The sequence below is a fragment of the Lissotriton vulgaris genome, chromosome 1_2, assembly GCF_964263255.1.
Source record: "Lissotriton vulgaris chromosome 1_2, aLisVul1.2, whole genome shotgun sequence".
Lineage (NCBI taxonomy): Eukaryota > Metazoa > Chordata > Amphibia > Caudata > Salamandridae > Lissotriton > Lissotriton vulgaris.
Genome location: NC_141686.1, coordinates 367,337,200 through 367,409,288, shown reverse-complemented (window position 1 = coordinate 367,409,288; position 72,089 = coordinate 367,337,200). Strand labels below are relative to the sequence as shown.

At 45.0% G+C, this 72,089-nt stretch overlaps 1 protein-coding gene across 1 annotated transcript; it reads left to right on the top strand.

The window, feature by feature from the left end:
* The first annotated feature begins 13,718 nt into the window (after positions 1-13,718).
* Positions 13,719-59,972, top strand: LOC147736906 (uncharacterized). Its single transcript, XM_086953569.1, has 2 exons — positions 13,719-13,881; positions 55,845-59,972. Exon 2 carries the CDS (start codon positions 56,462-56,464, stop codon positions 57,725-57,727), a length of 1,266 nt encoding a protein of 421 aa, XP_086809695.1. The 5' UTR covers positions 13,719-13,881; positions 55,845-56,461; the 3' UTR covers positions 57,728-59,972.
* The last annotated feature ends 12,117 nt before the right edge of the window (positions 59,973-72,089 follow it).

The window sequence follows — 72,089 nt, the reverse complement described above, 5'->3', positions numbered from 1 at the left end:
GGGTTCCTCCCGGCCCATGATCATCCCTTTGAGGGTGCGGTTAAACCGCTCTACCAGCCCATTTCCTTGCGGGTGATAGGGGGTCGTGAATTTGTAGGTGACCCCGCACTGTTGCCATAGGGACTTCATGTACTTGGAGATAAAGTTCGTGCCCCCGTCACTGACGACTTCCCGGGGGAAGCCCACCCGTGAGAAGATCCCCATCAGGGCTCGGCCCACCACGGGCGCCGTCACGGTCCGAAGAGGAATGGCTTCGGGATAGCGGGTGGCGTGGTCCACCAGGACCAGGATGAACCGGTGTCCTTGTGCTGTCCGGGGCTCCAGGGGCCCCACAATGTCTATTCCCACCCGTTCAAACGGGGTGGTGACGATGGGAAAAGGCTGCAGGGGTGCTTTGAGTTTTCGGCCGCTCTTCCCGCTGGCCTGGCAGGTTGGGCAGGCCCGGCAGTGGTTTGTTACATCATTCCGCATCTTCGGCCAGTAGAAGTGGGTCACCAGGCGGCTGTATGTTTTGTCCTGCCCCAGGTGTCCGGCAAGAGGCACATTGTGTGCTAGGTTCAAGAGGAAGTCTCTGAAGCGGAGGGGGACCACCAGCTCCCGGCTGGCCCCCAACTCGGCAATCTTTTGCTCACTGTAGAGCAGGTCATGGTCCCAATAAATCCAGTGGGCCCGAGGTGTCTCCTGCGCTCTGGGTGAGGGCTTGCTGTCGGAGTCCCTCGAGGGAGGGACACGTTCTCTGCTCCTGTCGGAATTGTTCCTGAGTAGGGCCACCCTCTTGACGCCACTGGGCCAGTTCTGGAAGGTCCCGGAGCCGATCAAGTCCTTCTTCGCTGGACTCCGGGGGACTGGGCTCCGGGGTTGCTCCTTCAAGGATGATCGGCGGAGGGGGTTCTGGCCATTCTGGTTCTTCGGGGCTGGAGATGGCGCGGGCGGCCATGGACCGGGTCGTTACGCAGACCCATTCAGGGAGGCCCAGCATCCCCAGGTGCTCTCTTCGCTCAACGGCTGACCAGGGGGAACTTTCGAGGTCGTTCCCTAGGAGGCAGTCTACTGGGGCATCGTCGCGGACAGTTACTTTTAGCATGCCGGATACCCCTCCCCACTCGAAGGAGACACAGGCCATCCGACACAGGCTCTCGGAGTTGTCGGCCGACCGTACTGGGCAAAGTACATTTGGTAAGATCTGGTTCGGGGTCACCAGATGGCAGCGGACTGCAGTCACACTGGCCCCGGTGTTGTGGAGGGCTTCAGCCCGGTGTCCATTAATGGTGACCCACTGGCTGTACTTCTGCATGTTGGCGGGAAGGGGTGCCCGCGGAACCAGGTCTCTTTCCCCTAGGCAGACCAGGGACATGGCGGCGGGTTCCCACTCGGGCTGGTCTGGCGCGTACTCTTCGGTGTCTTCTGGGGCCTGTTCTTCTCCCAGGGCGGCGGCAGCGACCTGGCGGGGCATGGGACTCTGGTTTCTCGGGCAGTTGGGATCATTGGCGTAGTGGCCGGGTCGTTGGCATCGGTGGCAGGTAACGTTGGTGCGGAACCCTGGTCGCGTCGGAGGGCTTCCTCTTCCGGCCGGGGGCGGGGTGTTGCTGGTGGTGATCACCGAGACGGTGTCTCGGCCCCGACCCTGGCCTCCTCCTCCCCCCCGGTGGTGGTGGGGCCCTTGGGAGGCTCTGTTCTGTTCACTGGACCAGTTTCGAGGAACTCGGGTGCTCTCCCATCGGTCTGCTTCGATGGCGAGTTTTCGGGGTTCAGTCAGTTTACTGTCAAGGAGGTGCTGCCTGAGCTCGACGAAGCAGTTATTGGAGAGGTGCTCCCATACAATAAGGTCGAATAGCTGCTCGTAAGTGGTCACCTGGCTGCCCTTGATCCACCCCTCGAAGGCTCAGCTGAAGAAGTTCACGTACTCCACCCAAGTCGTACCCGGGATCCGTTTGCAGTCGCGGAACCTCTGGCGGTACATCTCGGGCGTGAGCCCATATCGAGTGAGGAGGGCAGCTTTCATGTGGTCGTAGGACGTCATCTGATGGTCAGGGAGTTGCAGCAGGGCGTCTCGCCCTTCGTTGACAAACCTCCCCCATAACCCGGCTCCCCAGTCGCTCCGTGGGATCCGGTGGGAGGTCATTGCTACTTCGTAGGCCTTGAACCATTGCTGGATATCATCGCTCCGGTAATATTCTCTGACGACATCCTTGGGGATGTGGACCTTGGGGTCCGTAGTGACCGGGGGGCTCTGGTGCCCGGGGACTCCGAGGTCTTTGTTCTGTCTCCGAATTTCTAGTTCCTTCAAGTTGCGCTCATGCTCGTAGGCTAGTCTTTTCTCTTCCAGCTCCCTCTGACTCTTTTTCTCTTCTCGCTCCTCTCGGAGCCGTAAGTGTTCTAGTGTTATTTTTTGTTCCGCCAATTTGAGTTCTCCATCTAAGCGAAGTCGAGCCAGTTCCAATTCGTGGAGCCGGCTCTTCTCCCGTTCTCGGGCCTCCTCGGACGAGAGGCCCGGTCTTCTTTCCTCTGTAGGAGCGGTGCTTGTTTCGGTGGTCTCGAGGCTTTGGTTTTGGGGTAAGGGCGTTTCCGTCTCCGCCCAAGACTCCAAGGCGTGTTTGAGGTCATCTTTCGTGCTCAGTCCTGTGGTAGCAATGCCCAGTTCCATACAGAATTGTTTTAGTTCCTTGTGGCTGTATTCTTCTAGTTTCTCCATCAGGAATTTTTCCGTTGTTCCACTCTCCTTTGTCGTCATGGTGGCTGTGTGTCGTGGGGTGAGTTACTCTCTGTACGATTATGCGTCGGCTCGGATCGCGCCGCTGGCCACCAATGTTAGACGGGGACCCGAAGGGTCGGCCGAGTACAGGGGGAGAGGCCTCTGGTGAGGGCCTTCTCCGGTGATCATACAGACAAGTAACTTCCCCCCCCACAGATGGACACCACACAAAGATGAGTTCTGCACACTTTATATAGAAATCTTGAGGCAAGGTGATAAACGATACAGCGGGACCAGGATAAGAGGATCCTGCCAATTCTAGTCTCTTTGGGGAAAAGGGGTAGCGGGACAGTCTTAGTACCGGTCTGGTACAGAAGCAGCAAGATATGGAGCTCACAATCCTCGAGCTGGAGAGTTCGCAAGGATGAGCCGCGGCAGCGCCAGCAGGCCTTGACGATGGTTCACGATGAAGAGGGCCGCGGCAGCGCCAGCAGGCTTCGAAGATGGTTTCACGATGAAGAGGGCCACGGCAGCGCCAGCAGGCTTCGAAGATGGTTTCACAATGAAGAGGGCCGCGGCAGCGCCAGCAGGCTTCGAAGATGGTTTCACGATGAAGAGGGCCGCGGCAGCGCCAGCAGGCTTTGAAGATGGTTTCACGATGAAGAGGGCCGCGGCAGGGCCAGCAGGCTTCGAAGATGGTTTCACGATGAAGAGGGCTGCGGCAGCGCCAGCAGGCTTCAAAGAGGGTTTCACGATAAAGAGGGCCGCGGCAGCGCCAGCAGGCTTCGAAGGTGGTTCACAAGAAGGAGCCGCGGCAGCGCCAGCAGGCCTCCAAGGATGAGTTCCTCTCGGTGTCTCTCGACTCCAGGATACAACTGCCATCCTGTTCTGGAGCTGCTCAAGTTATAGGTCTGGCGCCCTTTGATGTCCGGACCCTCGCACTTGGAGGTCAAGGGGTCCGGGATGAGGGAGTCCAGACACCCAGCAGGGGGGTGGAGCCAGTGCCCGGGGAGGCTGGGGGCGATCGACACCTGGCAGAGGAGAGCCATCGACACTCCTCCCATTGACCTGCCAAGTGGTCTCTTCACCCCCTGGGTGAATGGTGGTGCCTCGATGTCGGGGCCTGGCCAGGCCCGGGGTTGGGGTTGGGGTCGATCTGAGGCCACGCGGCCTTGTCGTGCAGTGTCCAAAATGGCGGCTGGGCCGGGGGCAGGGGTGCTGAAATGGGCCCGGGCCAGCCGATACCGGGGGGTTCAGGAGCTGGGGTTCCGTTGGTGACGGGCCGTGGGTTGCCCCGGTGGGTCGCCGGGATGGTTCTTGTGGCGGACACAGGAGGAGCAGGGGTCCGGGCCCCGCCATGCGGGGAGGGACCGGGCCTTCCATGAGGCCTGTCCAACATAAAGTATGTGAATAATCGATTGTAAAATAGGGAATTTGAGCCTAAAGCATAATATTTCGTATAAATAAGAAGACTGGCTTTGTATCTTTGAGCAGTCTCCTGAGAACCTACATGCTGTTGTACTTCTAGAATACCTGTTACTGGTTGCAGCCAATAAAAACAATCTTTGACTTCACCTAGAAGACTCGTGTTTCTGTGGTCCGAAACAGGAAGAACTCAGAGTTTTCAGTTCTGTCCCCTGGCACCGCTGGGTCCATAAAAACCTGGTACTCCACGCCCCTGAAACCTAGCAGGAACAGCGCACAACATGCATTGCCACTCGGTCATGGTGCATTATAGCAGCTGAGGAGGCACTATAATGCGTTCACTTCGCATTTCATTGCGGTGACGCGGACCACCACACTCAAATGCGTTAGTCTAACGCCTGATGCATGGTACGTGGCAGGGCTGATAATACTGATGCACTAAACTGAGGTTATGGGTGTGGTGTGCCGGCTCACATGCAAGTCTGAATTTCAGCTATAATGAATGATATTTATTTTGCTTCTGTGAGTTGTCAGTGAGTGTGTTTTTTTAAATTCAGCAGCCGGCCAGGCTGTGACCTGACTACTGTTAGCTGACTATTATTATGAAGGGTGAGGCAGCGGAAATCTGTGTCTGGCCTCTCACATCCTACAAGACTGGACCGGGGACAGAGAGAGCCGCCTGGCCAGTGATGTTTCTCCTTTGCCTTGCTTGATTGCTAGCAAAAAGCCTAGGGCTCAGTGGGTGTACTAAGGCTGGTGAAAGCTGGAATGACTAATTGCTTTTCTGCGGGTGTAACATTGATATGAGCTCCCTGTCTTTTGTGCCCATAGAACACCGGCCCATCCCCCATCTAATGCTGGTGCAACATGTCCCTAGTTCAATTTCCTACCTGCCCGGGCCCCTTGGAACTGTTGCTGTCGTCTGGCAACACTAGTACTTTGAAGCTGGTGGCATCCACCAGTTCAGAGAGCTCCTCTCACGTCCAGCGTGCCTCCTGATTGGAGACGAAAATCACAGCAGTCCGCATGAATCCTTATGAATTACACCATTTGCTCTGCATGTGTAATACAGAAATAGACAAACAGATTTAGCTCCATCAGTCGATATCACAGTGACAGCTTTACATCATGGCACGCATGGCGGAAAGGAATGGTGAAACCATAGGTGACACAGCTATTGCTTATGAATGGTTTTAGATATTTTAACTAGTTGCAGCAGTTAACAGTAGTGTTTTGCCTCTGACTGTACATGGGCACTAGGTTAGTGCTCTTCCATTTCTGGTGCTTTGCAGCACTTAACTTTTTAGTTCTTTGTTGCTCAGATGAGTGTCATTTCTATACGATAGGGAGTTGGTGGGCCGGCTAAGGAAAGAATATAGGCAGGCTACCGAGACACGCAAAAAAACAATAAAAAGTGAGGCCTGGGACAGTTTAACATCAGTTAGTGTACTGAGAGACAGTTCTCAATTCTGGATGATCTTAAATCACCCTTACTTTGCCTCCTCTAATAACACTGTTCTGGAGTGCGTGATACCAGAGGATGCCTGGGTGAACCATTTTAGTAAAATATATAATAGTGAAGATCTGCCAGCTACACCCCATCCCCATCAGCCATTTGGCCACTATAGGTGTGGCAGGGTATACTCAGACATGAGTCCCTTTCTCACTGCTCCATCAGGATTCAAGCAAGCCGGGCCGAAGACGGCTGAAATGCCAGAAACCGGTCCCCGGTAGCTTGTCTCCTTTCTGGTGAAGAATTGGCTTGGTAGTTTAGTCTGCCCTGTTCCCATGATGCACTGGGCCAGGGACAGACTGATTTGCATATAGCCAGGTTCTGAGCTGGGATGGGGCAGTGAGATAAATAACGGTGATGGATCAAGCCCTGATCTTTTGACTGGGTAAGAGTGGTCTGCTCAATTCAGACACTCTGTTCATCACCACCCCCTTTTCTGAATCGTTTTTGGCCACTATAGGTGTGGCAGGGTATACTCAGACATGAGTCCCTTCCTCACTGCTCCATCAGGATTCAAGCAAGCCGGGCCGAAGACGGCTGAAATGCCAGAAACCGGTCCCCGGTAGCTTGTCTCCTTTCTGGTGAAGAATTGGCTTGGTAGTTTAGTCTGCCCTGTTCCCATGATGCACTGGGCCAGGGACAGACTGATTTGCATATAGCCAGGTTCTGAGCTGGGATGGGGCAGTGAGATAAATAACGGTGATGGATCAAGCCCTGATCTTTTGACTGGGTAAGAGTGGTCTGCTCAATTCAGACACTCTGTTCATCACCACCCCCTTTTCTGAATCGTTTTTGGCCACTATAGGTGTGGCAGGGTATACTCAGACATGAGTCCCTTTCTCACTGCTCCATCAGGATTCAAGCAAGCCGGGCCGAAGACGGCTGAAATGCCAGAAACCGGTCCCCGGTAGCTTGTCTCCTTTCTGGTGAAGAATTGGCTTGGTAGTTTAGTCTGCCCTGTTCCCATGATGCACTGGGCCAGGGACAGACTGATTTGCATATAGCCAGGTTCTGAGCTGGGATGGGGCAGTGAGATAAATAACGGTGATGGATCAAGCCCTGATCTTTTGACTGGGTAAGAGTGGTCTGCTCAATTCAGACACTCTGTTCATCACCACCCCCTTTTCTGAATCGTTTTTGGCCACTATAGGTGTGGCAGGGTATACTCAGACATGAGTCCCTTTCTCACTGCTCCATCAGGATTCAAGCAAGCCGGGCCGAAGACGGCTGAAATGCCAGAAACCGGTCCCCGGTAGCTTGTCTCCTTTCTGGTGAAGAATTGGCTTGGTAGTTTAGTCTGCCCTGTTCCCATGATGCACTGGGCCAGGGACAGACTGATTTGCATATAGCCAGGTTCTGAGCTGGGATGGGGCAGTGAGATAAATAACGGTGATGGATCAAGCCCTGATCTTTTGACTGGGTAAGAGTGGTCTGCTCAATTCAGACACTCTGTTCATCACCACCCCCTTTTCTGAATCGTTTTTGGCCACTATAGGTGTGGCAGGGTATACTCAGACATGAGTCCCTTTCTCACTGCTCCATCAGGATTCAAGCAAGCCGGGCCGAAGACGGCTGAAATGCCAGAAACCGGTCCCCGGTAGCTTGTCTCCTTTCTGGTGAAGAATTGGCTTGGTAGTTTAGTCTGCCCTGTTCCCATGATGCACTGGGCCAGGGACAGACTGATTTGCATATAGCCAGGTTCTGAGCTGGGATGGGGCAGTGAGATAAATAACGGTGATGGATCAAGCCCTGATCTTTTGACTGGGTAAGAGTGGTCTGCTCAATTCAGACACTCTGTTCATCACCACCCTCTTTTCTGAATCGTTTTTGGCCACTATAGGTGTGGCAGGGTATACTCAGACATGAGTCCCTTTCTCACTGCTCCATCAGGATTCAAGCAAGCCGGGCCGAAGACGGCTGAAATGCCAGAAACCGGTCCCCGGTAGCTTGTCTCCTTTCTGGTGAAGAATTGGCTTGGTAGTTTAGTCTGCCCTGTTCCCATGATGCACTGGGCCAGGGACAGACTGATTTGCATATAGCCAGGTTCTGAGCTGGGATGGGGCAGTGAGATAAATAACGGTGATGGATCAAGCCCTGATCTTTTGACTGGGTAAGAGTGGTCTGCTCAATTCAGACACTCTGTTCATCACCACCCCCTTTTCTGAATCATTTGCTGAAGCATCTCCTTTGTCCTTTTCTGAATTTGAGGTTATCAGGGCAATTGAAGAAATTACCAAACATAAGGCCGCGGGACCAGATGGAGTCCCTGCAGACGTATTCAGCTCTCAGTCACTATTTTGGGCCAAAATTCTAACTAATGTTTTTTTTCAACTGTTAATGCGGGGTTCCCAAAAACCTGGTCCACCTCAACCATTATCCCTATATTTAAGAAGGGCTCTAGATCTGATCCGGCCTGTTACAGGCCGATCTCGCTAATCGACTCTGCCGTAAAGATTCTTGGCAGAGTCATTCTACACAGATTAGGCGACATCATTAAGGAGAAGGGGGTGCTCTCTGACCTGCAATATGGTTTCAGAGAGAAACGAGGTACAATAGAGCAGTGTTTGAATCTCCACATGCTGGTCAGTAAATACACTATGGCAAAGGAGGGCCACCTATATCTGGCCTTTATGGACCTCTCCTCGGCCTTCGACTTGGTCAATAGGGCCAAGTTATGGGCCATACTGGCTGGTATCGGGATTGATCCCCCTCTAGTAGATTTCCTGGCCGCACTTCACGCAGACCTATCAGCTACTATTAGAACTAACCGTGAAGGCAGTACCACCAGACCATTTAGCTCCAGAAGAGGTGTTAGGCAGGGCTGTATTTTAGCCCCACTTCTGTTCACCATTTACATTAACTCCCTAGATAAAGCCTTGGAGGGGTCCACACCTGATATCCCTTACGTGGGGGGGGTCCGCAGTCCCCGTACTCCTCTACGCAGCTGATGCGGTGCTCTTAGCCCGCACAGGGGTGGGGTTACAGAGGCTTCTTGACGCATTTGGTCACTTTATGTCCTCGTTAGACCTCCTGGTTAATAACAAAAAATCACACATCATGCTGGCAGGGAAGCGACCAAGGCCAAAAAAGCTGGAATCTTTTAGCTGCTGTGAAGAGGGGATCTCGAGGGTACAAGTGTTTACCTACCTGGGTGTGATATTTGAAGAGAAGGGCTCATGGACCCCACAGGTGGATGCGAAATCTTTAGCTGTCACTAGATCCACCTCCGCACTTTTGAGTTTTGCTAAGCCTATCATGGGCCCTCACTACTGTCCTACTTGCATTTTGGACACTAACAAACCGACCAACACTGCCTCACGCCCAATATCAGCAGCACTCATAAATGCAAGATCGCTTCCCAAACACAAGCTTGAAATTGCTGATTTAATAGACACCTATAAACTGGATCTTCTGTTTATTACAGAAACCTGGGGGAACGAAGCATCAGGTCCAGATTTCAAAGCTGCCACCCCTATCAACTTCAATGTGTGCAGATTAGACAGACCCATAAAAAAAGGTGGAGGCATATCCATAATATACAGAGACCACATCAAAATCTCCACGGCACAAACTACATGCCCCGAATACGAAGGCCTCCTTTTCACATTAGGCCTTTCTGCTAAATCATCATTCAAGGGCATGCTAATCTATCGACCTCCGGGATCGAGATCCAAGTTCCTAGCCAACTTAGGAAATATAATTGAAGTGGCCGCAGGCTCCCCATATTTCACCATACTGGGCGATCTTAATTTTCATTTAGAAAACTCCAATGACCCGGATACCACACAGTTAATCACGGATCTAGCTGCCGCCGGCCTGATGCAAATAGTAGAATCTCCCACTCATCAAGCAGGCCACACTCTGGACGGTCTATTTACCAACAACCCCCAAATAACCGTTACACAAGTAATCCCTCTGATATGGTCAGACCATTCAGCGATCTGCTTCTCCATCGAAGTGAGCCCTACTAAATCCCCGCCCACATCCGTCTCAGAATCCACTTATAGAGACTGGAAACATATCAACTTATCTCAGTTATCTGAGATAATGCAAGAAACCCACATCCCTAATGAACAAGACCCTACCATGGCTTCCTCTAACTATATGAACAATTTAATCTTGGCATGCAACAAACTAGCCCCGACTAAAAACTCACGCCGAAACAGGAAATTACCATCAGCACAATGGTTTACAGAGCCCCTTCGAATTCAGAGACAGCATTGTAGGAACCTCGAAAGGAAGTGGCGCCGGCAATACAACCCCATTGACAAAACAAACTACAAAAACGCTCTTTCCATCTACAAAAAACTTATAAACTCAGAAAAAAGTCGCTACTACATCGCCCAAATCAACCAGGCAAAAAACTCAGCAGGAGAACTGTTTCAGGTGGTTACCCATCTGTCTAATCCACCTGCCCCACGACTAGAAGGCTCACAATCCCTAGCAGACGATTTGGCTAGCTTCTTTGAGGATAAGGTTAGCTCCATTTTTTCAACTTTCTCCCATTCATCCTCTCTCCCCCCCCTGACATCACCTCCTATAACCAATAATGTCAGCTTCATATCTTTTCATCCGACTAATCAAGAACAAATCCGACATCTGGTAACTAGCACTAAATCGGGATCTCCCCTAGACCCATGCCCTCCAGCTATTCTGAATCTTATCCCAGAATCCATCTCCCCCGCGTTATCCACTATCTGTAACGCCATGTTTTCTACAGGCATCTACCCATCGGTCTGGAAAGAGGCAATCATTAAACCTCTTCTCAAGAAACCAACATTGGACCCTCTTCTCCCTGCTAGTTATAGACCCATCGCCTGCCTTCCCTTCCCAGCTAAGATCTTCGAGAAGGTAATGAATACCCAACTCTCCAAATATATCAACGACAACGATCTTTTAGACGACACTCAGTTCGGTTTCAGGCAGGGCCATGGAACGGAAACTGCACTGCTCAAGGCAGCAGATGAGATCAGAACAGCTATGGACAAAGGAGGCGCGGCGGTCCTAATACTACTGGACCTTTCCGCTGCATTTGACACGGTCGATCATGTCACTCTGATCGACCGTGTCTCAGCTTTAGGCATAAGAGACAAGGCCAAAGACCTTATCGCCTCATTTTTAGCTAACCGCCCACAAACAGTCAAGATGGGCAACTTCACCTCCCAGACCTTCTCCCTCCCCTGCGGAGTTCCACAGGGTTCCTCGCTAAGTCCGACACTTTTTAATATCTACGTGTCGGACTTGGCGAGAGTAATAAAATCCCATGGCATAGCCCTCACAACGTATGCTGACGACACCCAATTAGTGCTATCAGTGCACAATGACGGAACTTTGGTCGCAGCAAATTTTCAAGAAGGGATGAAAGCGATAAGCTCCTGGATGTCATCTAACTGCCTCAAGCTGAATTCCAACAAAACAGAGGTGATGACATTCGGGAGCTTGCAGCCAGCCTGGTCCCCACAGTGGTGGCCATCACAGATGGGCTCGCCCCCCCAGCCAGTAGTCAAGGTACGAAATTTGGGAGTCACTTTTGATAACAAATTGACGTTCCTCCACCACGCCAATTCTGTGGTATCCTCTGCTTTCTTCATCCTAAAAAGAATAAAGAAACTCCTCCCCTATCTGCCACAATCCGCCGGTAAAACATTGATCAGTACCCTAGTGTTCTCCAGAACAGATTATTGCAACTCCTTATTTCTGAATGCTCAGGAAAAGGTACTTAATAAGCTCCAGACGGTACAAAATGCCGCAGCCAGAATTCTCCTATCCATCCCCAAATTCACCCCCACCTCCCCTTACATCAAAAAATTACACTGGCTCCCCATCAGGAGCCGAATAAAGTTTAAGGCACTCTGTATAGCCTACAAAACTTTGAACAGTCCCGGACCATGGTTCCTAAAAAAAGCTCTCTGCCCAGTGGAACATCAGAGAACATTACGGTCAGCATCAGCCCATCTGTTAAAAGTCCCTCAGACAAAAAAAACCAACTGGGGAGACAGATGCTTCACCATCGCAACTGCCAAACTATGGAACACTCTGCCACTCCACATTAAAACTGCCCCTACGCTACTAAAATTTAGAAAAAGCCTCAAAACCTGGCTGTTTACCTCATAAATTCTACCCCAACTGAAGTGAAGTTCTGTAACATTAGCGCCGAGACACCCGTATGGGTAATTGATGCGCTCTAAAAATTGCGATAAATAAATAAATAAATAAAAAATAAGCGTCTTGGGTCTCGACCGATGGAGGCATTATTGAAGGTTTACAAAACCAAATGTCTATCTATAGCCTCCTATGGAGCTCCATTGTGGGGCTACTCACACTGCGGCAAACTACAGACAGCAGAAAATCACTTTCTTAGGTCCTTATTGGGTGTTCCACAATCTACACCAGTCCTATCATTACACACCAAGTTAGGGTTGGGATATATTACCAACTTGCTCCAACAAGCGCCCCTAGTATGTTGGACCAAAACTTGGCTGAACAAGGACATTACATTGAACCATACTATTCTCAGGGACTGCATGTCTTTGGATAACGCCTCAAAAATCCCGTGGTTGGAATACGTAAAGGGGGAGATGGGCAGACTGGGCAGACCAAACCTTTTCAGTCACCCAAATACTATACTTAAGGAAGACTTGAAATGGATTAAAGAAAACTTTATGAGGAGGGCAGCTCAAACACGGGAGGAGGAAGAACTAACTAAACCTAGAGTTAGAGCCAACTTTCTCCTTCTGACTACGCCCCAAATTGAACCTTATCTAAAAATCGTGAGCAGACCATTCCATCGCTATTTGCTCATTAGATTTAGGTTCAATATAATCCAATATTCCTTGGGTGATTTCCCTGTGTGGGGTGTTCCTGATGAGTCTACCCCGTGTAGCTGCGATAACTTTTCTGAGCAAACCCTCATGCATTTTGTCATGTTTTGCAGCCACTATAAAGAGAGCAGATTGAGGTTCTTGGTACCCATTTTAAGAGATGTAGGTTTCGTCCAGGTACGTCCTGCTCTACTTTATCTCCAGTTATTAGGTAGTACTAGGACAATCTTCGGGGTTGCTAGCTTCCTGGTCGCCGCCATGCGTACTAGGACCAGGACGCTATCCCCGAGGCAACTGGAAGGGTGACCTTGTCTTCCTGTATTCCTGCTATTGACTTTTTAACTATTTTTAACTTTTTTATACAGTGTATGATTTATACTGATGTGAACTTTTATATCTATGTACATTGGATATCTCGATAGATTTGAACTCTCGATTGTTTTTTAACTTTATGAACTTTGTTAAATTGTAATCAACCTTTTAAATATATGTTGTTTTGTTGCTTTTATGATTTTAAATGCAATCGAATAAAGCTTGTTTTGACTTGACTTGAGTGTCATTTCTGATATTTATATGATTTCCTCTTCTTCTTCGCTTAATTATGCTGGCCAGAAAGTGCCACTCATGGTCATTGAAATGTCACTCATAGCAATCTGAAACCTTAACAGCTATGATAAGGAATAACCCAACAACACAGGAAGATTAGAAAAAAAAATATTTAAATTTTCGCTTAGACATATGACTTATGCCAGGCTGTATTTGGTCTGGTGTATGAAATTGCATGGTATTTACTTTGCTATGTACCATGATATGCATCTGAAAAACCTGATAAATAAAGTGTTAAAAAAATGAAATGAAAAATTAATAAGCTGTCCAGTTTAATTGCACCACTAACACATATTCTCGTATATTTAATGAAATATAAACTGTCATTTCCAGTTGGCAACTTTCTGTAAATACTCTTTAGTCCTCTACATCAGTGTTTTTAAGATGCTCATGTGAAGTGAAGCTGTAAATACTTTCTGAGACATCTAAAAACCCAGGCATTTCCTGCCACAAAATGCTTGTTTGTGTATATTCACTCGAGACTGGATGTGATGGTGCTTTAAGTGGCCAGCAGAGGGAGCGCCTCGCCTGTTGAAATGAATCCACTGAACACATTGTATGAAAGGGAGAAGGGTTTCCTGTTCCAGGTCAGCAGTGGCAGAGACAGTACAAGCAGCAGATGTTGACATCATTTCCTGCCTCTCCCTCTGTGTCCAGCCTTCTGCAGAGGAGGAAGGACGCTCTGGCTGGCTGTGCAGTTATCTTCATCTTCAGACCCTCACAGCCCCCCCATCACCTCTCCCAGACCCCAAATCTGCACCTGCCCCACCCCAGCCATAGGAGGAGGAGAGAGCATGGAAATGTCTGCACAGGTTTCTGCTCAGGTAGGAGATTGTCAGCACCTTGTGCTGTGTTTGGAGAAATAGACTGAAAAATAAAGGAGGAAATCTCCTTCAGGAGCCGGGCTCTTTTATCCAGGGACCTCTGGGGGTCTTTTCATCCGGTCCTGTGGGTGTTTGTTGTGATCATTTGTTTTAAAGAGAGGATCTGTGCACTGCACTGCATCTTAATGCACTGTGAAAAATATGTGCACACTGCACTGCATTTCAATGCACAATGGGAAATCTGTGCACGCTGCACTGCATATTACTGCATGAGAGTGCTAAAAAATTGCCAGGAAAATAAATCTAATGAACATTATTTGTAAATTGCCAAAAGTTGAATTATATTTTAGGAGCTAAAAATGTAATTTATGTGTTACCTGAATGTGAGTCTTCAAGTGTTATAGGCGTAATGTGCTGTTTAGTGGTACCAATACGTAAACAAACTTTATAGCTTTAGATCTAGGATTTAATCCCAATCACCAAACAGTGTAAATGAACCAAAGGGAGGAATCAATGTATTTTCGGGTTACCAATCTCAGCTTAAGTGAGATAGTTATGAGGTCCCAGGTTCCAACCGTCCTCCTTTATAAATGTGTTTATGCGCATACTGCACAAATCTTTGTTACCTTTGTATCAAACATACCAATCCTAATAAATTCTGTTGGCCCTTTCTAGGGTGCTTTCCCTCAACTATTTTTTGGACTTTGATCACTTTGTACACTGCCATTCAGTGCCAAAGTGATGTGCTTGTCATATACATACTGGTGATTAGTAAGTAAGTATTTTTATTGTTTTTAGGTTAATAAAAACCATTACAAAAAGAAGAATACATTAAAAAACAAGTCTCACGAGAGAAATTAAAAGAGACATTTAAAAGCAAGAGTTAAAAAAAAAGGCAAAGATAAAAGACTGTAAAAGTGCGGGTGGGATATATTGTTCGTGGCAGCATGATCCTGGCCCAAAATTTCCTCTTAGCCAAGTGCCTGGGTTGTTTGTTTCCGTTCTGCTAGTTTCAGAAATTTCACCAGCTTCCCATTTAGTGATGGGAGACCAGGGTCGAAGCAGGCGAGGACGGCTTGTCTGTGTGAGCAGACTCCTAGTTCGTTAAAGGCTGTTTTCAACAGGGCTGCCCTTTCCTCTTTCAGCCTCGAGCATGTGCATAGTAGATGTTCTAAGTCTTCAATCCCGGTTCCGCAAAGCCGGCATTTAGTCCCATGGTTATGTCTCAGCCACGGTGGTAGGTGAGGAATGGCGGGTAGGATCCCTAGCCTGTGTTTTAAAAGGGCTTCCTTAGTTTTCCAGCCATACCCCAGACCAAAGTATGCTTGGAGCCCCGGTGTTTTATAAGTACACAGGGTCATCCAGGCATGGCGTCTGTGAGAAAACGTGGCTTTGTCCTCCACATGCGAGTGTCTCTTTAAGCTCTTGTTCACTATGAGCTTGAATTGCGCATGTGATAGAGGAGACTCCCATAGCTCTTTCAGTCCTGTGACGGTCAGGGACTCCTCTAAGTATTTTTTTTCGGGCATTCTGGTTGAGCTATTTATGTCTTGCCAGAGCTGTCGATTCAAGGTATTTTCTGGAGAGTTCTTTAATTTGTGCCAGCACTTGATGAGTGACCCTCTTCGTGCAAGAGTTTGGCTCATCAGCCCGAATTCCAACCGAATCTGGGCTTGCGAAGTGTACGATGGCAGGTTAAAGAGAAGTCTATAGGCCTTTGAAATGGTTGTATCCAGAAGTTTTGCGTCAGTTCCTCTTAAAGCCTCACTGCCATACGTAATTGAAGACTCTATTTTGATTTTAGCTACTCAAAGTAGTGGCAATAGAGTTTCGCATCTCAAGTTGGGCTTTAGCTGTTTCAGTGTCATGGCTATTAACATGACTTTCCTCTTGATGGCCGCTAGTTGGTTTAGATAGCGGCCACCTTTGTCGACTAGGATTCCCAGGTATTTGTATTCAGAGCAGTTTGACATTTCTTTTGTGCCAAGCGACCAGGTGTGCAACTTTTTGTTCCCAGTTATGGACAGAACTTTTGTCTTACTGATGTTCACTTCTAGTAGGTTTTCAGCGGCATGACCATAAAGTGTGTTAATAAGGTTTTGAAGACCGACTGGTGATTAGTGTATACATGATTGGCTAAATTGAGTTTGCTGTTAGTCCATTGTCTAGAGATAAGATATATACCTAGGGCATGTAACTAAACTCCTTCTCCGTGGGCCTGCAGAACTGGTTGTGCCACCCACGGATGTGCCACTGATTTGCCATGGCGGGATCTGTGTGTGTAGGTTACTGTTACTGGGCTTGGCATTTAAGAAGACGCTTGCCAAGGTTCTACATGTCTCTTGCTATATCTGAGTACTCCCTGGGGACAGGGTGCGGTGTCAGTAAAGGGTAGGGCATGTGCAAGTGTCCGCTACATACACTGGTAGTGAATGGCACTGAGTAGTGTGTTTGTTACAGTAGGGCCTGCTCCTCATATTGGATTGGCCTGAGGGATCTGTGGAAAGGCTATTGAGCTACATTTCCTGCATGCAGAAGAGTGTCAGTATAGTGGTGTGAGTGAATTCGTCATTACGACGGTGGAAATACCACTTTGGGAAAGTGGAAATGTTTGTACTCATGGCTCTGTTTGCCTATCCACCTGTCTCCAATTCACAGCTGGCGGCTGGGGGGATGGCTACATCTGTGCATTTCTGATAAGACAGTCATAAACTCAGGGCTCACAGTATACTGTAGACCTCTCACTCTGAGGGGCCTTCCTGTGTTGGTTAAGAGGGGGTGGGATTGGCACCTGCATTCCAAGTGACAGGGTTGTGGCCCCACTAAAGATACTGATCAAGCTTCCCAGGGTAGGATGTCAGAAATGGCAACATTTAGAGAGGACCCGTGCATTTCAAAGGTGGCCTTTTAAGCTGATCTCATTTTCATAGGTCATTCTGAGTATAACCTCCCGGGGCAAGCTCTCTTGTTTATCGAGGTACCGACGGACAGTGCAGGGCCTCCTTCCAGAGCAGCCAGCCAGGTAGAGGTGAGGCAGGACTATCCTACAACTGAGGATACCTGGGTATGACCTGACAGACAAATGAAACGCAGGAATACCGGTGTTGTATACAACTTTATTTCTTTCTAATATTATATTGTTTCACACAATTGCAGCAGCATTAGCAGATAAAATATACCTGGTCCTGAAGAAAGCCGCTGATACTTTGGAATAGGCTGAAACATGTTGACCATTAAGTGACAGTGGTTCTATATCCATACCACTGTGTTGTTTCATTTTAACCCTGTCAAGTAGAACACATGAATAAAGTCAAGTAGTGATTCTACTTCGACAGTTTTAATCTCACTTATCCACTCCTTAACACAGCGCTGCATACCTCACTACATCCATCGTCTCACATATGGGATTACCATCCTGTCCCTTACCTGAAAAAACATCTCCGAGCTCCTTCTTTAAACACCGAAGTAGTAGCTCCCAGTGGTGACCAGGTTTTCCACACTGGTACGGAGGACCCATATGATGAAGCATGTCACCTTCGGGTGAGTGAGGCTTCTTATCCTTAAGGGATGTCTCCCCCAGTCACACTTCACCTGTAGTATTATGTGTGAGAGAGACACTACCTATCTGCTTATACACACATGTCTGAGACCATAGGTGTACAATTTGGTATTTAGTTTATAACCACTGGGGCTCTGCCTTTAGGGTTAGAGAAACTTTGGGGATTGGAAACATACTACGCTGGTTTGATGCTGGGACATCAACAAGAAGAACTATTGGGGCGGGGGGGGCTGCAACTGGATTATCTGCAGACCATGACTGACATCACGGCCTCAGTCTGAGGTCCCTGGCTCCCTCTCCCCTGGCCCACGCTACAAGGTACTACGTTGTTAAAGATAGCGTGACTGAAAGGTCTCGTTGTGCCTTGTGTGCACCCACGACTTGCTCCCTGGAGCAACTGTAGCTCCCACCTCTTCCAGAGGCGAATTCATTCTCCAAATTGGGAGCATGCCAGCTTCTGGTGTTGCAGCCTTTTTCCTGTGGGGAGGATAGCGATCCTGCACTTGTGAAGGTGCCACTGGGTGTCTGAGGACCTAATCTGGATGGACAAAAATGTGTAACTGTTTCCTTCCGCTTTTGGTGGTCCCTTAATCTAATCAAAGTGTCGACAGCAGGGGCAAACTGTATCGTTGGTTGTTGTAGTTTGAGTAGCTGAGGGGCTAAGTCGCAAGGTGTAGAGAGAACCTGTGATTTCTTGACCATTACAGGTATACGGAGTACGCTATAATGGGAATGTTGTTGTTTATGCAAGTGTGTTAGCGGAAAAGTGGAATACCTCTGAACAGCCTGGATATATATTTCTGTTGCTTTTAATCTGGAAGGGATTGCTTGTATTTATTTATTTATTTATTTATTTATTTATTTGTGTGTTTTGTAAAGCGCGCAGCGGCCCTAACGGGGCATCCCGGCGCTGAAAAACTCTGACAACAGGAGGAACAGTGTCGGGGTGCCAGACTAGGAGGAAAAGAGAAGGGTTTTAAGGGATTTGCGGAATGCTGGTTCTGCCTGGCAGGTGCGTAGAACTAACGGAAGCTTTTTCCAGTGCTGGGTGGCACAAACTTCAAAGGTTTTTCCACCTGCACGGGAACGTTTGAATCGGGGAGTTTCTAGGAAAAGTAGGGAGTTAGAGCGAAGTGCCCTAGATTTAACGTATGGGCGTAGGGTATTTTTCAGATGGGCCGACCCATTGCCTTTAGATGCACGGAAAGCTAGCGTCATTGCTTTGAAAATGCATCTTTTCGCGATGGGTAGCCAGTGCAGTTTACGGAGGTGAGGAGAGATATGATGTCTGGCAGGGATTCTCTCCACCAGCCGGGCGGCGGCGTTTTGGACCGTCTGTAGTTGTGACACAGGCATGCTGTGATACCAAGATAAAGGGCATTGGCATAGTCAAGATGGGATATGATTAATGCCTGGATCACAGCCTTACGGCAGTCCTCCGGCAGATAGTTAATGAGCCATTTAATTGTTCTGATTTTGGCAAAGCAAGAGGCTGCGACTGTTTGTACCTGGGTGTTGAAGCTGAGATGGGTGTCCCAGCGTACTCCTAAGTTTCTCACCGAGTCTTTAGGCGTGGGGGCCTGGCATAGGTCTTCAGGCCACCACAGACTAGCGTCCAGGGGAGAAGGAGAGTTAAAAAATAGGATCTCCGTTTTACCTGTATTGAGACGGAGGGAATTAGCATCCATCCAATTAGAGATATCTCTAAGGCAGGATTTCAACGGGTCGAAAGCAGATGCAGAGGGGGTATCGAACGTGAAAAGTATTGTATTGTGTGTATGTTGCTTGCAAGTCTGAATGGATAATGGTGCAAGCGAACGCCTAGGACAATTATATATATGTGAATGCCGTTCTGCTGCTAATGGAAGAGTTTGAAAATGTCATATAACTGTAAAGTATATACGCGGTGTGTATGTCGTTTTGATTTCAATGTGCGTGCAATACAAAGACCAGTGTTGTATGCATACTGTGTGGAGTCCTTTTGTAGCATCCACAGGGTGTTGCGAGGTTGAGGGTTGTGCCAACACTTTACACTTTGACCCTGAGGATAAGCCTAACTGCTCTGTGCCAAGCTATCCAAGAGTGAGCTTCGGTTATCAGACAAGTGTATCATACTCATCCTATCTAGGACAGTGGATTCTGCCTGGCTTAGATGCATACCAGCCAGAAACCGCTGAGTCTAACAGATTCCTAATTATAAATACATTGAAAAAAAATGTAAGCTGCATTCATTTTGCACCCAAGACCATCTCAATCTGTCCCAACTCTCGACATGTTTTTGAAGAGCCATGTCTTCAGCTACTTGCTTAGCACAAGAAGTGAGGAGGAGGCTCTGATGTGTTGACGGAAGTCGTTCCACCCTTTAGGAGTGATGTATGAGAAGAATTAACCTCCGGATCTGTTTCTGTGTATGCATGAGATGTGTCTGAGTATGAGTCTGGCTGAACGGAGGTGCATAGGGGGTTGATGGAAGGAGATGCAGTTGTTAATGTAGGCAGGGATTTTGTTGGGTAGTGTCTTGAATATATAGGTGAGGAGTTTGAACTGTGGGCGCTTATGTATCTGGAGCCATGGAGCTGTGATATGTGTTCTGAGTGGGAGATTGAGATACGTCTAGCTGCTGCGTTTTGGGTGGTTTTCAGCCTTCTGGTGAGCTATTGGATGATTCCTGCATAGAGAGAGTTCCTGTAGTCCAAACTACTGTTGATGGTGTGTGGATGACAGTCCTGTGGTGATTCTCGGGAGATATTTGAAAATGTTCTTTAGGGTGTGGAAGCAGTGACGGCATTGACCTGGGTGAACCAGTCCACCTTTTTGTTAATGATGATTCCTAGGTTGCTGACGTGCAAGCTGGAGGTGGGAGCTGGTCCTAGTTCAAGTTCAGGAATTTGTATAGCGCACTACTCACCCAGAGGGTCTCAAGGCGCTTGAGGGAGGGTGGGTGCGTTACTTATCGAATAGCCAGGTTTTTAGCTGCTTTCTGAAGGAGAGGTGGTTCTGTGTAAGGCGGAGGTGAGTGGGGGGAGAATTCCAGGTTTTGGCCGCTAAGTAGGAGAAGGATCTTCCTCCCATGGTGGATCTGTGGATACGCGGAATTGCGGCGAGGGCTTGATTGGATGATTGTAGTTGGCGGGTTCGGTTCCTAGGTCATAGAGGGCCTTGTGTGTGTGGGTGAGGAGACGGAACGTTATTCTCTTGTTGACGGGGAGCCAGTGGAGTTCCTTCAGGTGACCGGAAATGTGAGCTTGATGGGGAATGTTCAGTATGAGTCTGGCTGAGGCGTTTTGGATGCGTTGGAGTTTTTTCTGTAGTTTGGCTGTGGTTCCGGCGGAAAGGGTATTTCCATAATACAGTCGGCTGGTGACCAGTGCGTGGGTGACTGTCCTTCTTGTTTCTGTGGGGATCCAACGGAAGATTTTTTTGAGCATGCGTAGGATGTTGAAGCATGAAGATGAGACGGCATTGACTTGTCTGGTCATCGAGAGGGAGGAGTCTAGGATGAAGCCCAGGTTGCGTGCGTGATCTGTAGGTATGGGTGCTGTGCCCAGGGCCGGTGGCCACCATGAGTCGTCCCAGGCAGAGAGGGATGATCCTAAGATGAGGACTTCCGTTTTGTCCGAGTTTATTTTTAAACGGCTGTTCTTCATCCATTCGGCTACTTCTTTCATTCATTCCGTCGTGAAGATTGGTTTTGGCGGTGTTTGGGTCATTGGTGAGGGATAGGATCAGCTGGGTGTCGTCTGCGTAGGAGATGATGTTGAGGTTGTGTTGTCGCGCGATGGATGCGAGGGGACTCATGTAAAGAGGGTGGGACTGAGTGATGATCCTTGTGGTACGCCGCAGATGACTTCGGTGGCCTCTGATTTGAATGGGGGGAGGTGGACTCTCTGGGTTTCAGGTGGAGTCCCATGGACAGGTGATGTTTCCAAAGATCAACCCTTCGATCTTGTCAGTGTTGAGTTTGAGGCGGTCAAACTTCATCCTATTGGCTACTTCCATCATGCAGGCAGTGAACTTGTTCCTTTTGTTGTGGATTTTGTCTGAGAGGGACAACATTGGTTGTGTGTTGTCAGTGTAGGAGAGGATATTGATGTAGTGGGTATGGATGGCGTTGGCCGGTGGGTTATTTAGATGATAAATAGTGTTCTGCTGAGGAGTGAACCTTGAGGTGCTCCGCAGATGAGATTTCCAGTTTCCAAGGAGTATGACGTCAGGTTGACTGTCGGAGTTCTTTTTGTCTGGAAGGAGCAGATCAATTGCATGCAGGTTCTTGGATCTCGATCTTTTGAAGGCACCTGATAGGATGAGATGTGGTATCATGTGACACACCGCCAAGAGGTTCACTAGGATGACGGCCTTACCCTCTCCTCTGTCTAGGATCATGCAAATGGCTTAGGTAGGTTCACTGGGCGCTGTTCCCATACTCTAGTTGGGCCTGCATCCAGACTGGGTGGCCTTGAGGAGCTGGTCAGGCACTTCTTGATGGTTTTCTCTAGGACTTAGGCTATGTATGATAGGAGGGTGATTAGTCAGTAATTGGAGAGTTTGGTGAAGTCCTCAGAGGGTTTCCTCAGCAGGGCTGTGACAGCTGCCTGATTCTGGGTTTCTGGGAAGAGGACCGCATTGATGGAGTCTTTCAGGATTGGAGTGAGGACTTCAATGATGGTGGTTAGACCTTTGTTGAAAGTGTGGTGGGGACAAGGGTCTAATGGGGCCCCGGAGTGGATGGTCTTCATGGTTGTAGCAGTCTCTTTTGTGGAGATGGTGTTCTACATTGTCAAGGTCCATTCTTTAGCTCCTTCCAAAAGAAATTACAGAGTTTGTTGCAATGGGTCTTTTAAAGGGAGATGTTGCTGGTGGTGGCTGCAGTACTGTGAATTTTCTGAATATGAAGAAGATTTATTTGGTGCTGTTGTTGCTGGCTTCGATGCGGTTGGTGTGGGCTGTTCACTTGGCATTTCAGACATGCTGGTGGATGCATGTCTGGTCAGATTAGAAGATGTAATTGTCTGCGGTGTCTTGGATCATTCTCCACTTGCTTCCCAGGTGCTTACAGTGCTGCATTGCCATCCTGAGTTCTTCTGTGTACCAGCTGGCTTGCTTTTGTGATCTTGAGTTTTCCTTTGTGCTTGAGGGGGGCCAGGTTGTTGGTGCAGGTGTTGATCCATTCATTGAAGTTTTGGATATCTTCCACTAGGTTTCTGGTGTGCTTTGAGAGGCGTCTGGAGAGGACAGAAGCCCAGTCCTTCTCCAAGGTGTTTTTCCAGCAGCGGCGACCTGTCCAGAGCTAGCGGATCTCCTGTGATTCAGGGTGATGGGCTTGAAACTCAAAAGGGTGTTGCCAGTTTAGGTGATAGGTTTTTGTTTGTAGACTCTGATGTTGTTTAGTGTGGAGAAGAGAGGGGCCAGAAAGTGTTTAGCCTTGTGGGTGGGTCTGGTGATGTGCTGAGTAAGGTTGAGGTTCATAAGGATTTTGAGGAGGGTGTTTGAATTTCAGTCATTACGATCCTCTAGGTGAAAGTTCGGGTCCCGAAGGAGGATGAAAGTTCCGTAGTTGATGGTAATCTCAGAACTAGATTAATTTCAATTTCCAGTCTTTCTGTTACACGTAACAATATCTCTATATTATGAAAGTCAAGACAAGCCTTTTTCCATTCTTCTTCTGTATTTTACTTTGGGACTGCTTGCTTTTGATAATTCACTTTGTTGTTAACTTAGAAAGACACAAGGCGGCTAGTTCACTTTAATTCCAAACAGTTTAAGGTCTCTGGATGCTTCAATCTCTGACCCAATGAGAACCTCATTTAGTTTGTGAACATCTGAGGGAAAAAAAGAACATTGGGGTTTTCCCCACACGGGGTTCGGTCCATGTGAAGGTCACCTTCTTCAGATAGAAACCGTTGTATCCTCTCTGGTTAATTTCTTGATGTCTTGAATACTACGTGGAAAACACATCCAGTCTCCTCTGATCCCATACTCTTTACCAAGAGACTAAAAACGGCCGAAGTGTACCCCAATCACACTGAGAGTGGATAGTTCCCCTTCTAACAATGCTATGATGTGACTGGCTGTGATGGCAGCAGATTATTCGTCAGGGTACCACTGTGTTCACTTGCACCCCTAAGGGGAATGCTGCTGACTGAGGGTGGGAGGGTAGGTATGTGTCTGTCTGTCTGGCTGGCTGGCTGTTTGCTGTTACATGCTGGTTGTCCTGTGTCCCTGATGTGCCTGACAACCTGACCATTTCTATTGCTTTGGCTCCCCTACCTGATACTGGAAGTAGGTGGGGAAGGTGGGGTGGGATCTTGAAATCTCTTTCAGGTGTGGCTCACTGGTTAGAGGTGGCAGACCCGGGAGCAGAGGACAGCCCAGGACCAGGGTTCAATTCCCGACGCGGCAGGGTCGGCGGACTCGATAATTCTCACCTCGGTGCCTACTCTAACCAGGGATCACACTCGGCAACTCTGGGCATTAGCTTGCCTCATCTCCACAATGGCCCCCCACATATGTCGGGGATGCCTGGTTTCACCTTGGAGATACCCAGTAGAGACCATCTCACAGAGAAAGCCAGGACGGGTTCCCCAGTGGTCTATTGTGCAGAAATACTCCTTCGGGAGTCGATTCAAGCGCGTTAGAAACCCGCAATTAATTAATTAATTAATTGTAGGAGCAGCTTTCCTCTGAGCTCAGAGAAATCCAGCTTCCTTCTTTTCAGACACTTTGAGCTCTGTGACTTTATCAGTCAAACGCCAATTAGGAAAAAAGTGACCTAGAGCAGCTCTGACTCACCTGATCTTTGAACTGTTGAGCCTGGAAAGGAGCAACATCTTACTGGAAGAAAGCTCTGGAACATGTGCACCCGGTACCTCCTGCCTGGAGGTGGCTTCAAACCGGTGAGCTACCACTAACCACAGGCCACTTCCAGCCCAACTGGCCTCAGAGAAACAACAATCATCATCCATGGCAATGGTTCTGTAGAAAGTCATTTTCTGTTGGTCGTTCTGTGACCACAGGTGTCATGGTACCTATCGTCGCGGAAAATAACAACCCCAATGCCGCAGCGAACCATGCACAGATGGATCATCGACAGCACCAACACCCTAGCCCCCCTCAAGAAAAACAACAACACCCACGCCAAGAAAGCTAGATGGTTTACCACCGAACTTCAAGAGTCCAGACGTACCTGCTGCCGCCTCGAACAGGACTGGAGGAACACCAAATCCACAGAAGCCCACAACAACATCAGAGCTGCCACCAAAGGCCACCACCAACTCATCAGAAAAACAAGTAAAAAAGAGCTCGAAGACAGAATCTCCACCCACACACACAGCAGCAAAGAACTCTTCAACATCATCAAGGAGTTCGCCCAAACTACCAGCGAGTCCACTGACATCCCACACTCATACAACACCTCTGCGACAAACTCAACACTTTTTTCCAACACAAAATCAAGAGCCTCTACGACAACTTTGATGAAGACAACCAACACACTGAACCCTCACCAACCACCCCACACCATGAAGCCAACGATCAACAACTGGGCAGCCCTCACCACCGAAGGCACACTTAAGACAATTAACTCAATCCACTTCGGGGCCCACACGGACCACTGCCCCCACCACATTTTCAACAGAGCTCCCGACACCATCGCACCCATGCTCCGCCACAACATCAACCGCTCCCTGGCAACCGCAACGTTGCCAGGGAGCGGATTTTATAAATGACTTAGCAGCTCTCAATCTAACCTTAAAGAACTCAGGACCTACACACCGTGCCGGACACCTGCTAGATCCTATTTTCTCTAATCTCAACAATATTGTGACGCATTCTGCCCACCCTTTGCCCTGGTCCGATCACTATTTGGTTAAATTTACTCTTCAGGTCGATCTATCAAATAAAGACAACACACCCTTACCCACTCAGTTTATAAGAAAGTGGAAACAACTTGACATTGATAGTCTTAACGCCCTCCTGGAAGAACATCGTCCTTGCACTAAGACTACTGTCCAACAGCTTTCCTCTACAGTACAAAATTGGCTTTTTGCAGCCATTGATTCCACCCTGCCTAAAACAAAGCTAAAACAAAATACCCATCGCTCTCCTGCACCCTGGTTCAATGATATTTTACAAAACGAAAAAACTAGATGTAAAAATTTGGAACGTCAATGGAGGAGGAGTTACTCACCTGCAGACAAGGAAAAATATAAAATTCAGTTAATAACATACCAAAAGCAGTGTAGCAAAGCCAAAGCAGAATTCATCTGCACTAAAATCACAAATGCCTTAGACCACTCCAAAACACTTTTCAAGTTAGTAAAAGAGCTGGCTGGCTCCAATACGTCTCAACTTCCACCTGAACTTAACAAAACACAATGTGACCTGTTAGCCACCTTCTTTATCAACAAAGTTGATAAAATCCACCAAGATATTAACCAAGCTTCTAATAAACATGATTCAACCTCTGAAGCTACCTCCAACTGTGCATCACCTATTCCAGGTAATGCCATAGGTACTCCTGATTACCCTACTCTGGCTGATGCATCTTCTGCCACACTTGATAGTTGGCCCTTGCTGAATCCTGATATGGTTCAAAGGCTGCTAAAAACTATTAAATCTGGCTCACCTAAAGACCCATTGCCATGCTCAGTTTTAAAGCAACTTAACAGCAACGTTTTAGCTTCTATTACTGATCTTCTCAATGCTTCGTTACTGGAACAATCTGTACCCAGTGAATGGAAGCATGCAATGATTCATCCGCTTTTGAAGAAAGCTGGCGCAGATCCCAATTTGCCAGCTAACTTCCGCCCAATATCCTTGCTGCCCACCTTTGCAAAAATATTAGAGAAGCATGTACATCGTTGCCTTACTGATTTTATCACCATTCATGACCTGTTACCATCCCTCCAGTCGGGATTCCGTGCAGGTTTTTCCACAGAGACTACCTTGCTGGGGGTAACCGAAAATATCTGTCGCATGGTGGACAAGGGCGAAACAGTGGCACTTGTGCTACTCGACCTCAGCGCGGCATTCGACACCGTGTCGCATGCGGTCCTCGCCCAGGCACTCCACTCCCTGGGCATCCGTGGGGCGGCTCTCAACTGGATCAGATCATTATTGGAAAACCGCACGTTCCAGGTATTCTCACAAACTGCCTGCTCTGATACCATGACATTCAAACACGGAGTACCACAGGGCTCCATTCTTAGCCCGTTGCTTTTCAACGTGTATATGAGTCCCCTGGCCAAGATAGTGGAGGATACAGGGCTTTTAATGTTTTCTTACGCTGATGACTCTCAGCTGCTTTTTTCTTTATCAGCTGTAGACTCTGACAATTCTTCTTCCTTACAACTCGGACTTATTAAAATCGCTGAATGGATGTAAAAAAACTTCCTAAAACTAAACGGCGAAAAAACCGAGTTAATCGTGTTAGGCAAAAATAAAGAACTCTGGGGACCCCAACACTGGCCAACTGAAATGGGCACCCCCCCTATCCCTGTCACTCATGCTCGCAACCTGGGCGTCATTATTGACGACTCACTCAGTCTACACCAGCAAGCGGTAAAGACTTCGGCCACCTGCTTCTCCATATTGAAATGGCTAAAAAAGATCTGTTGGATGCTGCCTGAAAACACCAAGAAAATAGTTGTCAATGCCCTAATAACATCCAGGCTAGATTATGGCAACGTTCTGTACCTGGGGGCGAATAAAGCTACTGTCCGCAGGTTACAGGCAGTACAAAATGCAGCAGCCAGACTACTCTGGAAAATTCCCATCTCTACTCCAACTACTAAATATATCAGGAAGTTACACTGGCTAAAAATTGAAAATCGAGTCAAATATAAATCCCTATGCTTTATGCATAGGATTTCCACCAATTCCGCTCCAAAATACCTGCAAAACCTGGTGCGCCCCTATCATCCTTCCAGATCTCTTCGGTCTTCCACGGCAAATCATTTTGAAATTCCAAAGATCAAGCTGTCACGTATGGTTGGCAAGTCCTTTTCACTCCTAGGACCTACACTTTGGAATTCAATGCCACATACATTGCGGTCTGAGCCGAGTTACATCAAATTCAGAAAAGCCTTAAAAACATGGCTATTTAACATCTAGTTTTCTGTAACCGCATTGACATTGGGATCTGCTGCGCCGGGAAACCCTTTGTTGGGTAGCTGTGCGCCATACAAATGTAAACAAATAAATAAATAAAACGTTCCCATCGACTTGAAACACCGCAAGATCAACTCCCTCCTCAAGAAACCCTCGGTGGACCCCACCGACCTCAAAAACTACAGACGCATCTCCCTGCTCCCCTTCACAGCGAAAATCATCGAAAAAGCCATTAACAGCCAACTCACCACATTCATCGAAGAGCACAATATCCTCGACGGCTCCCAATCCACAGCATAGAAACCGCCCTCCTCACCCCAACAGACGACATCTGCACCCTACTGGACAAAGAAGAAACAGCAGCCCTCATCCTCCTCGACCTCTCAGCGGCGTTCAACCCAGTCTCTCACCGCACCCTAATACACAGACTCCACAACGCAGTGATTCAAGACAAGGCCCTCGACTGGATCAGCTCCTTCCTCTCCGGCAGAACGCAGCGGGTCAGACTCGGGGTCAGCGGGTCAGACTCCCCCTTTCCTCTCGGATCCTACATCAACCACCTGAGGAGTCCCACAGGGGTCATCGCTCAGCCCTACGCTCTTCAAAGTCTACATGGCTCCGCTCGCCCCCATTGTCAGAACTTACGGACTCAACATTGTGTCATACGCAGACGACACCCAACTCATCCTCTCCCTTTCCAACGAACCCAACAGCGCCAGACACAATTTTCGAGAAGGCGTGGAAGCTCTCGCCAAATGGATGAAGAACAGCTGCCTTCAACTAAACACCAACAAAACAGAAGTACTCCTCATGGGCCCACACCCCGACATCTGGAATGACACCTCGTGACCCCTCGCCCTCTGAAGTCCGCCCACCCCCACGGACCACGCACGCTACCTGGGAATGATTCTTGACTCCGAACTCAAAATGGACCGCCAGATCAACACCGTCTCATCATACTGCTTCCACATCCTCCGCATCCTACGCAAGACCTTCAAATGGATCCTCCTCGAACACAGAAAGACCGTCACTCATGCCCTGGTCACCAGCAGACTCGAGTACGGCAACGCACTCTACGCCTTAAAAAACAAAAACTTCACACGCAAGCTACAGAACATCCAAACGCCGCCACAAGACTAGCCCTCAACCTGCCAAGACATTGCCACTTCTCCCAGCATTTGCGCAGACTCCACTGGCTCCGCATTGAAGCTAGAGTCACCTTCAAGATGCTCACCCACGCTCACAAGGCCCTCTACGACACCTGACCAGCATACCTGAACAGCCGACTCAAATTCCAGGCACCCCAAATGACCCAACAATCATCCCAGCTCTCCTACGCTGTGGTCCCCCGCACCAGAAAGACCAGATCAGGCGGCCGCTTCTTCTCCTTCCTCGCGGCCAGAGCCTGGAACGCCCTCCTGCTCCATCTCCAACAGACAACATCTCTCCACATCTTCACAAGAAACCTCAAAACCTGGCTCTTCAACAGACCCCCTCCTTGATGGACAGGAACCTGCGAAACCCCCCCTCCCCCAGCCCTTGAGACCCTCAAGGGTGAGAGGTAGCTCTTAACAAAGGTGTGATTGATTGATGGCACTCGGGAACCAAGCGCATACTGATAGATCTAAAAGAGACAGACAAAGCACAAGCCATCAGGACTGCATGGTAGCAGAATGAAACATTGACCCAGCTCTCCTGAAACAATTAGGATTTTACAGTGGGAAGGAATTAATTGAGGGGCCAAAGATAGCTCAATTTGGATATGCTGCCTAAGCTCACCGAAGGTCCCCTGCTCACATCTAGCATTCTGGAAGGAAAGTATATGACGCAGGACCCCGGTGCTAGCTTGCAGAAGCGACATAGGAGTGTGGGACAACAACACGTCCACCAATGAGGTTGGGATGTCTTTGCACTCTGTAAAAGACATGATGAGCATTTTAAAGTGGATCAGTTTTGTGCCTGTAAACCATTGAAGAAGCATGATATTTCAGCATCGCTGACTCTAGCATTATTGGTAAATTGTGACTACACTGTAGTCTTCTCAGTGTAGTTTCCAGCAAGCCGAGGTAGAAAATAAAGGCTCTTACCTCCTCCACTTGTTTAGGGCTGTGGTGCAATGGCAATATCATATTATGGTCCACGGTTGTAAAATGCAAGAAGAGCAAACCTTATTAATTTAAGGATGGAAAGTTAAATGTGGTGACCAGGTTCTTAATCTTTTCAGCTACAACCGGGATGGGCAAGTGGTCCAACTTCCCAGCTGATGTTGTTCCACCAACGACTAGAACTTCAGTTTAATCTCTGTTCATCTGAATACATGTAGTAGTCATCAGGACATGAATGACTGTCAAGCAGACCCCCAGATGACTGATGGAATTGTCAGAATCCTAATCCAGTGTATGGAAGAGCTGTGTGTCATCGGCATAGGCTTACACTTTAAACCAAAGGAGTGGACTAACCCCTCAGTGCTGCCACAAACAGATTAAAGAGAGAGGGTGAGGTAGCATAGCCCTTGAGTTGCTCAGTAATATTGCTGAGCGGAAGAGCAACGTTCTGAGAACCCCCACACTGATAGGAGCAGAGTGATTGGAGAGTCTAGTCTGCCTGCAATGCCTTCCATCGAGGGATATTAGACTAAAAGCAAGTGTTTGACAGTCTCTAAAGCCATTTAGAGACTGGACTCAGTCCTTAAGCTTCCTGCACCACTAAAAATATCGGCTGCAACTGGAAGCTTTCAAGACACGGCAGCAGAATCCAATTCCAGTGGACTCCAAAGAGGGCACTGACTCAGCCCTGCCTTTATCTCAAATTGAGTACCTTGCAGCTACCAGACCAGTTGAGGTCTTAATTAGTCTAACTCCGCTCTATGTCTTGATACCAAGCACTGGACCTTGGTAAACTGAACACAGAGTGCCCAACCTTTAAAAAAAAAAGTGTAAACACGTACAGTGAAAATGTATCCCCTTTTGGGACATGCCATTTTCCCAGTGCGTATTGTCATTTCCCCAGTTTCCCTTTGAGACTCCCTTGTACTAACCACAATGTTTGGTGGGTGATCCATTTGCCTTCCCACCATGGTAGGAGAGTTACCCCAGCATCAGCCACGGTCGGCAGTAGGAGTTCCTGCAGGGCGGTGACGTGGGGAGGGGGAGGGGCAGGGCAGGGTGGGGGGTAGTAATGTATGGATTACGGAATTTAACAGGTAAGTAAACATATTAAATTAATAAAACAAATTTCATTGCGTGCACAGCATCACCAAATGCGATGCAGTGCGCGCAACAAAATTCGGTTTATTTATTTATAAAGAGGCCATCCAGTGTAGCAATAAAAAAAGGTTCACTTTGCCCAATTCTGCATCTTTATCAATAGGCCTTCCAGAATGTTCCTTTGTTCGATAAAATCAGTTGGGGTGTGGATATCCAGTGTAACATAATTCACCGAATGGCCCATTTAATGCTTAACCACACCTTACAGTTTTTGTGTTTACAAGCGCTTCATCAGAGTGTGTGTGTGTGTGTGTGTGCGTGTGTGCGTGTGTGTGTAAGCAACTTTATTGTTAATTGTTTTGAGAAGGGCATGTTTTTTGTGTGGTTTTACAGAAAACCGTTACATTCCCCCCCCCAACTGCTGACATCGGATCCGGGTGTGGCTGGTTGGTATACAGAGGTCAGGGGTGGGGTGTGAGCGCTGAGGGAAGGAATGTTCAGCCTGGGCAGACAGACATCATCTAATGCAGAGAATTTTCAGGCCAGGCTGAAGGCCTGTCTGCATGGCTTGCCCTCGCGCCCCCGTCCATCTGCAGAATTACTGACCTTCCTTCAGACTTTTCTGGATGGTCAGATCAAGGCATTACTTGTCTTTCATGACTGCTTCGAAATCCTCGACAAGTAAGATGTCCTGGAAGTCCTGCTGCTGGTGCTGCTGCTGTTTTTATGCAGCTATCGATCATGTTGACTGCTCATCGGAACAGCACTGGACGGAGGGAGGCCAGATTGCAGAGCGACTGGCTCCCCAGAATCTGCGAACCCCGTGGTCCAGAGATGAGGAACGAGCACCATGATTGCTGGTTGCAGGACAACAATCTCCTTGCCCGATTGGCCAAAAAAGCTTCAGAGGTGGGGGGGAGATTAACAAGGTTGGTTGCAGGAGAGCTCTTGCCCATTGTTTTTAACAACCTTTATTGAAAACTGTAGCTTTCTAATTTGACTTCTATGTCCAACTTGGAAGTGTTTTAGTAAAGAAAAAATCTCATGTCCTAATCCTCTATTCCATAGTAACACTTTCAACAGTAGGGTGCATTTCGGAGAACTAACGTGTACACGCAGCGTGGACGGCATAAGTGTACCATTTGCAAGTCTATGTAAGTAAGTAAGCTGATATTTTAAATTAGGTAAAATCAGTATTCGCATGCATCGGGTTCCTGGCAGCCACATGGGCTGCTGGTCAGCTGTTGAGGGTAGTAGGGGAGGCGGGCCGGTCGGAGCCCAGCTTAGCGGCTCATCACTATGGCAGGAAGAGATTTTTGCCGCTGATTAAGACGTGGGTGTGGCTGGAGGGGGAGCAGATGCTGCTTTGAAGCTGCAAATAAAATGAAAGTGCGATGCTTGGAAAATGGGCGGCGCCATTGTTCCAGGTGGGTACGTTGTCGTGCCTGTAGTAGGAAAAACTCATTACAGAAAATGGAGCACGCACCATGGAACAACCAAGTAAATGTGCTAATAGCCATCGGAGGATACAAATAGCAACATACTCATACTAAAGAGGGACTAATAAGCCTCAAATGAATCATACATCAGCATTTACGAAAGACAAAGACACAAGCCAATCACAAAATAAGGGCAGGGAAGTGAGCGAAGCTTCTCTCCGAACCGTACGGAACTACCACTGATCTCCGTAGAGCAGTGTCTGCATGCTGGTTCAGGCTCGACCTAATAATAATAATAATAATAATAATAATAATAATAAAGGGGTTTATAAAGCGCCTGGTGACGCCTCACGGCGTATCCCCGCGCTGTGGAGAAGGGTCAGAGAGCAGTAGAAGGGGGAGGGCCTAAAGGGCAAATAGGTACGTTTTAAGCAGTTTTCTGAATGTGGCTTCATTGTTCGCTAGCCTAATATTGGTGGGAAGGGAGTTCCATTTGATTGCTGGACTCTACCCGTTCCAGAGAACACCCATCTTGATGGAAAGAAAAATACGTTTTCCTTCCCAGTCCCGCTATCATAAGAAAGGTTTTTGATTTGTTAACAAGACACCCGGTTCAGCTTTGAAAGTTGAATAAGAGCCAATTAAGCGTTCTGGGACCAGAGGTGTCCTAGCCATCAAAACCGCATCATCTGCATGGAAGAGAGCAGGCAGTGATAAGCCACCTGCTGATGGAACATCTCTGCACTGTGTGGTCAAAACTTCATTACATTTATTGGTGTACAAGGAAAAAAGAGAGAGAGCAAGGACACCCCCCCTGTTGCACCCCCTTTCAAATTTTAAATATTTACGAGCATTCCCCCTGTTTACCAAACCTGACCACTGCCTCTGCCTCTCTATACGTCTCCCTAATAAAAAGAATTATGGAGCTGTCCACGCCCATCGACTCCAAAAGAACCCACAATTTTGAGTAGTTTACGCAGTTGAAGGCCACGGACAAGTCCACAAAAGCCATATAAAACTGGCCCTTTTTTGCACAAACATATTTGCTGCAAGTAAGGGGGAGTTTTGTCATTGGTCGATCGTACCACTCCCCTTTCTAAACCCGTATTGTATCTCAGCTAAGACATTATTAACAAATGCCCATTCCTCCAGTCTATTTAGGAGCAATCTCCCCATTAGTTTGTTAGCAGGGCGATTGGGCGGTAGTTTGCCAGATTCGAGGGATCCCCCTTCTTGTATATTGGGATAATCATGGATTGTTTCCAAGATACTGGGAGTCCCAATTTGGAAACAGTATTAAAAACTTGGGTTAAGAGTGGAGCCCATACATTTGTATGTACAAAGAAATATTCAGAGGAACCCCATCTGACCCTGCTGCCTTTAGTGCAGGCGATTGAGAGAGCGCAAGCTCAATTTCCTCTAATGAGAATTCCATACCCAGATGGGCAGTCATCAAGTCCTAAGGTTTTTTTGGGGCGCTATCCATCTCTACTTTGCAAGTGCTCTGTAAGTGAGACACCCAGGTCGATTGATCTATATGAATATCAAGAGAGGGGCCGCCCTGATCCTACAGAAAAAGGGCATTTACCACCCTCCAAAATGCCTTGGTATCTTTACTCCTCGAAGACTCATACGAATTTACTCATGCTTCATCCCGTAAATCCTTCTTTTTTTCTCACCGCCCTAGCTGTCTTATAGTCAGCTTGTATCTTCCTTATCAAATCTTTTTTTCTGGGACTTGTTTTAAGAGCAGTGCGAAGATCTTTGGAGGCCTTCGAACAATTTGTCTCAAACCCCCTTATTAACGATAGAGTGTTTCTTGTAGCTGGATGTAAAAGATTAGAATTTATAGATATTAAAATTTTACTAAATGCTATTACTACTTGATGACTATCAGTGTTGGTGTCTAAGCAGGATTCAATGTCAGGTAACACCTCCTTTACATCCTTTGGGAGGAAGGAAATGGAGTTAATTTTCTCCTATTTAAGAGTAGATACATTTTTCCTTCTCAGAATTGGTTTTGGGGCAAATATAGAGCTTGACTTAGCAGAAAGAGGCCAAACAAAACAAAAAAAGAAGGAAAGTATGATCACTGAACTCTGTCAACTCGGCTATGGATGACTTAATACATCTCTTAAAATTAGTCTGAATAATTGTAAAATCAGATGTCAAGGTAACTCCAGTACGTTAAAAGGTGAGGGGGAGGGGTTGACCAGTCATGGGGTGACACAGATTTATTATAACTAGGTCCCAAGTTAATGAAAAACTGTTTGAAATGTGTCCATAGTTATGATTCATAAATGGACTAGCAACAAACGAGTCATTAGCAGCAGTTTCCCCACAAATACGTTGGTCCGAATTGGGGCTACAGTACACATGAAAATACCCACTCAAGAAAGAAAGATCTGAAGGTGTGTAGTATGTTAACAGAGATTCCAATATTCCTGCCAGCTCATCTGTCACCTGTGTAAGATTCTTAAAATTATTATTATAAAAATGAATGCATAACAAATCAATTTTTCCAGAACCTTCAGCCACGATAACATGGGGCGAGTTATTGATAAGGATCACCTTACCTAGGGAGATCGTGTTTGCTATAATTCTGAGAAATCCCCTTTTAGATCTACCTGCTGCTGATGGAACTGCTGGCGCAACAAAGGAGCTGTATCCATTTACATAGACAGACTGCTCTGCCCAATTTCCCTGAAAGCAGATATCAGAATTCATAAACACTTTATGCCAATTTTGATTATCCTTTTTATTTTCATAACACGCTATATTCCTAGAGAGAAACTAATTCGGCCATATTCATCAACATGAATTGCGCTCGCAACTGGCCAGATTCTGAGAATCTGGCCGTTTGCGAGTGCGATTTTTGCATTTGGGATTCATCATCCCAAATGCAAAAATCGCTATTACCGAAATCGCATATTTGCGAGGAATTGGATTTAAGGAATCTCTAATAGAGATTCCTTAAATCCAATTCATCAACCAATTGGAAATTGCGAATTCGCAATATTTGGTCGCAATTTACCACCAAGTCTGACTTGGTGGTAAATTGCGAAAAAAGAGTAAAAAGCACTTTAGTGCATTTTTTTCTTTTGCATGTTACACACACACATGTCCTCTGGACATGTGTGTGCGCAACACCTGTTCAAATGTGCATTTGAGGGGTGCTACAGGGTGTCCTTTGGACACCCCTTCAGAAAAGGGGGTGGTGATGAACAGAGTGTCTGAATTAAGCAGACCACTCTTACCCAGTCCAAAGATCAAGGCTTGATCCATCACCGTTATTTATCTCACTGCACCAACCCAGCTCAGAACCTAGCGATATGCAAATCAGTCTGTCCCTGGCCCAGTGCATCATGGGAACAGGGCAGACTAAACTACCAAGCCAATTTTTCACCAGAAAGGAGACAAGCTACCGGGGACCGGTTTCTGGCATTTCAGCCGTCTTCGGCCCGGCTTGCTTGAATCCTGATGGTGCAGTGAAAAAGGGACTCATGTCTGAGTATACCCTGCCACACCTATAGTGGCCAAAAACGATTCAGAAAAGGGGGTGGTGATGAACAGAGTGTCTGAATTAAGCAGACCACTCTTACCCAGTCCAAAGATCAGGGCTTGATCCATCACCGTTATTTATCTCACTGCACCAACCCAGCTCAGAACCTGGCAAAATGCAAATCAGTCTGTCCCTGGCCCAGTGCATCATGGGAACAGGGCAGACTAAACTACCAAGCCAATTCTTCATCAGAAAGGAGACAAGCTACCGGGGACCGGTTTCTGGCATTTCAGCCGTCTTCGGCCCGGCTTGCTTGAATCCTGATGGTGCAGTGAGAAAGGGACTCATGTCTGAGTATACCCTGCCACACCTATAGTGGCCAAAAACGATTCAGAAAAGGGGGTGGTGATGAACAGAGTGTCTGAATTAAGCAGACCACTCTTACCCAGTCCAAAGATCAGGGCTGGATCCATCACCGTTATTTATCTCACTGCACCAACCCAGCTCAGAACCTGGCTATATGCAAATCAGTCTGTCCCTGGCCCAGTGCATCATGGGAACAGGGCAGACTAAACTACCAAGCCAATTCTTCACCAGAAAGGAGACAAGCTACCGGGGACCGGTTTCTGGCATTTCAGCCATCTTCGGCCCGGTTTGCTTGAATCCTGATGGTGCAGTGAGAAAGGGACTCATGTCTGAGTATACCCTGCCACACCTATAGTGGCCAAAAACGATTCAGAAAAGGGGGTGGTGATGAACAGAGTGTCTGAATTAAGCAGACCACTCTTACCCAGTCCAAAGATCAGGGCTTGATCCATCACCGTTATTTATCTCACTGCACCAACCCAGCTCAGAACCTGGCTATATGCAAATCATAATTTTAAGCAAAGGTGCACCACAACAAAGACATGTGTAAACTAAGGTCTTCTAGTTTGCACACAAGATATAATCAAAAATTGCATATGAAACAAAATTTTGTTTCAAAAAAAGATATTTCTTTATTCACTCCAAATGTTAAAGGACACAGCCGACGCGTTTCGTCCCTGCGGGGACTTCTTCAGGGCTGTATTACAACAAGACAAAATACATATAAACACATCATTAAAATTGTAAAGTGTTTGTAAACTCAGCTGAGCTACAAATTATTACATGATTAAAAACAAGCGCATGTCAGTGTGAATATGTCTTGGACATATTTTCTGCAAGGTACTAAGAGCATATAGAACATCAGGTTAGAGAAATTGTTAAAAATAGCAAAGAGAAAACCCCTAACATAATTATATACATTTAACATGTCCTTATTGTTGCCATCATGTAATTCATCATGTGGATACTGTAGGATTCTAGGCAAGTAGACCAATATATCCTATGCATTATAAACTTGGAGAGATAATATCACAATCCCAAACAATGAATGAACACAGATCATAACTACCAAATATTTGCTTAACAATTCGGTATGAATATCAATTAAATACAGGCAACATGCCTACTGGAGTTACAAAACATCTCCTAAGGAAAGCAAGAACCCTAAGAAAATTATAACAAAGAAACTGTAGCAGATATAGTGATTAGTGTAATCTAACTCAATGCTGAGAAAAAGGGGGAGAAGTTAAGGAAAGAAATTGAAGAACTTGAAAAGGAGATAGAAAACTCACCCCTTAAAGAGGTAATAAAGAAAAACTATGCCATCTTGGAAGGAATCTTAGAGAGCCACCAACTACACCTTAGAGATAAAAAGCTCAAAAAGATCAAGCGAGATGACAAAGACTACAGGGATGGTAGAATATACACTTTCTCACATAAATATGATAATGTAAAACCAGCAGGAGAGGGGAAAAGACGCAGAGAGGAGACCGTAGAATTGACATCCTCGAGTAGTATTACATCTCTATCCTCAGTAGTCAGTTCCATCTCCAGTGAGATTACGACCAAACCTATAGAAAGTGAAGGAAGACCTAATACTAATTCCAGCAATAATTTTTTATTAGAAATGGAAAGGCTGAGATTGGGAGCAAGACCAAAAGAACCAAAACCAGAAGGGGCGGTAGGAGGTGGCAGGAACGACAACAAGGGAAAAGGTCAAGGTGCGGAGACAGTTGCAAAAAGAACGAGGTCAAACAGAACAAAGAACCAATAGATGCAACCACGATTGCCACCCCGGAATGTGAAAAATCTATTATTGTTAACCTGTCTGACAGAGTCCTATCTATTGACGAGACTAATGTGTTAAATAAGGGCTTGGGTTTTTGTCCTAACCAATCGGGAGGGGACACGGAAATTTTTGTTGATCTATTCAAATTTATTCAGACACTTAAATTGAAAGATCATTTTGTCAGAAACCCTCCAACTGTATTCCCCTCATGGAATCCTTCTTTTTTTCTCACCGCCCTAGCTGTCTTATAGTCAGCTTGTATCTTCCTTATCAAATCTTTTTTTCTGGGACTTGTTTTAAGAGCAGTGCGAAGATCTTTGGAGGCCTTCGAACAATTTGTCTCAAACCCCCTTATTAACGATAGAGTGTTTCTTGTAGCTGGATGTAAAAGATTAGAATTTATAGATATTAAAATTTTACTAAATGCTATTACTACTTGATGACTATCAGTGTTGGTGTCTAAGCAGGATTCAATGTCAGGTAACACCTCCTTTACATCCTTTGGGAGGAAGGAAATGGAGTTAATTTTCTCCTATTTAAGAGTAGATACATTTTTCCTTCTCAGAATTGGTTTTGGGGCAAATATAGAGCTTGACTTAGCAGAAAGAGGCCAAACAAAACAAAAAAAGAAGGAAAGTATGATCACTGAACTCTGTCAACTCGACTATGGATGACTTAATACATCTCTTAAAATTAGTCTGAATAATTGTAAAATCAGATGTCAAGGTAACTCCAGTACGTTAAAAGGTGAGGGGGAGGGGTTGACCAGTCATGGGGTGACACAGATTTATTATAACTAGGTCCCAAGTTAATGAAAAACTGTTTGAAATGTGTCCATAGTTATGATTCATAAATGGACTAGCAACAAACGAGTCATTAGCAGCAGTTTCCCCACAAATACGTTGGTCCGAATTGGGGCTACAGTACACATGAAAATACCCACTCAAGAAAGAAAGATCTGAAGGTGTGTAGTATGTTAACAGAGATTCCAATATTCCTGCCAGCTCATCTGTCACCTGTGTAAGATTCTTAAAATTATTATTATAAAAATGAATGCATAACAAATCAATTTTTCCAGAACCTTCAGCCACGATAACATGGGGCGAGTTATTGATAAGGATCACCTTACCTAGGGTGATCGTGTTTGCTATAATTCTGAGAAATCCCCTTTTAGATCTACCTGCTGCTGATGGAACTGCTGGCGCAACAAAGGAGCTGTATCCATTTACATAGACAGACTGCTCTGCCCAATTTCCCTGAAAGCAGATATCAGAATTCATAAACACTTTATGCCAATTTTGATTATCCTTTTTATTTTCATAACACGCTATATTCCTAGAGAGAAACTAATTCGGCCATATTCATCAACATGAATTGCGCTCGCAACTGGCCAGATTCTGAGAATCTGGCCGTTTGCGAGTGCGATTTTTGCATTTGGGATTCATCATCCCAAATGCAAAAATCGCTATTACCGAAATCGCATATTTGCGAGGAATTGGATTTAAGGAATCTCTAATAGAGATTCCTTAAATCCAATTCATCAACCAATTGGAAATTGCGAATTCGCAATATTTGGTCGCAATTTACCACCAAGTCTGACTTGGTGGTAAATTGCGAAAAAAGAGTAAAAAGCACTTTAGTGCATTTTTTTCTTTTGCATGTTACACACACACATGTCCTCTGGACATGTGTGTGCGCAACACCTGTTCAAATGTGCATTTGAGGGGTGCTACAGGGTGTCCTTTGGACACCCCTTCAGAAAAGGGGGTGGTGATGAACAGAGTGTCTGAATTAAGCAGACCACTCTTACCCAGTCCAAAGATCAAGGCTTGATCCATCACCGTTATTTATCTCACTGCACCAACCCAGCTCAGAACCTAGCGATATGCAAATCAGTCTGTCCCTGGCCCAGTGCATCATGGGAACAGGGCAGACTAAACTACCAAGCCAATTTTTCACCAGAAAGGAGACAAGCTACCGGGGACCGGTTTCTGGCATTTCAGCCGTCTTCGGCCCGGCTTGCTTGAATCCTGATGGTGCAGTGAAAAAGGGACTCATGTCTGAGTATACCCTGCCACACCTATAGTGGCCAAAAACGATTCAGAAAAGGGGGTGGTGATGAACAGAGTGTCTGAATTAAGCAGACCACTCTTACCCAGTCCAAAGATCAGGGCTTGATCCATCACCGTTATTTATCTCAGTGCACCAACCCAGCTCAGAACCTGGCAAAATGCAAATCAGTCTGTCCCTGGCCCAGTGCATCATGGGAACAGGGCAGACTAAACTACCAAGCCAATTCTTCATCAGAAAGGAGACAAGCTACCGGGGACCGGTTTCTGGCATTTCAGCCGTCTTCGGCCCGGCTTGCTTGAATCCTGATGGTGCAGTGAGAAAGGGACTCATGTCTGAGTATACCCTGCCACACCTATAGTGGCCAAAAACGATTCAGAAAAGGGGGTGGTGATGAACAGAGTGTCTGAATTAAGCAGACCACTCTTACCCAGTCCAAAGATCAGGGCTGGATCCATCACCGTTATTTATCTCACTGCACCAACCCAGCTCAGAACCTGGCTATATGCAAATCAGTCTGTCCCTGGCCCAGTGCATCATGGGAACAGGGCAGACTAAACTACCAAGCCAATTCTTCACCAGAAAGGAGACAAGCTACCGGGGACCGGTTTCTGGCATTTCAGCCATCTTCGGCCCGGTTTGCTTGAATCCTGATGGTGCAGTGAGAAAGGGACTCATGTCTGAGTATACCCTGCCACACCTATAGTGGCCAAAAACGATTCAGAAAAGGGGGTGGTGATGAACAGAGTGTCTGAATTAAGCAGACCACTCTTACCCAGTCCAAAGATCAGGGCTTGATCCATCACCGTTATTTATCTCACTGCACCAACCCAGCTCAGAACCTGGCTATATGCAAATCATAATTTTAAGCAAAGGTGCACCACAACAAAGACATGTGTAAACTAAGGTCTTCTAGTTTGCACACAAGATATAATCAAAAATTGCATATGAAACAAAATTTTGTTTCAAAAAAAGATATTTCTTTATTCACTCCAAATGTTAAAGGACACAGCCGACGCGTTTCGTCCCTGCGGGGACTTCTTCAGGGCTGTATTACAACAAGACAAAATACATATAAACACATCATTAAAATTGTAAAGTGTTTGTAAACTCAGCTGAGCTACAAATTATTACATGATTAAAAACAAGCGCATGTCAGTGTGAATATGTCTTGGACATATTTTCTGCAAGGTACTAAGAGCATATAGAACATCAGGTTAGAGAAATTGTTAAAAATAGCAAAGAGAAAACCCCTAACATAATTATATACATTTAACATGTCCTTATTGTTGCCATCATGTAATTCATCATGTGGATACTGTAGGATTCTAGGCAAGTAGACCAATATATCCTATGCATTATAAACTTGGAGAGATAATATCACAATCCCAAACAATGAATGAACACAGATCATAACTACCAAATATTTGCTTAACAATTCGGTATGAATATCAATTAAATACAGGCAACATGCCTACTGGAGTTACAAAACATCTCCTAAGGAAAGCAAGAACCCTAAGAAAATTATAACAAAGAAACTGTAGCAGATATAGTGATTAGTGTAATCTAACTCAATGCTGAGAAAAAGGGGGAGAAGTTAAGGAAAGAAATTGAAGAACTTGAAAAGGAGATAGAAAACTCACCCCTTAAAGAGGTAATAAAGAAAAACTATGCCATCTTGGAAGGAATCTTAGAGAGCCACCAACTACACCTTAGAGATAAAAAGCTCAAAAAGATCAAGCGAGATGACAAAGACTACAGGGATGGTAGAATATACACTTTCTCACATAAATATGATAATGTAAAACCAGCAGGAGAGGGGAAAAGACGCAGAGAGGAGACCGTAGAATTGACATCCTCGAGTAGTATTACATCTCTATCCTCAGTAGTCAGTTCCATCTCCAGTGAGATTACGACCAAACCTATAGAAAGTGAAGGAAGACCTAATACTAATTCCAGCAATAATTTTTTATTAGAAATGGAAAGGCTGAGATTGGGAGCAAGACCAAAAGAACCAAAACCAGAAGGGGCGGTAGGAGGTGGCAGGAACGACAACAAGGGAAAAGGTCAAGGTGCGGAGACAGTTGCAAAAAGAACGAGGTCAAACAGAACAAAGAACCAATAGATGCAACCACGATTGCCACCCCGGAATGTGAAAAATCTATTATTGTTAACCTGTCTGACAGAGTCCTATCTATTGACGAGACTAATGTGTTAAATAAGGGCTTGGGTTTTTGTCCTAACCAATCGGGAGGGGACACGGAAATTTTTGTTGATCTATTCAAATTTATTCAGACACTTAAATTGAAAGATCATTTTGTCAGAAACCCTCCAACTGTATTCCCCTCATGTAATGTTGAATCTGTTTCTGGACATACAGCAACCAAAATAAATGTTATTCAATCAATGATGGCAGTGGAACTTGATATTTCTGTGGACAGAGATCTGGTATGTGAAGAAATGGGGATTGTTGAAGATGTGACAGTTGAAAGTGGTTTAAAGCCTAAGTCCAAGTTTATACCTGCAGGAACCCATCCCAACATTGACATTTTCAGAGAAAAGGTAAGCCAGGGACTATACCAACTAATTGACCATCCAATCCGCCCGAATGCACGACAACATAATTTGACTAGTGGGGAAAGAAGAGCCTTAGAAAACTTAAAAACGGACAACACACTAGTCATACGGGAGGCAGATAAGGGAGGAAATGTTGTTTTGATGAGGAAAGCAGAGTACTTTAAAGAAATTGACCGAGAATTGTCTGACACCTCTTGTTACACCAAGTTAACACACAACCCGACAGCCTCACTTGGAGCTCATATAAATATGAGACTGACTGATTGGCGGGAAATAAGCCTGATCAGCGAGGAGGAATGTAGATACTTAAGGGTGACAGATCCGACTTTCCCATGTATATACATTTTACCCAAAATCCACAAGGGGGGCCCTTTCCTCCGGGCCGACCCATCATTTCGGGTGTAAATTCCCCGACTGAAAGACTATCGGAGTATGTGGATGTGTATATACAGCCCTTTGTCCAAAACCTTCCCTCATACATCAAGGACACCAAGGACATTCTAGCTAAATTTGAAGAATTTGTATGGGCTGACAACTTAGTTTTTGTCACACTGGATGTCACCAGTCTCTATACATCCATCAAAAAGGAATTTGGTATGAATGCCCTCGAATTCTATCTGGGACAGAGAGCAGCAGAACACCTGGGCCATAATGAGATGTTGCTGGAAATGACCAACATCATTCTATCAAAAAACTTTTTTCTCCACGACGCCACATGGTACCAACAGACGCAGGGAACTGCGATGGGTTCTAGGTTTGCTCCCGCTTATGCTGGGCTCTTTATGGGCTGGTTTGAGCAGGAGCATGCCTGGAGCCGTCGGGCAGCACTATGGTCGGACTATGTGATATATTGGGGCAGGTACATTGATGACGTCATAATGTTATGGAATGGACCTGTCCCGGACCTGCTAGCCTACTATGAATATCTGAACGACAATCCCTACAATATACGTTTCACCATGGAACATAATGAGAAAGAGATCAACTTCTTAGATGTAACATTCTTTGTGAAGGACAATAAAATCAATAGCAGAACCCACAGAAAGGCAACCAGTTGCAATAGCACTTTACATTTTGCAAGTGCACACCCCCCACATGTCATCAACAACATCCCCTATGGGGAGATGATTAGGATGCGACGCAACTGTAGTACACCAGAGACCTTCCAGAACAGCATCAAGGAAACAACGGAACGCTTTAAACAAAGGGGTTATCCTCCTAGAATCTTGAATCAAGCATACAACAAAGTCACTAAAGTGCCAAGAGATGTGACACTGGCAGCATCAGAGAGAAAACAGTCTAAACAGTCATTCATTGCATTTACGACTGTGTATACGGAAGAAAATGGCAGAATCTATAACACCTTGCGGAAACATTGGCATCTCCTGACGGCTATTCCCAGCCTCAAGGGACTTCTGCCGGCCAAACCTAGAGTGACATACAAGCGAGGTAACAACCTGAGAAATAGCCTTTGTCCCAGTTACGTAACAAGAGAGAAAAAAACGGTCTGGTTACATAACAAGTTGCAAGGATTCTATACTTGTAGAGGTTGCAACATGTGTGACTTGGGCAGGGACAAAACCAAAGAGTTCTGCTTTAACACCACACGAGTACATCGGATCAATCATTTTATAAACTGCAATACTGGATATATAGTTTACATTCTAGGTTGCCCATGTGGCAAAATTTATGTGGGTAGTACCAAACGGGCATTGAAGGTCCGAATACAGGAACATGTCAGAGCCCATAAAAATGTGGCCTTAAAGTACCCTTTGACGTACCATATGCACGACAAACATAGTCCACAGGATACCATATGGTTTATGGGGATAGACCATGTCCCGGTTCATCCTAGGGGTGGAGACAGACTCTTGGCTTTAAGGAAAAGGGAAGCAACCTGGATTTGCAGATTAAAAGCAGTGGAACTTGGTCACAACGTTGATGATGAGATGCACTACTTTTTGACCTAATGCCTGTAGACACTGTTAAGTACCTCGTTATGCAATTGTGAAGCACCTTCCTAAGAATGTACCATTCACAATTTGATTCAGTAGGCTGCGGTTAGAATACTCAATTTTGAAGACAGTTCAAATTAGATGTTGTTTGGATGAAATGTCATTATTACAGGAAACGCATATAGATATGTGACATACATTACATGCCAAATTGTAAAAGGAAAGCAAGATTTTTTCTTTTTTCTTATACTCCATTTCTTTATTAGTACCTAGATATGCACATTTCACTCTTCTTTTTTCACTCTCATAATACATCTCAATCCCAGTTAGTTCTCTCTCACCTACATATTACATTGAAGCTCAGAAGAAGTACCCCATTCTCCATGGACAGACTTGAACTCACCACGACATCTGGACAAGCCCTTGAAAGGCAGCTCAATGTATCATTCAATACATTTAAGTTTGGAGCTAATATCCCTTATCTCTCTTTTCTCATATCATTGATAAACCTGCATTCACCTACATTGGGGTGAATCCATGCAAGAAAGTTATTGTTATATTATTATGGAAACTGTCTTTTTAGACATTTGTCCCTTCTCGCCCATTGCGCAAAAAATATATTGAATCTGGATACTATAAGAGTCTACGTTTCCCGACACCATTCCAAGATGGCGGCCACATAACTCCATTATAAGTTAGAATGTGACGATCATTTAAGTCCTTTACTCATTTTTCACTAAAATAGCTGCAGTATTCCGACTTTACGATCCCTTATTGTAATCACTCAGGGGCTTTTCTCTTCACGTCCATTGCGCAATAAATATATTCTATTTTGATCCTACATGAGTCCACGTCTCCCGACACCATTCCAATATGGCGGCCATATAACTCGATTATAAGATAGAATGAGACGATCAATAAAGTCGTTTACTCATTCTTCACTTAAATAGCTTCATTATCCCGGCTTTACGGTTCTTTATTGTAGTTACTTAGGGGCTTGTCCTTCGTTGGTCCTAAATTAGACATTGCGTTATCTGAACCCATAAGGTACAGGGTTTCGAATGGCGGCGGCATATATTACAAGATGGCGATCGCTTTTCACTTTGAACCGGTTCGTTACACCCGGTTAATCACTTAGCACTTTCACACGTGTTTTCACTTTTTCACTTCAATAGGGTATAAAAACAATCAGAACGTTCATCCGTTTCCCACCAGGCTCTATACGAACTGGTCAAGACGGGAAGGGGACCGCGTACGTTTTGGGAACATCCCATGTTTGGCGGTAAGTAATTATGCTAATGTAGCCGGTGTACCTGGGAGTTTTGATCCCCTAGTCCGGGTGGGCATTGCACACAAATATTCTTTTTTCCCAGGCTTAGTGTTGTGTGCACGTTATACGGGGGGCGGACATCGATATTTTAAGTCCTACCTTCAAACCCTGATTAAGTAAGGATATACATTCAGCTTAGTTGAACACTGGGGACAGGTGAGGCTTTTTAGTCTGGACGTGTAGTGCACACATAGCCTTCTTTTTAACCTCGTCCCAGCATTCTGGTCACGATCTTCTCTAACCCCGTTACCATCATGTTCACGACAAACGGGGGATGGACATTAGTAAATGAAGCCCTACTTTTTAAACAACGATCAGACGAGTAAATACATTTAGAGTCCCCGGTATAGCTACACTCTGGACTTTCCCTAGTATAGGGTCCAGCTGGGAAAGTACTAATGGGACCCATCATCAGACTACTCTGCTTGTCTTCCCCCCCTTACCTTGGACGGCTTTGACAAACTTGCGTTGCAAGTCAAATCTGGATCTCCATCCGATTCAGTAAGGCCTGCCCTCTTCCGAGATCAGGCTTTTATGGGACGTCCAGCTGTATGTTCCCTCGTCAACCTTTCCTTGGAAACGGGAGTTGTTCCAGCTAAGTGGAAGCAAGCCGTGGTGTCCCCAATTATCAAAAAGCCCACCCTGGACCCGTCCAAGCCTGAAAGTTATCGCCCCATTTCGTTGCTACCCTGGCCAGCCAAGATCACTGAGGCCCATGTCAATCTGGCCCTGTCCGAACATCTGGTACGGACCAATGCCCTTGACCCCACACAAAACGGATTCCGTGCTGGGCACAGTACGGAAACCGCGTTACTTGTGATGGTGGAACATCTCCTGGCAAGGTTGCATGCTGGTCAAACGGCGGCGCTTATTTTGTTAGACCTTAGCGCCGCCTTTGACACGGTAGACCACAGCATCCTCCTGCATCAGCTTGAGGAGACTGGCATTGGCGGTCAGGCGCTGCAATGGTTCCGCTCCTTTTTAGATGACCGCTCCTTCTGTGTTGCCATCCCTCCCTTCAAGTCCAATTACCAACCGCTGGCCATGGGGGTTCCGCAAGGGTCCTCGCTGAGTCCCACGTTGTTCAACCTTTACGTGAGACCGCTGGCTGATGTCGCTAGGCAGTGGGGCCTAACTTTGGTCTCATATGCCGACGACACACAGCTGGCGGTTACTCTCAGCGGGGATGCGGTGATTGAGGCCCCCAGGTTTCAGTCTGGACTGAAGGCGGTGGCTAGCTGGCTGACAGGCAATTGCCTTCAGCTAAATGCCACTAAAACGGAGGTGATGGTCGTCGGTAAGGGAGTGGAGCTGTGGGGTGACCAATGGTGGCCCTCAGAGCTGGGACCTACTCCGATCCCGGTATCGGAGGTGAAAAACCTGGGGGTATGGCTGGATGCGGGCCTCTCCTTTGTAGGGCATACTAAAAAAACTGCGGCCTGTTGTTTTGGACTCCTAAGGGGCTTGAGACCTGTTCTCAAGTTCTTTGACGCCCCAACCAGGCAGCTGGTGATCCAGGCTACTATCATCTCTCGCCTGGACTATGCCAGCTCTCTCCTGGCTGGGGCTAACCAGGCCGAGCTAACCCGCTTGCAACGAGTTCAGAATGCTGCGGCGAGGGCGATTGTTGGCCTGCCCAGGTTTAGCTCGGTGGCAGGTGTCCTTCGCTCCCTACATTGGCTTCCTGTTAGGAAGCGCATCCTCTTTAAGGTTCTCTGTCTTGCCTTCAAGATCTTGAGAGGTATTGGCCCGGAAATCTTATCGAGCTGTCTTTCCTTTTATGTCCCCACCCGCAGCCTCCGTTCCCAGGGTTTGGCCCTTGCGGTGGTCCCCAGATTTAGGCTCAGTCGCATGGGAGGCCGCTCGTTCAGGGTAATGGCCGCATCAGCTTGGAACTCCCTGCCTGTTGAAATCCGCCTGATGGAGGACCTCTTGACCTTCCGGAGGGCTATAAAAACCTTCTTGTTTTAGCTGTTATGTTTTTATTCTCTTGTTGTGTTACGCTCTACCTTGTCTCTGCGCCGGGACGCTCCTTGGCTGGAGTATCTGTGCGCATAATAAATTATCGTAACATAACATAACATAACATAGGTGAGGTGGTTAAGTTGGTAATATAATCATAGTACGCCCATATTTGGGATGCGTTTTCTGTTGTTTGATGCCTGACATGTGGAAGTTAGATATTCGAGCCCCGAGATTAGACTCAATTCTCTTCATATCTGCTCTGCAACTTGTTTGATATCAATATAAATTTCTCTTTTCATCTAGAGTCGGCCGCTGTATTCGAACCACTACGTACCATTTTATAACATAAAATAAAAAAGAAATTGCGGATTGGAGCCACTGAATAAAGGGCTAAGGTAATATGTGGTTAAAAATTGTTCTCTCCTTTCGATTCGACACGGCCACGTTCGGCAATACACAGGGATAACGTGACTCTCATTTCTCCTCGTCTTTTACATTCCAGCACTATCCTTGACTCGCCGCAATCCTTGCACGAACTGGCTTCTTTGGATGCTTCATCATAAAACGCGCATCCGCATGTAAGTGCAATGTTTACATTCCTCTTACCATATGATTATGGCCTACAGATGATATTGGGGCTCCCCCTAGTGGTGCAACACATTCGTTTTAGGATTACAGATATTGCATGTAGAATTTTTCTGCCACCAGACCCATTCAATTATTTTGTGATTGAATAAAATGTTGGACTGATAACATCAACCGCCTCCCCTTCAACGTAGATGCCATGTACAACACGGTTAATAGTTACTGTATTCATAATACTGCCTTATATATTTTTTTAAATAGCTTACAATCAACTAATGGATGCTAGTCCCACGGAATTTGGGTCCCCTTACTAACCGTAACAGAATAACGTCCTGTAAGTATGCTTGACCATTACCACTGCACGCACCCACTTAGTTATAATTGGCCCTGCTTTCATTATTCCTTCTTTTGTTTTCACTTCTGTTAGATATATTAAACCGAACGACATACTTGATGGTTTCGAATTAGTGATCCTGAGACTCTATACGACCTGGTCATCCTTTTGCTACCTTGCTTCTTTAATAATATATCTTCGCGTCCAAGGAGCCTCAACGACTAACTTTGGTAGGTCTCCACTCAGCGGTATCAATATCTCAGGACACATTTACTCACCTTTGTTATCTATCCTTAATTCCTTGAGTTAGATTTCACTAATCACTATATCTGCTACAGTTTCTTTGTTATAATTTTCTTAGGGTTCTTGCTTTCTTTAGGAGATGTTTTGTAACTCCAGTAGGCATGTTGCCTGTATTTAATTGATATTCATACCGAATTGTTAAGCAAATATTTGGTAGTTATGATCTGTGTTCATTCATTGTTTGGGATTGTGATATTATCTTTCCAAGTTTATAATGCATAGGATATATTGGTCTACTTGCCTAGAATCCTACAGTATCCACATGATGAATTACATGATGGCAACAATAAGGACATGTTAAATGTATATAATTATGTTAGGGGTTTTCTCTTTGCTATTTTTAACAATTTCTCTAACCTGATGTTCTATATGCTCCTAGTACCTTGCAGAAAATATGTCCAAGACATATTCACACTGACATGCGCTTGTTTTTAATCATGTAATAATTTGTAGCTCGGCTGAGTTTACAAACACTTTACAATTTTAATGATGTGTTTATATGTATTTTGTCTTGTTGTAATACAGCCCTGAAGAAGTCCCCGCAGGGACGAAACGCGTCGGCTGTGTCCTTTAACATTTGGAGTGAATAAAGAAATATCTTTTTTTGAGAACATTTTTTTTGTTTCATATGCAATTTTTGATTATATCTTGTGTGCAAACTAGAAGACCTTAGTTTACACATGTCTTTGTTGTGGTGCACCTTTGCTTAAAATTACAATTTGTATCTCAAGTTCTATATAGAACTGCCATTGTGATGGTGGGTGGTTGTCAGTGTGCACACTACTCCCTTTGTGGTATTTAGAGGGAAAATATTAATTTGGCTATTGTGGTCAGGTGCTCCGTTAAGAAAGGTTCCACCATCCGACTTGCTTCTTTGTTCTATATGCAAATCAGTCTGTTCCTGGCCCAGTGCATCATGGGAACAGGGCAGACTAAACTACCAAGCCAATTCTTCACCAGAAAGGAGACAAGCTACCGGGGACCGGTTTCTGGCATTTCAGCCGTCTTCGGCCCGGCTTGCTTGAATCCTGATGGTGCAGTGAGAAAGGGACTCATGTCTGAGTATACCCTGCCACACCTACAGTGGCCAAAAATGATTCAGAAAAGGGGGTGGTGATGAACAGAGTGTCTGAATTAAGCAGACCACTCTTACCCAGTCCAAAGATCAGGGCTTGATCCATCACCGTTATTTATCTCACTGCACCAACCCAGCTCAGAACCTGGCTATATGCAAATCAGTCTGTCCCTGGCCCAGTGCATCATGGGAACAGGGCAGACTAAACTACCAAGCCAATTCATCACCAGAAAGGAGACAAGCTACCGGGGACCGGTTTCTGGCATTTCAGCCGTCTTCGGCCCGGCTTGCTTGAATCCTGATGGTGCAGTGAGAAAGGGACTCATGTCTGAGTATACCCTGCCACACCTATAGTGGCCAAAAACGATTCAGAAAAGGGGGTGGTGATGAACAGAGTGTCTGACTTAAGCAGACCACTCTTACCCAGTCCAAAGATCAGGGCTTGATCCATCACCATTATTTATCTCACTGCACCAACCCAGCTCAGAACCTGGCTATATGCAAATCAGTCTGTCCCTGGCCCAGTGCATCATGGGAACAGGGCAGACTAAACTACCAAGCCAATTCTTCACCAGAAAGGAGACAAGCTACCGGGGACCGGTTTCTGGCATTTCAGCCGTCTTCGGCCCGGCTTGCTTGAATCCTGATGGTGCAGTGAGAAAGGGACTCATGTCTGAGTATACCATGCCACACCTATAGTGGCCAAAAACGATTCAGAAAAGGGGGTGGTGATGAACAGAGTGTCTGAATTAAGCAGACCACTCTTACCCAGTCCAAAGATCAGGGCTTGATCCATCACCGTTATTTATCTCACTGCACCAACCCAGCTCAGAACCTGGCTATATGCAAATCAGTCTGTCCCTGGCCCAGTGCATCATGGGAACAGGGCACCCCTGGCACCCTTCAAATCGCAATCTTATTTGCGATTAGCAAATTGCTAATCGCAAATAAGGAATACTCCCCATTCATTCCTATGGGCCTTTTGGCCCATAGGAATGAATGGGGAGTTTTTCCTTATTTGCGATTAGCAATTTGCTAATCGCAAATAAGGAATCAGTAGGAATCGCAATAAATTTTGCTAATCCTACATGAATCCCGTTTTGCGAGTCCTTAATAGCAAATCGCTATAATTCGCTATTAGGGCCTCGCAAAACGGGAGATTGATGAATCAGGCTGTATATCACTTAGGGACTCCTGCGACCAAATCGCTGACGGTACTGGTGAGAAGGGTGATGTAGGGTCTATTGCTAAATCCCACTCAGCCAGAAAACTATTAACCCATTTCTCTTCTGTCATTTCTGTACAAGGATGAGGAAAAACATGTAAACAATCTCCTAACCAAAATAATAGAACAATATAAAATATTAGATTGTTCCCAAAATGGATTTAGATCATACAGCACCGAAACTGCTCTTTTAACAGTTACTGAATCCCTTTGCAGTACTTCAGATGCTGGCAAATCCCAGGCTCTGATACTCCTAGATTTAAGCGTGGCCTTCGACACTGTCTCACATGCAATAATATTAACTCGTCTCACTGACCTGGGGGTACAGGGCAAAGGTCTAGCCTGGTTTTCCTTCTTTTTAAGGGAGTGGTCTTTTAAAGTTATACCCCCCCTCATCACAAAAAGGATTGGCTCCTGGCATCCCTCGGGGTTTGGAGTTCAGTCCTACCGTTTTTAATATTCCCATCAGACCTCTGGCGGAGGTAGTGAAATATTTTGGAATATCTCACTAGTGTTGTATGCTGATGACACTCAGCTAATTATTTCCCTGACTGGCTTTTATCAATCTAAAAAATGTGTTTGCCAAATGGATGCACGACAACTGTTTAAAACTTAACCAAGGAGTACCCAGCCTAGCTACCTGGATGCAATTTTACATGATCCCTCTGGAACATTACACTCCACCAATCTAAACCTGTCCCACATCCCTCATCACAGCAGAGCCAGATGGGAGGTTTCTCCTTCCATGTCTTTACCTCCGACCCGATGGAATTCTATGTCTCCTAACCTTGGAAAGATTCAATATCACTTACTGTTCCCGAAACGGTGGAGGACCCAGCTCTTCTCCATTTTAGCGCCGAGACACCCAAGGGTAATTGTTCGCGCTTTATAAGTGTCAGTAAATAAATAAATAAAATAAATCTGGGCTGACTATTTCAACTCTCTGCTGCTGTGTTTCTTAGGATCCTTTTATGTCCCTTGATGATATTGTCTGACACCTGGACCCTCACCTTCCCCTCAGGGAAGGCAGCCTTCAGGTGTTGTGCTTTCTAAGGTTCTGCTCCCCTCTTGTAAAGGGTCAAAGTGGTAACACCCTTGCTGCAAGTGCCTTTATCAGCCGCAGTATTAAGATGCAGTGCACACCAATTCCCAGCCCAGTGAAAGCCTGAAACAGACCCAAAAAAGAGCATGCACCTACATGTTCGCCTCCTCTTTTTGTACCTCATGAGTATCTACCTGTGCACTTCCTCCGTTTTTATGTCCCGGGCAAGCTTCTCTAAAGAATCTTTTGATCCTTCTACTGCCAACCATGGCATTTGTCTATCAGATCATTACTTGATGTCTGCTGTGTTCATCAAGTCACTACGCTGCTTTAGCTGTGAAGGAACCCTGCAGAGCGAGCACACAGACATAAGGGAGTATGGAAGGTGATGAAAAGGGAGTAAGGTGAAGCTGATTTTAAGAAATTCCCAACTGTGTAAATGCTGCACTCACCTGAAAGCAATGGTTATCTTGTCCCACTCTGCCAGTGCTCCATCCCCCACCTAGCACCAAACGGAAGACATTCAATCAATCAATCAATCAGAGTACTTGTAGAGCTTGCTACTTACTCGTGAGGGTCTCAAGGCGCTGAGGGGAGGGGGTGCTGCAACTGCTAGAAGAGCCAGGCCTTGAGGAGTCTTCTGAAGGCGAGTAGGTCTTGGGTCTGCCATAGGTGGGTAGGGAGTGTGTTCCAGGTCTTGGCGGCGAGGTAGGAGAAGGATCTGCCGCCGAAGGTCATTCGTTGGATGCGGGGGACAGCGACGAGGGCGAGGCTGGCGGAGCAGAGCTGGCAGGTGGGGGTGTAGGAGCCGAGTCTGCTGTTGAGGTAGGCTGGTCTAGCATTGTGGAGTGCCCTGTGTACGTGGGTGAGGAGCTTGAAGGTGATCCTCTTGTTGACAGGGAGCCAGTGTAGGTCTCTCAGGTGGGGGGTGATGTGGCTGCGGCGGGGGACGTTGACGATTAGTCGGGCGGAGGCGTTTTGCATGCGTTGTAGTCGTTGTAGGTGTTTGGCTGTGATTCCTGCGTAGAGTGCGTTGCCGTAGTCCAGTCTGCTGCTGCTGAGGGTCTGTGTCACTGTTCTTCTTGTTTCGGTCGGGATCCACCTCTAGATCCTGCGGAGCATGTGGAGGGTGTTGTAGCAGGAGGAGGAGACGGCATTGATCTGCGTAGCCATGGAGAGAGAGGAAACGAGGATGAATCCTAGGTTGCGTGCATGGTTGGTGGGTGTTGGTGCTGTTCCCAGTGTGGTTGGACACCAGGAGTCTAACTGGCTGAGGGGGTGGGACCTAGGATGAGTACCTCCATCTTGTCCGAGTTCAACTTCAGGCGGTTGCTCCTCATCCAGCCGGAGACGGCCTTCATTCCCTTGGGAAGTTGGTTTTGGCGGTGTGTGGGTCCTTGGTGAGGGAGAGGATGAGCTGGGTGTCGTCGGCATAGGAGATGATGTTGAGGTCGTGCTGGCGGGCCACTTGTGCGAGGGGGGCCATGTAGATGTTGAAAAGCTTTGGGCTGAGTGATCAGCCCTGGGGGACGCAGCAGATGATGTCGGTGTCTTCGGATCGGAAGGGTGGGAGGCGGACGATCTGGGTTCTGCCGGGAGGAAGGACGTGGTCTAGTCAAGGGCCTTCTCTTGGATTCCGGCTTCTTGGAGGCGTGTCTTTAGAGTGCAATGGCAGACCGTGTCGGAAGCGGCCGACAGGTCCAGGAGCATGAGGGCTGATGTTTCGCCAGATAAGTCAGATACCATGGTAAGGTAGAAAAAAACAAAAAGCAGACACTTCTTGGCAGCAGAGATATCGCAGGTATATTACTGGTTGTGATGGAATCTCTATAATAAATGCTGAAATCTTCCAACAAATGCTTGAACCATCCCTAGGAATGTGGCAAAGATAACTTCATAAACAGAAAAGTAAAGACAGGAGTTGGAACTTAAGCTGCTCCAGTGTAAACTGGAAAGTACTGTCAAGAAGAGTGTGAATGGAGCTACATTTGTCATATACTTCCTGAAGCGTTATTTTTATTATATACTTCCTGGAGCGTTACCAATATTATACACTTCCTGGAGTTTTAGCTTTATTATATACTTCCTGGAGCGTTGCCTTTATTATATACTTCCTGGAGCGTTACCTTTAGTATATACTTCCTAGAGCGTTACCTTTATTATATACTTCCTGGAGCGTTACATTTATTATATACTTCCTGGAGCGTTACATTTATTATATACTTTCTAGAGCGTTACCTTTATTATATACTTCTTATATACTTCCTGAAGTGTTACTTTTATTATATACTTCATGAAGAGTTTCTTTGTCATGTAGTCTTGAAAGGGTTGCTGCTGTTATACGATTCCTGAACCTGAAGTGACAGCAACACATTCTGATCCATCTCTTATTACACAACCCCTTCTTGTTTAAATGAAATCTTAACACACAAAATGATGGACGGAATGTTGCACAATGGCAAAACATTCACCCCAGTCACAGATCTGGGTTTAATCCATCATTATTTTACTCACCAAGCCACCCCAGTTCAGACATGGCCATATGCAAATCAGTCTTGACCCTGTGCCTTATGAGAACAGTCCAGCCCGAACTGCCAAGCCATGTCTTTCCTGGACGGGAATCAAGCATCCTCGGACCGGTTTCTGGCTTCAGCCGTCTTCAGCCAGCATAGCTTGAATCCAGTGGCTTAGTGAGCAAGGGACCCACGTCTGGGCATACCCTTCCCACATAGGGTGAACAGCAAAACATACAAAATGATGGACGGAATGTTGCACAATGGCAAAACATTCGGTCCTAGGATGCTTGATTCCGGTCCAGGGAAGACATGGCTTGACAGTTCGGGCTGGACTGTTCCCTGATCTGTGACTGGGGTGAATGTTTTGCCATTGCGCAACATTCCGTCCATCATCTTGTTTGTTTTGCTGTTCACCCTATGTGGGAAGGGTATGCCCAGACGTGGGTCCAGTGATCACTAAGCCACTGGAGTCAAGCTATCCTGGCCGAAGATGGCTGATAGCCAGAAATCGGTCCTAGGATGCTTGATTCCGGTCCAGGGAAGACATGGATTGGCAGTTCGGGCTGGACTGTTCCCATGAGGCACAGGGTCAAGACTGATTTGCATATGGCCATGTCTGAACTGGGGTGGCTTGGTGAGCAAAATAACGATGGATTAAACCCAGATCTGTGACTGGGGGTGAATGTTTTGCCATTGTGCAACATTCCGTCCATCATCTTGTGTTTTTTTTTTTTTAAATGAAATCTTAGCCATGTGCGTCTTTGTAAAGCTGTACCTCTAGCAAGTGCGCACTCCATGTGTGCTCTTTCTGTGCTAAGTTACTGTGTGAACACCGTAAAATCACCACTTTTCTGAATTAAGTAAAACATTTAGTTAGATATCTGTCTATAGTGAAATATCTCTTGGTAACTTTCATAAATGGTAATGACCAGATGTCTTTTGCAACTAGTTAAATATTGTGTATTCACATTCTCTTACATTTCCATTTAGTGATTTTAAATCTCATTACATCCAATAGGAAACCAGCCTTGAATGCACAAATGATCGTGAATAATGACAGTAATAATGCAAATATGAAAACAAGTGGTTGGAAAAAAAGAGGTCCAATATTTAGGAAAAGATCTGCATAGAGACTGATGAACTTGAACATAAACTGATACATCCTGGAAGAGGCACTCCAGAGCAATTCAGTGGATATAAGAGTCTGTGAGCTATGCACCTCCACGCAACAGGACTAAGAAATGACCTCTAGAGAATTAAGGCAACAACACCGACAAACAACTTCCAGTATAAACAGGCATCCACCACCAGCTTTGATCATGCGCTCGGGATGAGGTAGATACAGAATTGCTCTGCTTCCTGTAATGATGGCAGACCACCATTCAGCACGCTAGGTGTATTGTAAACTCTTTCTGGCCAATCCACAGGAGCAAGAGAAAAGCACAATGGAGTTGAGCCAGACAACTGAAGGGTAAAGGAAGAGAGGGTCTTTGATCTACAACAGACTGTCCCAATTTGCTTCGACCAGAATGAAGACTGATCTTCACTCATAAACATGCAAAACCCTTCTGCAATCTAAAGACATAACCACCTACAGAGAAGCTTTACTTGCCACAATTATAATATATATAGTTGATGAGTCTTGTATTCCATTCTGAAATCTTAAATCAACAATCCAAAATACCACACACATACAGGGAATGTGAGAATAACACATGTGCTTTATCAACCTTGTTAGCTCCTCAGGAAATGCAGTATTGGGATGCAGACACATATAAACCCGACCCAGAGACACTACCCAAGAAAGAAGAAGAATACACAAGCAGCAAAAGCTTTAGTTTGTCATCACTACTAAAGAGCCATCAGCAAACACACACAGGAGAAGCAACGGGCAATTGCAATGAATGTGTGAAGAACTTTAGTCAGTTAGCACTACTAAAAGATCATCAGCGGACACACATGGGGGAAAAACCATACCATTGCAATGAATGTCTGAAGAGCTTCAGCCAATTATCAAATCTTAAAAGCCATCAGCGAACACACACAGCAGAAAAAACATACCATTGCAATGAATGTGTGAAGGCATTCAGTCAGTTATCAATTCTTCAAAGACATCAGCAAACACACACCGGAGAAAAATCGTACCATTGCACTGAATGTGTGAAGGGCTTCAGTCAGTTATCACAACTCCAAGTTCATCAGCGAACACACACTGGGGAAAAACCATACCATTGCACTGAATGTGTGAAGAGCTTCAGTCATTTATCAAATTTCCGAAGACATCAGCGAACACATACTGGGGAAAAACCGTACCATTGCACTGAATGTGTAAAGGGCTACAGTCATTTATCACAACTCCAAGTTCATCAGCGAACACACACTGGGGAAAAACCATACCATTGCACTGAATGTGTGAAGAGCTTCAGTCAGTTATCAAATTTCCAAAGACATCAGCGAACACATACTGGGGAAAAACCATACCATTGCAGTGAATGTGTAAAAACCTTCAGTCGGTTATCACAACTCCAAAGTCATCAGCGAACACACACTGGGGAAAAACCATACCATTGCAATGAATGTGGAAGTAGTTTTAGTGATTCCTCAACTCTCAGAAATCATCAGCGAACACACACAGGAGAAAAACCATACCATTGCAATGAATGTCTGAAGAGATTCAGTCAGTTATCAATTCTTCAAGTTCATCAGCGAACACACACAGGGGAAAAGCCATTACATTGCTGTGAATGTGTGAAGAGCTTCAGTCGGTTATCACAACTCCAAATACATCAGCGAACACACACTGGGGAAAAACCGTACCATTGCACTGAATGTGTGAAGAGCTTCAGTGTGTTATCAAATCTTCGAAGACATCAACAAACACACTCAGGAGAAAAACCATAGCATTGCAGGGAATGTGTGAAGAGCTGCAGTTGGTTATTGGACAAACAAAAATATAAACAAACGCACACTGGGAAAAAACCATACCATTGCAATGAACGTGGAAGTAGTTTTAGTGATTCCTCAAATCTCAGGAGTCATCAGTGAATACACAAAGGGGAAAAGCCATTCCAGTGCAGTGAATGTGTAAAGAGCTGTAGTGGGACATCAGACCTACAAAAACATATTCAAACACACACTGGGGAAAAACCATACCATTGCAATGAATGTGGAGGTAGTTTTAGTGAATCAAATCTCAGAAGTCATCAGCGAACACAGACAGGGGAAAAGCCATTACAGTGCCATGAATATATGAAGAGCATTAGTCTGTTTTCAATTCTGCAGAGACATCAGCGAACACACACAGGGGAAAACCATCTGATTGCAATGAATTTGGAAATAGTTTTAGTTGTTCCTCAAAATTAAGGAATAATCAGCGACACGCACTGGGGGAAAAACGTTCAAGTGCAGTGAGTGTTTTAAGTGCTTTAGTCAATTATCAGAAATACAAAGACATCAACGAACACACACAGGTGATAAACCCCTACCACGGCAGTGAATGAGGAAGTCATTTTAATGCCCCTTCAACATTAAGAAATCTCCAGAGAACCCACTTAGGGGGAAATGCCATTCAAGTGCACTACACAAACACAAACAGCAGAGAAAACATACCATTGTAGTGGATTTGGAAGTTTTGTCGGAAGAATTTTAAGCTAACTACAGAGATTAGTTTAACAAGCACAGACTGGAGAACATTTCTAGCTGATTTTGGTGTTTGGTTACTTTGTGCAATAACTGGTTCAATGACAGCTGCTAGAGAACAACATCCAAAGGCACAAGAAGTCAAAGTAGGAAATTGTGACCTGTAACTCTGAGAGTTAATGCTTGCAGCACACAACATTTACCTCCGAAGCACTGACTTGGGAGACACGATGCTCATTTCACTCATCACATGCATCTGTTAATGCACCCACCATAGTGGAACTTCCCCAGACGTGTCCAATATCAAGCTGGACTCCTGGGAAAAATTGCTGGCTCACCACTGACTAAATAATTCACAGCTAGATTAATTTTATATGAATATATTTTAGACCTTTCTTACTTACAGAGAATCAACCAACCAACTACTAACTGGTGAAAGGACAGAATCTGTGCATGATGGCGAAAGTATTGATCAGAGAGAGAGCTGGCGAAAAGTTTAGTTCTTAATATGTTTCTGAAAGGTTGACAGTTAAGCAAAGAATCTTGAGCAATAAAGAATTCCAGCTCTTACAGTCCAGAACTATCGACTCCCTACTTTACATTTCTTGAAACTTGTCACTGGAAAAAAAATTGGATTTAAATGTAAAAGAACACAAAAGATACAGATTTTTGATATAAATGATATTCAGGTTTGTTTTTAGAAGTAAAAAGAAACTCTTGTTTTATAAACTGCCGGTGAATGAATGGGCATAAAAAGTATGTGCTGCCTCGTGAGCAAACAGTGAAACTTTGTGATGCAGTTGGGACGTCCTCCGAGCACAAATAAGATGGATCGTAGCATTCTTAATCATCTGTAAGGTGCTTTTATGTTGCTGTAGCTGTCAAATAAACAGTGTTCTCATAGCCCAACCTTGCTTGAAAGAAGGAGTTCACCGATATAATATGCACATCAGAAGAAAGGATACATCTTCAGTAGCCAAAGATAGTAGAAACTAATGCTTTCCACCAAGTTCATTATCACAAATTGTTGAGTCTAGGATGTTCTTCCTGCTGCAGACCATCATCACCACATTACCACTCAGCCAGTCAGGAACAGGAACAAGACTGCTCTTCAGCACACCCATCCTTATACATAACACACTACAGGGGTTAACTCCAGGGCCAAATTCACTTTACTTTCACGTTAACAGCAACAAGTTCTGAACTGAACAAGTGGTTTGCATGGCCATTATTGGCATAAGAAATTTGAAACCCAATGCTTTAAAAATCTGTATTAATGATACATAACCAAACATCCAAACTCCACCTATGTATGGACATCCAAAAGCCTTTAAAAACCACACTACCGGGATCAAACTCAATTTACTTTAACATTAACATGAACAAAATTATGATAGATCAAGAACAATCATGAGGCTATGAAATGTACACAATGATGACTAGATTGTACATATTAATATGAAATGTATGTTTTTAGATTTGTAATAAAACAACACTTTTGTTTGAATTCATGGTAGATCTTAAATGTTATTTATTCCCTAAACTATAAAGATAGTGTGTGATGTCAGCAAGGAGTCTAGTTTATTTGGCAATAGAGGGGTCAAATCTCAATAGCATGACTGCTTTCAGCAGGGAGTCTGGCACAGGTGCAATAATTGGGGTCTATTCTCGCCACTATGCCTTCTCTCAGAGTGCAGGTTGTGGATTTTGCTTGAGATGGTACTACCTCTCCTTCTGTGTTAATGAAGAGAGAAGTGCTACCTGTAATACTGAGATCTGGATTGACTCCTGTTTTGGGAACATAATTCAGTCGTTTCTACCCAATTCATACCCAATTTGTTTAGGAAGCCAAAAAATATGTCTGTTTCCTGGCACTACTCTTGTTAATAATCCATAAAAATACCACAGAATGTTGATTACGCGAAAGCAGCGTGCCACACAAGGGATTTAAACATGAATTTCTCAAATACAAAATGTACTTTTTTATTTTTTTAAGGTTCTTATATGGCGCTGTTTTATTTAATAATGTCTGATGGGATTTCTTCGAGAGCCCTTTCTCCTTCGAAAGAAGTTTTCCATCGACAGACCCAGGGGGAATTCCTATGAAAGGCTGACAATCTGTACAACTATAAACAGGGCTGGTGGGAGGACCAGTGGTTTGGCTGGTATAATGCTTTGTTGAATTTTTTATAAAGTGCCTTGTCCACCACACCCTGAATCTAGCCCTTCTATCTTTAGTGATTTTTCTATTTTGTGTTACATTTGAAGACTGTCCCTTACCTTTATAGTTTGACAGGTGGTCCATGGTCTGCCAGAGGAGCAGGCGTAACAACTTCCACTACCCCGTTGGACTACTGTCCACCATATTTAGTGATCTCCACCAACCTGGCTATCCCTTTGCCTTCAGAGTAGCAACAGGAGCTCTTCTAAAAGCACCTAAAGTTTGCTGAGAAGCTGCCATGTTTCAGACGCGTGCCCATCAGACTTTTTTCTTTTACTCCTAAAGTGAGAGTTTGCTTTTGCTTTTTTTAAAACATAAATAATGTACTTGATACACTGAGAGCTTTCTACAAGGGAGTTTGGGTCCTTTCTTCCTAGTTTGAAACAGCCAGTCTTTATATAATGTTCCTGAAGAGAAGCAAGTAGTTCAGAATGATGGTCTGATGTACGTACACCAACCGCCCCAGGTATGTCGGTCATTGTTGTTAGGGTTCCTGAGGTTCTGAACTCTGTTCAAACAGAGGGGAATAGTGATAGATTCTTCTCATCAACTTCCAAAATTCTCCAATTTATTTTTATAATCCATTCTTCCTTAGAGACCTTGATTGGAAGTTTGCAACATTGTGTCAGGTTTTGTGCAACACCAGTGTGCCGTTCTCCAAGGCTGTAATGTTGCATAAAAGGTTGCATAAAAGCAGTGTGCCACCCTCCGAGGCTGTGCTGTTGAATCAGATTATATGTAGAAGTAGTGCGCAGCCTTCTTTGGCTGCATAAAGTCGTATGTAAAACCATTGTGTCTCTATACGCTTGCTGACGACTGCGGCATCATAGTGTCCACCTTCTACTTGGGCTCTATGTTCCCTCTAAGCTGCGTGCCTGTGCGGCCACGCGCAATGTCATTGTCACCACGCAGGGGGCCTTAAGGGGCGTGCAAAACAAAGGAATCTCCTGCTGACAGGAGAAGCGCTCTTGGCTTGCTAATGAATGTAGACAAAGGGTGATATTTTTCTTTCTGACTCTCGATTTGAACAAGCCTTGAACAGGTGCGACTCGCCAGCCCCACTAACACCATTCTCAGGAGAAAAAATAGTAACAAACTGTTTTTGAAACTTCAATAGCAGATACCAAATTTACACACCCTGCAATAATAAAAATAAGGAACATATTTGTGCGAGTACCACAGTTTTTATATTAAAGGCACAAGATGTTTTATGTACATGCTTGTATTTAAAATATGTTACTAATGGAAAAGCTCCGGAGTGAGATGTTCAACTTAATTTAATTTGGGAGGTAGAGAAATACCAAGCTGGAAAAAAATAAGCGCGGTTCATAATTACTGCCATAAAATAATCTTCATCTCATACATGCTGTTCTCCACCTTTAGGAGTGACATTTCCCTTCTTACATTTTTAAAGTAAATTGAATAAACCAACTTTGTCGAACAATTTAAGATATTGCATTCTTCTTTGTGTGCACTTTTGAAAGCTGCTCTCCCGTTCTTCTACACACATATGTGATTTCTCCAAATTGCTCCTAATAGTTACAGTTCCTGTCAGGCAGGCAGCAGGAGTTACTACCAGCACTTCGTAAACACCAATCACATAAACCGAATACTCAAAAGACAGTAAGCACTACCAGGATTGCTGAATGGGAGCAGAAGTAAATCTAAGCTGTTATTAAAAATAAGACCCCTAAGGAAAATAAAGTGACCAGAGTATGTGTACCACTGAGTTGGGTACTGTGCATTTGTAATACAGCACCAAAAAACCCTTGGATGAGTGTGTTTTTCACAAATACATGTGTGAGTCCCTATCTGGTACACATTTTCTCCCAACATTGACATAAAAACTGATGTGCTCTGAATCTACATTCTGCCCATTCCTTCTTCCTGCTCATTTCTCTGCGTCTCCCACTTAACGGAGGATACCATGCTTGATGCAGACAGCACCACATTATGCCCTAGGGCATCTGGGTTGCAGAGCTAAGTTTGTCTAGGATTGGGATTCTGCACTGGACTAAAGTGACAATGTGCATAAGTCATGATGTAAGGGGGAAGAATTCCAATTAGATCAAAAGTCAAAAAGTGAGAAGAGGATGGGCTAGCACCAGCTTGACAAATTCAGAGGGTTGCCAGAAAGGAGGTCCTAGAATTGCTTTATACCAAAGCAAATGATAGCCAAATCTGCAACACTACTCCGAGAAGCCACATTAGTAATCCAAAGCACCTATTTCTTTACAGTACAATTTAGAATTAAAGAAAAAAAGATAAGGAACACCAGTGTTAATAAAACGAGCGGTCAGTCCAGTTGATTGACTTACGTTTTACTGTTGTAAATCTTTCAGTGCAAATTGTAGTAAGGTGCTATGACCACAAAGAGGAACAGAGGCTCACCGCCTAGCCTGCTCTCTTCGAATGAATTCAAGCAATCTTTCAAGCAGTGCATGAATTGTAATCACAAATGCATGACAACTGTTGTGGGGAAATTCTTAAACTGCTGAGCTGGGAAGATACTTTTATTCGTCTGTACAGCAGTCTCTCTCAATAAATACAGTTTCAATCCAGTTATTTTTCTGTCTACTGCTGTCTTTCCGGGTAACCAAATATGAGCAGCGTTTTCTTCTTTCCACAACTGTGTCCCATAATTACAGCTATCAGATCTTGTTTCCTCTGTTTCACTGCTACTTTCCTGGCACTTTTTCTTCTCTTGCTTTCTTGTTTTCTTTATGCAACAGCCTTCATTCCCCTATCACTGCAGTCTACTGACAGTTTTACACCCACGGCAGGCTCTTCTCTTCTTTGAACAAGAAAAATAAGGGGGAGGTAGACCTGAAAACCTGAGATACCGGGTGAAGAACCTAGCCAAAGGTGGAAGAGATGCTCACTCAATGTGAGTCAGAAAATCAGCAGGAAAGAAAACATTCTTTCTTGAGTCCCCTCACTCACCAGGGTTTCCCCTTGGTGACATGCCTCATCATAGGGGCCATCTCAGTCCTCTACGAACTTAGGTGTGCTGCAACTTGCAGAATTACGTAGGAGCACTTCAGTGAAGACTATGGGGTCCATTAGGATGGCGGGCGGGCTTTGCCCCCCGCCACCCTAACGGAGAAGTGGACCGTCCACTAACAGTGTGGGGGTCCCGACAATGGCATTAGGATGCGCCCGCCACACAGGCGGGCGCATCCTGTATGTTTACAATTGCGGCGGGAGGAGCAGGAATCTCCGACCGCCGCAAAGGTAAAAGTGCACTTTTACTCGTCAACGCGCAACATGACAGGCACCGCGCGGTGCCTGCCATGTTGCACTCTGAAATGCGGGGGGTACTGCACCCCCCAAGCCACAGACTCCCAGGGGGCCTGCAAGGGGCCCCCGCAGGTTGTCTCCGCATGCCTTTCCGTGGCGGCACACCGCCACGGTCCCCTCCGCCATCCTAATATGGCGGAGGGGAGTTGGGCTGATGATGTCGGGCGGACTTCCTCCGCCAGGCTGGCGGCAGCCACCACCAGCCTGGCGGTGGAAATCTGCCCGACATCGTAATGGACCCCTATGTGTGGTGCAAAAGTGTAGTGGAGTGGACAGAGGCGAGTTAAAAATACCTGGCTAGTGGGGGAAATAATGTTATTCTTGCTCCTAGTTGGTATGTCTAAAAAGGGGTAAGATACTGGAAAAACCTAGCTTAAATGGGTTAGGAATCCCTAGTATACGTCAACATGTTTCGAGTATTCCCCAGAGCTCTTCGTCAGGAATACACAGGGACCAGCCCTGTGTACGCCACTCCTAAATGACCTACGTACAGGTAATCAAAGGACATTAAAAATGAAAGTGCGCTGCAACTAATAAGTATGCGTTAATACATACGATCAGGCATTGTCATGTAGTATGCATAAGGTAGCAAAATTGTGCCCCATGGTCTTGGGGGCATGAGGGTTCTCGTGTTCCTAATTTTGGCAGGAGTTCTCCTCACGGTATGTCACCTGGTTGGTTCCCCTCCGGTGTGAAGGGGAACCAACTAGGTGACATACCCGAGATCCTTTTTGTTTATTGCAGACTGCAGAGCCACCTGGGATCCTATCTATTATCAGCTTGTGGCTGTCACTATTGTAGCTAATATTAAACTACCTAGCGTCTTCATGTAAGTCTTACAGAATGGTGAACACACGTAGATTGACTATTGTATACACCACACTTTGTTGATTGGAAAACCTGTGGGGGAGCATCCCGTAATTTGACTATTAAAAATGGAATAAGGATAAGTAACAACTCCAACCCTCAACATCTCTAAATAAAATGGAAGTAAAACTAGCAGGGAAAAATCAGCTGCTAATATCTCCAATGGTACGTATATTTGGGAACCACTTACAATCAAAAGAATGGCTGCCCTATATATTTCAATTAGTGGCTCATAAGGAGTCCATGGATTTCAATTCCGCAATTTTGAGCTCACTGCATTTCAAGGCCGCACCACATCATAAACGAAACAAGAGATAGAAAAATACAAATTTTTCTTTTTTTTTTCAGAATATACTTTTTTCTTTTTCACAATTGTGTCATAAAATATCATTTCACATGACAGTAGTTCAATCATAAAAACAGCCCCACATCACCCTCAAATCTTTCATTCAGACACAACAGAAAAACTCCTCTAACATATCCTCATGCAACCATCCATTACATTCAGTTTATAAAGTGATACATCATCCATACATATATCCAAGTTATACACTGACGATGTCCTGTAGTGTCTTCTCAGCAGAGCGCCGGAGACCAAAGATGATAATATCAGGACTGGAAGTTGAAGCGCGCGTTTCGGTGCCAGGCCCAGTCTACGGCCACACCTTCATCAGGGCACATACATGATGGGAGATGGGGGTGGGGGACAGACAATATCACAAGGCAGCCAATCTCACACCTGGAAAACAGGATATACGATGTAATAAAGATCCTTCAAGGTTACTAGAAGGCGGCTATTCGTGGGAGCAGAGCACCAATAATGAGTTACACTGACAGCGAGTCTCCAAATTCACGTTGATTCAAGGGGCTTCTGTTCAGCAGAAAACAGGTATAGCAGGTCTTTAATTAGAGTTCCGAGGTGAGACAATTCTCAAAGCAATAGATTTTTAAAAGCACGGATAGCAGTCCGGAAGCAAGCCGTCAAGGCGGCAAGTAGGATTGACGGCTCCGAGGTGGGTCCGTCCGAGCCCCGGGGGAAATCTGATTAGATAGTTCGATAACTTGTAAGCTCTGTCACTAATAAGCAGAAACTCTTGTCTCAGTGTTCCCGTGATTTCTCCGCCGCACGTTCTGTCGGTAATGGATCCGTTACGTATATTTGGGAAACCAAAGAAACTCCAAATAAGTTTGACTTCATAAAGGACCTAATGAGAGCCATGTTAACTATACAACCAGATTCATGTAAGCTGCAAACCCCAATTAAACCGCTGAGTGAGGCAAGAATAACAAGATCAAATCGAGGATTAGGTGCACCTGACCAATATGAAGTGGATCAAATACCTACAATAAAGGAAGAATCGGCCAATCAATGGGGGCAAATAACTGATTTGAAACTGTTACCGGTCCCCTTAACCTCACATTTGCAGCCCGGGGACTTAAGTTCATCTGAATTATTGTCTGGAGTTGCTCAACAGTTATTGTCATCTTCCAATTGAAGCATCAGTAAAAATAAAAAATGTAAACTCTGGAGTGGAACCTATGCCCTTAACTCAAACAAACCAGGTATATCAATGTAGCCCCATTATAGGAGTTGATCCGCATAAAACAATTGGAACCAATAACTTATCACAATCTCTTCAAATAAATACTAATATAATTTTGAATGATATGAAACAAAAAAGGAGACTGGAGAGTCCTAAGCAGGGTAATGGAAATCAAGATAATATGCACGAATATATTTTGAAATCAGACAATCTGCAGTGTTGGAGAACACCCTACCAAAATAATGATCATAACAGCAGGTCGCAACATGCACAGTTAACTAGAAAAGAGGAAGAACAACTAAGCCCCTTTTGTGAGAATATTAAACACCAGAAACACTACCCTCTGGAAATTGGGACTCCGTGGCAACCTTCTTTTTAAAACTTCGCAACTGATGTTAGAGGCATTAAAGTACCAATCGAATAAAATGGAGGTGGAAATTGATCTTAAAACAACAGAGAGCGAGGAATAAGGTTAAAAACTGTATAATTTCTTTATCTCCTCTAAAAGTAGTAATAGGAAATAGATTACAGAATTTAATCGAAGATATTAAAGCAACTCAGAACCAGCCCGATAAAGTTACAGAAGTAAGAAACCACTTTTCACTTTTTTTCAAAAAAAAATGCCTGAAGATAACATCTTAGACTTAAGTAACGCCATTAATGATCTAACAGACTGACCTAAAATATAAAAACTTGAAGAACAATACCAAATTGTCAAGTTAGAAGTTGAGGGAAATAAAATGATGGCAAAACTGGAATTATTGCATAAAGGAAAGAATAGAGCTAATATTAAGGGTACTATGACTGATCAAGATCATTTGGGAGCACCGGAAAAAAAATGGAAATTCGAGGTACCGCAGAATCAGGTTATTGATGGAAGCAAGAATCATTAGACGTTGGAAAGTTTAATTAAGAGTCAACAACCAACCATACTGTCACTGGGTCACGAACCCATCAGGATCCTTCCCCGTGACAGACTTCTCGTCTTCCCTGCAGGAATGGTCCGGGCCCTTTAAGGGAAGTCTGGAGTCCCTTGACAGCGAGTCCGCCCCTCTGACGTCAGTGGAGAACAGCCTATCCCCAAACGAGTATGTCAAAGAAAAGGAGGACCCGGAAGACGCCGGGGTGCTGTGGTGCCGTGAAGATCGCAAGCCGCGCAGAAGAAGCAGACAGGAAGAAGGTGTGGAGGACGCCGACCCGGACCTGAGAAGCATTGGACCCGGAGCAGAGCCAGACGTCCACGAACCATCGGAGCAGGAGAGAGAAACCTCGACGCGGGAGAAGCCAGGAGGCCACCGGTCCCATGCACTGCCCAGCCACGCTCAGGAAGACGCGTGGCTCAAGCAGGTATGGGGTGGTTACCGTACTCTTCTTAACTTTGGAAAAGGGGGAACCGGGAAGCGGAGGCTCCAGGACACACAATTGCTTTGTGCACTTTCACCCCACGTTGGGCTTAATCCATCTGTAGTTCTGTTGGTGACGGGGGTTCGCTCTCACATCCGATAGCTACCCTCACTCCCTTTTCCCACATATTTGTTTAGAAACCAGGCAGTGAAGTAATTGCTGCGTTTCTCTTTTGTTTTTTTGCATATACCGGGCATATCGAGAGGACCGGCCAAGACGACCTCCCGAAGAAACCAAAGCAGGAAGTCATAGCCAGTACCTGGGACTGTATGCAAGAGTTTGGACTGTAGAACTCTCTCTTTCAACCGAATAAAACTTTTTTGCAAAGACCCATTTAGTGGCTCCTTCCCTCCTTGTATACCCATAAGGTTACACATACTAAGGACTTGGGACCAAATGTTAGAAAACCAAACCGGAAAATCCCAAGACCTGGTATTGACTAATTTTCCTAGTCTGAAAAACAAATTTGGTACAAATCAAGAACTCGAAAGTAAAAACGAGATACATAAATGAAGGATATAATTAATTTTTAAACCAAAATACCAGTCCATGGGCAAGCATGATATCTTGAACCGGGGTAATATCCTTTAACTTTGTAAGGTAATTCCCTCGTTTGAAGGAATTAGAAGTTAAGATATAGAAGCAATTGAATGTTTACCCAATAAAGTCGATAAACAAGAGCTGGCATTGGTAACCTGGAATTCTACTGGCTTAGTAGACCTAATTCTACATGTATATATTGTCTTTTTTTACATGGGGAATAAAAATCACAAGGCCACTTCAACCCTCCTATCCAAGCCCATTTATTTCCCCCCCAAAATTAGTGGGTCAATGTAAAGGGTCAGACAACAAGCAGGTATATTCAATACTGAAAAATCCTATTGGTAAAACTATTGGCCAAGGTTCTATATTCACTACGGAAAATAAAAGAGAAGTAGTGGAGGAACTACAATTTGGGTGGCTGACAGCAGACCTACATGGAGCAAACAAAGATTGACAAAATCAACCTAACGGTGTCCAGGAAGCGGTATCTAATTGAAGAGAAAGGCTAGATATATGCTAATCGAATATAAAAGGTATACAATCAGAGTCTCAAAATAAGCATCTGACTACAACATCGTGCAATTTTAAAATTGTTCTTCTCCAGGAGACCTGGGCCTCCTATCCTTTTAAATTAGAAGGCCTTATGGTATATTACAAACCTGCTAAGAAAGTAAATAAATATGGTACGGCCTGCGGGGTATGGCAACCTTTATTTCAATAGAATTGAAAGTGAGTTAGTAGTTCTAAATATTTGTAACTGTCTAATAGTAAAGTTAAAAACAGGACAAAATCGCTTTTATTAATAAACATATATATTCAACCTGATCCTAATTTGAGGAAAACATTGGCTAGTAATTTAAGGGCTATATTACAACAGCAATTGAATAAAGATATGCAACCTGAGATTATTATTTCAAGTGACTACAATATGAATTTGCTGTGGTCATATATTAGAGATGAATTAATACAACAACGGGATTATCTATGGTTGATCCCTAACCATCCACCAATTAAAGACTCTAAGGGACCAAAAGGGGTAATTGGAGAGAACTTATTAAAAGATCTGTAATTATTGGGTCTAAGGATTCTAAATGGACGATTCCCAAACGATTCACCCCCTGCATGGCCTTACCATTCATTTGGTAATAAATCAGGGATCGATTATTCAGTAGTATCCCTCAATCTATTTTAGAAGATGTAATCTTTACGGATTGCAGAAGCAAATGGAAGTGACCATAGTCAACATATAATTGAGCTAAAACTAAACTGTGTACGACATGAAAATTATGTGATTCTTCAAGGTGACATAACTACAATAAATTAGAAGAGATGGTTAAACATTGTTTTGAAAATGTCACTCTCCTTGCAATTGAAAAGTGGACCCTTTTTACAAAAACTTAATGACAAACTACACTCAAAAAGAAAGCAACAAGATAACAAGTCTCAGATACTCGTAAAACTTTCCTTTGAAGGCCGTCTACTAAAAAGTGAGCATAATAGAATATCAAGAATGGTAAAGAAGTGGCCAGGCAATCAAGATTATGGTGGTTAATTAAAGAAAATGTAATATACTTGTGAGCAAACTAATTTGGGAAAAGAAATCACAAGTAAATGAGGCCCTTTGGGCAAAAGCCCTATATACTAGCAAAAAGAACAATAGAAGAAAATTTGGAAAATTGATTAACAACTTGAATAGAGGTAGTAGGACAACAACATCCTCTATATTAACTTAATCTGGTTGGGTTAAGTTTTTACAACTTCATTTGAATTACAATCCAGATATGGAGTTCAACCCAGGTCCAGATAATACAATATGAGTGACGGATAATAAGGAACATGAGTTGCATAAAACTGAAGACCAAGTATGTAAGCTTATCTGTTAACAGAGATTTGATGGAGCCCCTGGTCCCAATGGATCTCAGCAGCACTCTATAAAGAAAATGCGCCTATCTGGGCAGGTTACCCAACAAGTGTTTTCAACGCAGCATTGCAAACGTCGATCATTCCGGAATTACCTGTCTATAAAAGCGTAAAGTGGGAAAAAGCAACAAACTATCGATTAATAACGTTGCAAGATACGAAAGCCAAACTCTTTGCAGGAATCCTCCTGTCAGAATGAACAGAATGGGCAACGAAAATGCAGATAATTCCACCAAATCAACCGGGGTTCATGCAAGGACAAGGTACAACAACCAATATTTTAATACTTGCAATCCTAATTGAAAAATAAAAAATCAGGAAACAACCGCTATACTTATGTTTCGAGGATTTTAAATCCGCTTTTGACTGTAATTCAGCTAATTCGCTGGCAAAAATGAGAGAAACAAGGTATTCGCCCGGGCCTCTTAAAAGCAATTCAATTACTATATAAAGAGACCAGGACTAGGGTTTGATTAGTTAAAGTCACAGAATTATCTAAAAATTGAAACATCTCCGGGTTTAAAACAAGGGTGCGTACTTGCACCCTATCTAATTTATTTTTATCTGATTTAAAAGAAGTGTTAGATTACAAGATTGCTCATCCAGCTGAATTGCCAGATAGACAAATTTCAAATCTGTTATATGCCGATGACTTTATTTTATTAAGTCAAACAAAAATAAGATCACAACGTCTAATAAACAAAATATCAAAATACTGAATGGAGAACAGGATGGTAATAAATGAAGTTAAAATGAAAGTAATGGAAGTTAATAACAAGGCATTGAAATGCAATAAATATAAATGGTATTTACAAAACTGACAATTAGAACAAGTGAAAACCTATAAATACCCGGGTTCTTGTTTGACGATAAGGGCTCATTTTATCTACATAAAGCAGAGTTGATAAAGAGAATTAACTCCCTAATAATGGCATTTCGTACATTTCAGAGTTCCTTGGTGGGGTCTTGTTATCGCCCACTGTTAAAAGTAATAAATGCAAAAATGTTGCCCAGTCTCCCTTACTGCAGTGAAGCACTCTGCGGCAAGGACCCTAGAGCTTTAAATAATGCTATTACCAAAGTTTTTACATTTTTGTTTCAGCTCCCCACCAATGCATCACCTGCACAAATAAGATTGGAATTTGGCATATCCAACCAGCAAATTGCAAGGATGGGTCAATATCAATTCAAAAAAGCTTTATTCGACTCCGCTAGTGATAAAAGCATTACAGATAAAAGAATTTAAAAAACCATATTATAAAAGTAAAATTTGGTTAAGACATTATTACAAACGTGCAATTAAAACCACATAGTGTAAACAGAGTTAAGAGACAATATTCAAAAACAACAATCAAGAGGAAATCTAAAACACCTTGACGATCATGGAATACCCCCCAATAGCTACTTTGAGGTTACATCTTAAACATTATCCAGCCTTGATTTAATTGGATCGTATGTGCCACATCCACTTGAGGTATTTGGGCATTGAAATTGCATACCTGGGAGATGGATCAGTGCAGAAGATTCACAGGGCGACCTTATACCCATGTTATTACAAAGCTGGGCCAGCCAAGCTTTACGCGGGCCGGCAAAGGCAGGACAGGCAAAAAGCACATGCGCGTATGACTCTGCATGTTTGGCGCAAGCAATAGATTTGTTGTCTCCAGTGGGAGACCATTTGGATGTAAAACACTTCAGGGGCAGACTGCCTGATCTAAATTGGAAGTAAAGTTTAGTATCTCAGTATGTCTCAAGTATTGAGAATGGTTTAATCTGGAGGAAAATCCCAGAGAGAGAAGTCGGGTCATAGCACATAAACGCATCT

What these genes read in the sequence shown, in the direction of transcription:
- LOC147736906 (XM_086953569.1), top strand. Translation starts at nt 56,462, where the DNA reads ATGAGTCTTGTATTCCATTCTGAAATCTTAAATCAACAATCCAAAATA.